At 40.8% G+C, this 72089-nt stretch overlaps 1 protein-coding gene across 4 annotated transcripts; it reads left to right on the top strand.

Annotated features, from left to right (window-relative positions):
- Positions 1–17547: 17547 nt before the first annotated feature.
- On the top strand, positions 17548–60472 carry LOC131564586 (core histone macro-H2A.1). Of its 4 annotated transcripts, none has more exons than XM_058815066.1 (9): positions 17548–17669; positions 25295–25495; positions 38264–38370; positions 39781–39978; positions 41773–41880; positions 46981–47080; positions 52379–52468; positions 55554–55728; positions 59723–60472. In XM_058815066.1, exons 2-9 carry the CDS (start codon positions 25324–25326, stop codon positions 59886–59888), a joined length of 1116 nt encoding a protein of 371 aa, XP_058671049.1. In that variant the 5' UTR covers positions 17548–17669; positions 25295–25323; the 3' UTR covers positions 59889–60472. The 4 variants fall into 4 exon arrangements, with proteins under 4 accessions (XP_058671049.1, XP_058671051.1, XP_058671050.1 ...); XM_058815068.1 differs by lacking the exon at positions 46981–47080 and adding an exon at positions 48545–48635 and having other exon boundaries at positions 59723–60471; XM_058815067.1 differs by lacking the exon at positions 46981–47080 and adding an exon at positions 48545–48635 and having other exon boundaries at positions 41770–41880; positions 59723–60471.
- Positions 60473–72089: the final 11617 nt, after the last annotated feature.

Raw genomic sequence — 72089 nt, 5'->3', positions numbered from 1 at the left:
CACAATTAAAGTATGTTTTTGGCAAAATGTATTGCAAAAAAAAAAATAGCTTAAAAGGGGAGAAAAAAGTGAATTCAGTATAAGAGTCATCCAAAATTGCTGACATTCCTTTTTCCTTCTCAGGGAATTTAAATATGAATAGTCACAAATGCCTGTGAAAACTGGATTCTGTATCCTAGGAAGATGCTTTGCAAGGCAGCTTCTGACACTCTCAAAGACTGTTAAGACCAGGGAGCTTGCTGTGCTCGCCAGGCAGGGGCTGTGTTAAGAGACAGCTGCCAAAACCAAAGGAGTGAGCCCTTCCCAGAGAAGGTGTGGTTAGGTTTTATTGATGGGACGCGAGTTTCAACATCTCCTGCTGCTCCAGCAGCCCCAAGCACCGGGAAATGTCACACTGCACTTCTATGGTTGAAGCCCCTTTACCTTCTGGGAGAGATGAGAAATAAAACCTTCTCCATCAGCTTTACAATTCTTTAGAGCTGAAAAATGCTGCGGTGATCAATGTGAATGCAGTAGCATCTTTTGGAAGGTATTTGCTCTGATATGTTGCAATGTGGGCTTTTAAAGGAAACACTATTTTAAAACAGTGTGTCATTTGTGCCTGAAGAGCAACAGTGTGGCAGCTGGAATGGGGATATTAGGGGCTCGGTTAGAGATTTACACCCCAGTTGCCTCTCACATCAAGATCAGTGCAAGGCAACAGATCTTTCCAAACTCTCAGACAAAGCAGCAAAATAGGTGTCAGTGATTGTCAGTGCCAAAGGCAAAAAGAAGAAAAATAAATTAAAAAAAAAAACCTTCAACAAAGCTGTATGAAATTCTGTCATTGCAAAATAGGATACAGCAACAACCAAACTGCCAGTGTGAAATTCATGTGGTAGAACAGGAATCCTGCACTCACAAGGAGAAAACAAAGCAGACACTGCATTCAGGTCTTTATCCTTTCTGGTTTCTGCCATGCTAAAAAGCTGACCACAGCCTGCAAAGGCTCCCAGAGTCCCTGCCACCATGACACTCACAGAAACTGCTGGGACCTTCTCAAGGAGGAAGAAGATCAGCAGATATCTCTGTAGAGCCCAGCTCCTTATGGGTCAATGAGCTCCTTGGGACCCTGCTGAAGTGAAATTAAAAGGGGGCTTTTAAAGCTACCTGGGCAGCATTTCGAATCCACTTGGTCCACATTTCTCAATATGGTCAGAAAAGCTCTGGAAGGGGAGAAATTCTGAAGTAAATAATTTCCACAGACAAATTCCAGCCTCTGATGCACCAATTTCCCAGCAGTGATTCCTTTCCTCCTGTAATGACACACACATGGACAGCCATGTCCAGCAAACAGTCTCTGAGAAGGGAAGGGTGATGGGTGGACTGAACAAGGACTGCACCAGGAATAACAAACACACCCATATGGAAACAATTAGAGCTGTTTCTCAAGGGAGGAGATCTCTCTCTGCTTCTTCAAGCTTTTCTTTATATTCCTCCCTTGCAGCTAGCCTGAGCAATTTTTTAATTCATAAACTATATTATGTAGGTGGGATTTTCCAGCCTCCTGCCTGTTTATAGTAATCAGGATTGCCTCTGTCAGGATATTATGTCTATTTTAAAATGTTTATCACTCACTGCTTCAACCAAATTTGAAAGAATATCTGTTGCCCAGCAACAGAAAAAGCTGCTCCTGTTTCCTGTACAGAAAATAGGAGTTTAATCACCTAATGTCATCCTGTTCACTGATAATTAGGCAAAATATGTTCAAGGAAATGCCTTATATTAAAGTTACAGGAATTAATTTTACTTCCACATGTAGGATCACATCGTGGCTTCTCCTCTGTGGTTTTTGGGGGAACTTTAGAACTTACTGCATAATGAAAAGGTTTTCTCCTAAGTCCTATTCACTCAGGACAGTCTCGGAGCTTAATTCCAACCAGGTCATGAGAGAGAGGGAGGAACCACACTCAGATCTCTAGAAATTCATCTCAACACACTGACCACAATGTGAGCCCCTCAGAACTGTGTGCAGATATTTTCTCTGCTTCCCATCTGCCTGACTCCACAGTCCAGCTCAATGGCACACCAGTAATGCTCCTTGAGGTCTGCCCTTCCACGTGGTCCTCTTGGCCTTAATTAAGGTGGATTGTCCCAAAATGTGGCTGGGTGAGACAGTTATTCACTGCCTTGGATGGCACTGATGATCCCAGTGAAGCCTGGCCCCATTGTGCAAAGGATGATCAGAACTCGCTCCTCCAGTGCTGTTCTCAGTGCCTGGGAGAGGAAGCCACAGGCATCCTGAACAGTTTAGAGTCTTCATAAAATGAGAGCAATTAATTTTAATCCCCACTAGATGGTGCAGGAAGTCAATAAATGTCAATCGTCCGCTAACACTGGACTTGTCTTTCAAGTGCTTCCATATTCTCCTGAAATACCTCATCAGATGGTTTCTTTCATGAAGCCCTAAGCAGGGTTTGAACCAGAATCTGAGCAGCACCTGAACTCCCTGCTGTGCACCAGAAAGAGTTTTTAAACACCTTCTGGGCATAGCTCTGTGTTCGTACATTATTATTTTGAAAAATAATAAAAACAATATCTATCATTAATAATAATATCCATATAGGAGTTGCTTGCAAGACTTAGCAGAAATCTATTTAAAATCTAATCTGCTGACATTTAAAAATTCTCCATGGGATTTAATAGGCAACTGCATCCTTATTCTATATTAAGGTGGTTTAATGTATCAAAGGACAAGATCTGTTATTTTATAATTAGATTGTGAATGATTTCAAAATACAGACTGTACAGCTTCTTGTACAAATGCTCTAATTCATGGTTAAAGATCTCCAGGATGCTGGAATAACATAAAAATATACATAAAGATAATAAAATCCTGATGTATTTTATAATTATTTCTGTCTTTCAAGATTATAATAGCTTCATACCTCCAGTTCAGTTTTTGGACTCTCAGGCCATAAACCAGAGGGGTCTTGCAGGATCAATATGCAAGTTATTTAGAGGACTGTTTGATGCACATATGATTTTCTGTAACACTGACACATGGCAGCACGTAGATCTAAACCCAACAACCAAACATGCACACATTGGGGTAAGGATGAAAGAGAGAATGAGCATGGCAGATGTTAGTTGGATCACATAATGCTTGGCTGGAAGGCACTCAGATACTCTCTGGTGATGAAGGTGGAATAACATCCTGTATAGATGAGAAAGCAATTTACCCAAGGAACTTGCAAGCAAATAAAAAAATGCAGTGCCATACTCACAAAATGAGCCCTCTCTCTTCAGTCCTAAATTCTGCCACGAGGCAGTGCTGTGAAACATCTAAATCTATATGGATCAGACGAATTTCCAGCTCTGAACACAAATCAAATCCAAAGAGATAATGAGCCAAACAGAGACATTAATTATTTTTTATGCTGTCATTTATTTTGCAACATTTAATTAATGCCATAAAAATATATACTATACATTTTCAATAAAGAATTTAAAGTACCACAATCAAAGATCACATGACCCTAGTTTCATTATGAAAAGTACCTGGATTCAATAAAAGGAGGACATAGCTTTATCCAAGACATAAATTTGGTTCAGGCAGCAATATTGAGAAAGGTTAAATGGTAAAGAAAACTAATCTCTTAAAGCAATATGAATCATAGAAAAAGAGGTGGTGGTAAGGCGCTAATAAAAGTCAGAGCTGTAATTTTCTTCTCACAGGAGCCATGGCTGCTAGGGAATGTGCAGCCCTGTGGGTGCCTTCCCAGCACTGCAGGAACTGCAGGGCCAGCAGGGAGCAAACACACAGTGTTAGGAGCCACACCTGGGAAAGGATGATGGGGGAGAATTTGGAAACACAGGATGCTTAACAGGGCTGCTTTGCCACCTTCAAAGTGCCACTGGGGTTAAATACCATGGGCATGTTGTCTCCTGGTGTCAAGGGGTGCAGAACTATCATTTGTGTGGAGCTGTGCCAGTTTAACCCAAACAGACAGCTCAGTGCCAAATATTTCCAATTAGTATAATTGCTTATTTATATTTTTGAAGCCAGTTTAATCAAAGACAGTTTAAAACTTCTTCACTCTTCACTGTACACTCTCTTTGCTGTCAGCCTGAAAATGCAAACCCACCAAAGTAAGTTGTTTTCTTTGCCATTTGTCCTAGAGCTTTAGACTTTGATGAGTTCAGAACTTGGAGTCCAGCTGAGAAGATCCACCTCCCAGTCAGTACATCTGACCAGTCACTAAGACTTGTTAGCATCCATTTAGACACATGCAGACCCTTCATGTTGTTCTGGTTTGCTTCTCACTTGTTTCCAATATTTAATGTAAACTTTGGCATGTTTTGAGTTCAAGTTTTTAAATTGTCTTTTTGGAGGGACAAATTTGGTCTGACTTATTTTGGTTTACTTTAGTCTTCCTGAGCCCAAACTGGAAAAACACACTGATGTGGCAAGGCTGTCAAACAACAGTGATTTAAAAGTCTGTGTCTTGAAACCATTGCTTCCTGAAAGGTGGAACTGCAACGTGTCTCCTCAGATTCACTCTCTCATTAGGAAAATGCAGTCTAGTTTCCCTCCTGCCATCAGAGAAAGGCTGATTCTGAAAGCCAGTGCTCGTGAAAGTATGAGAAGAAGACTTGGATTAATTCTGCTTCTTTAACAAACCAGTATGTCCCTGTATTTTCCTGACACCTATCTGAAAATCTTTGCTGCACATTCATTATCCTGCTACCAGTTGCCTGAAACCCTAACAAGTATCTCTGGCACCAGCTCTGTCTCCTAGCCAAAACTCTTTGATGAAAACTTTAGATGCACAGGCTGGAATTGAGTTGGCTCATGAGGGAAGGCTGATACTTCCCAGAAATAAAAATCCCAGCTCTGTTACTCACCAGCTGGATGTAGATAGAATTTGCTCATACTCCTAATAATTTCATATATGGGCATCAACCAAACTGTGAAATGACTGAAACTTGAAACCCCCTGCAGTGAAGCCTCTCTGGATTGAAAAAGAAAAAGAGCTGAGTGGGTCTCAAGTATTTAAGCTCTTGATCAAACCAGGGAGCTCCTGGCATGCTGGCTGTGCATGGCACATGACCTTCTGTCATGCCACTCTCCCTCTCATCCACCCTTAAACTTGCAGTAAAATATTGGATATGTTCATAATTTCTCTAACCCTCTTAGTATTTATTGCCAGACCCTGAGGAAACTGTTCCAGCATCCCTTCATTTCCATTTCCCTGGCAGCTCTGTAGCTACATTCAGGATTTATTTCTTGAAAGTACAGACTAAGTCCTAGACACAATCACACTACATCACTGCCCTGTGCAGAAGCTGTCTTCACATTCTGCTACATTCCCTGCAATTTTCTCTATTATCTTAACACTGAATTTTTATTTAATTACATTAATTCTTCTTTTATAGCTGAAAGCTGCTCTGATAGCCAAAATAGAGATATTTGAGTTGTACATTTAAATGTTTTAATATAGTTCCATGTCTCCTGTATGCCTTCTTAAGAAATGGATTTAGTGTCTAATAGTGTCTGGATAATGGAGTCCAGAAGCCAGGGAGAATGAGCTCCTTCAGCATGTTTTACACAATCCAGAGCACGGACAAATAGCATTATAAGGCAAAATAATAAATACCTCATGTGATACACTGCAAGTACTGCCTAAAGAGAGATACACATCTTTAGGATGCACATCTGACAGAGGCCTTTATTCGATAAAATCACCAAACTCTTTTCTGATAAACCCTCTTGCAGCCTCAACAGCTCAAATCTGCTTATTCCAGCTGCAGTGTTCTATTCCTTTGCTTCCCATGCTATAATCCCCTCCTCGAAACAGTCAATAGCAATTCCTACACACTGCAAACTGACCATAACCTCCTCATTTTCATTCAGTAATTACCTCAGTCAGAGAGCAAAACCAGGGTGCCCTTTGCCTTCTGAACAACTGCTTTCACAGCCGTGGAGCTGATTTAAAGGAAGGAGCGTGCAAAGCAGAGCTGTGTGTGTTTCACAGCAGCCTCCAGCTCAGCCATCTGCAGGGAGCTGCACTGGGGCATGGCACAGCCACAGGGACCACACCATTTGCAGCAGGAGGGGGACATTTCAGCCTGAGCAGAATGCCCTAAAAAAAGCAACAGACCTTGACAAGCTACTATAGGTATCCTGAATGCTTAAAGCTATATGATACGAGAGCAGACTACACAGAAACAATGGTCCTTTACCAAGAAATAATGAGTTTCCTACAAACCAAAGTGATGATCTCCTATAATCCTCTTCCATGACCATTTCTCCACCTTAGATTCCTCCCTCTGTCTGCTAGAAGTCAGCAAAGACCTGATAATAATAAAACCCCCGCTGTCTGCTTTGTTTTCAAACTGAGGTGATGGCAAGGATCTCTGCAGAAAACAAAGCCTTGCTGCTGATGAAGTCATTTTAAAACCATCTGTCGTAATTTACTGACTAATGAAGTGAAGGCTTGCTCTCCCCAGCCTCACTGCAATTTGCCATTTTTTGGCACATATATAAAACAACACTTGCCTCCTCTAGCAGTCTCTGTGACAGTCTTGAGGTGACTGTCCAAATATTCCTCAACCCTGGCAAATGTAAAATCACCAAACATTGTTTGACCCTCACTGAAAGTCATTACAATAGAGTTAGTTTTGCAATACTCTAACAGCAATTTTTCTCCCAGAGGCTGTGTGTTGGCAGTGAAGGACAAGATCACACAGAATACACAGCAAATCCAAGTAAAACTGGAGTTCATTGCAGAATTGATTGACTGAGGTTCAGATGCAACTCAAAAGGTGAAACTATGTGTTACCTCACCATCACCTCTTTTATCTTGTACAGCAATTTACCGTCCTTGACTTTGAATCCTTTCCTCTTCTCTTTTTTTCTTTTCTTTTTTTTTTAATGCTTGTTCATTTCTTTTGATGTCTGAAATAAAATCATTCTGCTGGAAATACTGCAGTTAATATGTGGGAATCCAAGCAGCATATTACTTGTGGAATCCCATCTGATTTCAGGTACATCCCACTGACCTCATACCCCATACACTGGCAGTTAGATTTTGTTTAGAAAATGAAGAAAGAAAAATAATACAGAATCATAGAATGGTTTAGGTTGGAAAACACCACTAAGATCATCGAGTCCAACAGAAATATGAGAAGAGTTTATTCAATTAAAAAGAAATAGCCTGATCTTGGCAGAATTTTCCCCTTCTAGTTCAGGGAGGTTTATAGCTCGCCAGTAGCTCAGTCTTCATCCTTTGCACATTTTTCTTTCCTTATGTCTGTAACTGCCTTCGATCCTGGCAGGTAAAATGATGTTGGGACTGTGAGCACTGAGGTACACAAGTATGCTGACATCAGGCATGAAGCATTGCACCAGGAGGCTGAAAACCGTGTTTATAGTGTATCATTTCAAGAGTGGAATGCCATATATTTTCTTTGCTTTTTGTAGCTTTCTTTAAAAAGTCTTCATGGAGTGAGCTGCTGATTCAGCATTGCCTCCTGGTGAGCCATGAGAGGGTGATGATGTGAAACTGAGACCCGAGATCCAGCGCTGGAACAGATCCTTAGATCAGCAGAGTCAGCCTTTTGCTATGGCAGGAAGCACATCATGCAGGCCTTTGGATGGCTGAGGTTTTCTGAGGTGGCAAGCAGAACGCTGTTGATTTTTGCAGTTGGCGAGACAGCAGGAATAAGGCAGGGCAGGCTGTCTGAGCCCACCCAGGCAGGGCTGACCTGGCCCTGGAACGCTTCCCACCGTTATTTACGACAGCCCCGTGGCCACGGCCGCCTCCTTCTCCAGCATCGGCTGCCAGCTTTCCCTCTTTTGGCACTTAGTAAGGAGAAAATTCTTTTTTTTTGCCAGGTGAAATGTATTCACTGAACTCAGGGTATTTAGTAGTAAATTCTGGCTCTGGCTTTGTTTAATGCTACTTTGGTCTAGTGCAGTTTGTCCATCTGCTCCCCTGGTGCTGCCTCCGTTATGGGTGCTGAGATGCTCATTTTATAGCTCCTGGTACTCCCTTCTCTCTCCTGATGTGTTCTGCTGACTGATTTCAGAATACTAGCATGTTCTCAGATTGCAAGGATCTGAAAATAATTTCAATGCTTCCAAACATTGTCTGGACATTTTCTAGAAGGTTTTTCCAGCCTGTGTCATCTGCTTTGAACATGATTTTTGTGGTGCTTTGCACCTCTCCTTTGAGTCCTTTGTCACAGGTTTAATGTCACTAGTTCAGGACAGACGTGGTTTAGATAAAAGCAGTAGTTTTTCTGTAGCCTCTACAACTGAAATTTCAGTCTGTATAATTTACTTCAGTGTTTTGCCTGTAATTCACATTGTCTCTGCAGCAATGGAGCTGTGTCATCATGTGCTTTCAATGGCTGCCAATTCCCTTTCTTCTCCTGCATAGCTCAGAGGAAGTCAAGGTAACCTGGCAGTCCCTGATCTGCCCATCTGGTTTGCTTTCCCTTTCCTCTTTGCATGTTCCTGCCTGATTTGTGTCCAGTAGTACTCTGGATTTTATAGACTCCCTTTTAATGAGGTTCTGCAAACCACTCCTGGCCAAAAGGATGCAACCTTTAAATCACCACAGCACACTGTAACCATTTTTTTCCCTAAAAATTGTGACATAAGGTCTTCCCTGGATGCCAGGACTGCTCACAACTCTATTAACCAAAGCAATGCCTGCATTGTTTTTCTTCACGGTCTTACACACCTCTTCCTGGATAACAGCAAAAGCTGCCTCCAGAACAGAGTAGCTTATCACAGCAGCATTTACTAAGGAGTTCCTGTCTTTAACCTCAAACCAGAACTCACAGTGCAAGATAAAGCGATGCCAGACCGCAGAGTTCATCTCTAAGATTGAGGTATAAGCCTTGGAGCCTGGCTCCATTCCCAGGCAGATGCCAGCCATAGCCATATCCTGCTCAGAAGGGGTGGCCAGCTCCAGTCTCTCTTGCTTGGCTGTTGTTCAGTGTTAGGTTCATAATAAAGCTCAGTGACAGATGCAATAAACCTTGTGCTCATCTACCTCCCATTGCTACCAGTGCAGTGTTATGATTTTTGTCAGATACTTCTTGACTCTTCCATCTCTTTCAGTGCTTAATGCAGCTTCTAGTGAAGCACTGCCATCAAATCCTACACTGAACTTATTCTAATCCTTTTTTTTGCCATTAAGGGAAAAAATAAAAGCAGTTTAAATTGGGAATTCAGTTCATCTGAGTCCTCCTTCTCTCCTCATGTCTGTTCATGTATACATAAAAATGACAGATTAATTTATTTTTTTTAACACACAATGACAATTATTTAGCACTCCTCCACATTACTCCAAATTTGAGGCAAGCAAGTCAATAAACTGCCCATGCCACCTTCACAGCAGCAATGTGGTCTACACTTAAACAGTCTGACAGGCAACAAAACATTCCCAACCCAAAGCTCTTCCAGAAGTGTCCCTAAGAGGCATTTCCAGTAGCACAGTTTCAGATAAACCTTAATCAAAGTCTAAAACTGCTGTTCAAATGCAATTTAAACTCCACCTGCTGGCTGAGCTCCTTAATGGCATCATATCTGCCCATACAGATGGTAAAGGGGCTTAAGGATGCTCCCCTTCCAGTGCTAAGGGGCTTAAGGAAGATCTATGACACATCCCATTAAGAAAAATACCAGGCAAGACTTTCTAAAGTGATTAATGATCTCTGTAGCTCTGTTTAATAGAAACATGTCTAAAAGATCTGATTTGCAAAATCACTAATCACATTTGGCAAAACCAACACTGAAATACTCTGAAACACAAATGGGTCTAAGGAGAAGCAACAAATGTCCTCTCAATTAAAAAATGGAATGTATTTCATGAAGAAGGCTTGAAATAGGGGTTTGATGACCAGATGTTTTGTTTCCCATATCCAGTTTCCAGAGATACACTTCAAGTAACTAGAACACTAACTGTACATACATACACACAGAGAACACAATGCACACATGTGACAATGAGGGATTTGTGCAGAAAGTTCACTTTTAATTCCATTGGGACTCCTATATGCCTGTGTTTTTACAAAACTATACATTGAAAGAAAATTAGGATATTTTTTTATTTTAGTACCTTAAAATCAACTTCAGTGGGAAAACAATCTGTAGAGCAGTTTAAGAATATGAGGTGCATTCAGGAAAAATGTTGGGCATTAGTAAATTTTCCATGTGTGATAGGGGTAATTTAGCACAGAACTATGCATCTTCTATTTTCTTAAAGCTAGCCAGACTGTAGAAAAATGTTATGGTACTAATGAGAAAGAAATCTCTGAGAATTCAGTGCATGGCATACAGGAAAATCAAAAATTAATTTAAGAGGCATATTTCCTAGCTATGAGGGTTATTGACAACAATCAGTACAATCAGGAAGTCATCAAACACTGACTAGACTCTTTTCAAAACAGTGCATAAAAAGATATTCATTTCGTTTCGTGTTCATATTTCATATTAATTTATTATCCAATAAACAGTTTATGTGACAATATTTATATTGCATGAATTGTTTGGAAAGTATTCACCACAACTATCACCCAGAGAACATTTTACTTTCCATAGCTCAATTTGTGGGGAGGTCAACTGACACTTGAGACTAATTCAGCTTGCCTGGTTAATCCACAAGCTTCAGAATGACCCTCTAAGCACTTCCAAACAAATACCCTGGCTCATTTCTCTCTGATATTCACCCCAGTGCTTTCCATAAGCCATTTTAATGGATAAAAATGTCATCAGATAAATTAGCAAGAAGCAAGTAGACAAGAATAACATATTCTGACATGAATTGTAGGGCTTTATGTAAACACACATACATAACAAGAATATATATGTTACAGGCACCTGCTGATTCTTTCTGTGCTTAGTGACAGAATCTGAACATGACAGAAAGATGGAACTGCTCAGTTGGTAATACCCTGTTATGCTGATGCTGCTTGCCCCTTCAAAAATAGCATGGGAGGACAACCATAGTGCAAAGAAGGGAAGAAAAAAAAGCAAAGCAAAGCAAAACTCAGCAATAATCATAGGGTTTCTCATTAACATGTGTACTCTTTAAAAGCTCAGGTCCTGAGTAGCTGTCAAGAAACCAAGACTTTAGTTAGAAATAATAAGTTTGGTTCATACCCTCAGCATCTGCACCCCATCAGCCCACCCAGCCTGTTGGAATTAGCAGGAGCAGCAGAGGCTTGGCCAGACAGGTAAGGCACTGCAGGGGATTTCAGCTGCCCAGAGCCCGGGGCTGCAGTACAGGTGATTCCCATAGAGGGAGATGTTGCTTTGTTTCTGCCTTACTTCAAAATTTTTCTGTCCATGTCATGGGAAAAACTCCATGTGCTCCTGTCACAGCACAGACACTTCCCAATATGTAGATTTTTAAGATGAGCAAAGCATTCATCAGAACTTGTCAGTCATGTCTATTACTGAATTAAATTTTCATTTTCCTGCCATGTGGCTTTTTTGAGTCAGCATTCCTGAATTTACAATTCCTGATTGTTTTCTTAACCTGCCCAAAGGAGGCCATGAGGATGCTCAGAGGGCTGGAGCATCTCTGCTATGGAGACAGGCTAAAAGAGATGGGGCTGTTGAACCTGGAGAAGAGAAGGCTCCAGGGAGACCCACAGTGGACTCTCAGCACTTAAAGGGAGCTTATTAAAAATGGATAGAAACTTATTTCAAGGGCAGATGTCCTATCCTCAGTGATAGGACAAGGGAGAATGATTTTAAACTAAAAAAAGGGAGATTTAGATTGGATGTTAGGAGGAAATTTTTTCCTTTTAGGGTGATGAGGCCATGGCACAGGTTGCCCAGAGAAGCTGGAATTGCCCCATCCATGGAAGTGTTCATCTGGGCTGGATGGGATTTTGAGCAATCCCTGGTCCTAGTGGCAGGTGAGTTGGAACGAGATGAGCTTTCAGGTTCCTTCCAACCCAAACCATTCTGGGATTCTATGATTCCTAAAGAGGGATGGAGATGGAAACTGTTCTTACAAAGCAATGAAGCAGCTACTGCATTCCCAGCACTCTTTGGATCCTTCAGCAACAGACAGGCTGACCACATCACTTGGCACTTTTGACATGAACATATTTCTGTGTCCATCACAAATAGCTGGCACCATCACTTCCTCATTCTGTACCTCCACACAGAGAACTTCAAAATAAGCAGAAGGAATAATGGGCTGTCTCTGATATAATGAATTATGAAACTCAGGTTAAACTGAGGACATTACCCTCTGGTAAGCGATAGTTTGCTATGACAGCCAATGATCTTTGCATCTGCAAAAGAAGTTTTGTTTAATTCAAGGAGTAGAGTTTGTCTGATGAGATGGATGTGAAGGCACCTGGTTTCGCTGCTGCCTGGTATTATGGTGGACTCTAGTTCTCTTGCCTCCTTCATGAACCATTTTCTATATAATGTCTGCTGTCCAGCACAGGAGCTTTTTTAATTAATATTCCTCAGAGAGGTGATCTGATTTCGCTTTTGCAGGAAGAGAAATGGGTCTGCTTTAAAAATAACCTCTTATATGAAATGATGCATCATAGCAATCCCATGCAGAACAGCAGCAAGGAAATTATTCCATAGCAATGGCCACATCTTAATAGAAGATCATCTCCTGGACATCTCCCCCTGCATTTCTGCAATTATCAACTATGTCTCCTACCATCTGCAATTATATAAAATCCCTCTGGCAAATACAGCTATTGCTTACATGGAAAATTAATGTAGTGGAGCAATGGGACCTAATAACTAAATATAAGAAATGTGAGTTATTACTACATTACTATCTGCCAAGCTTTACACCAGCTACCAGGAACCATTGAGATGATCATTATGTGAAGTAATTTTGAATTCTTTGACTTAATAATATAAATCATAGCTCTTAGATTTAATATTTTCTTTGCACCATAATGCAGAACTTTCCCCTGCCACTTGCCATTAAAAATGCAGCAATGCAAGAGGCTGTTTTCAAAATCAGAAAGGCATAAATTGATCTGCTCAAAGGACAATGTGGAGTCATGTTATGTTGGCAGCAGCTGTGACCACAGGAGCAATGGACAAGTGTTCCTGCTCCCTGGTACTCCAGGGTGCATCAGGCTTGTTTCAATGCACACTTCTTCCATATTGCTCAGAAAGAGGCATTTAAGTTTCCTGATCCCCCTGTGTCCTACTGCTGCTGGGCTATTGGTTTTATAAATCAAAAAGCACTTAGATTCTACTTAGAAGAAGCAGGTTTTGAGGTGTGTCATATTGCAGGTTAATATTATCCCTAATCTACAGCTTAATAATGATTTTACAAACTTCGGCTTTTTCTTTTGTCCCAGCATTCATTAACTCTGTGAATGATTTCCCAATCTTAAAAAGGTGCAGTTATTATAGTAGCTCTCATTTTCATCTTAAAAATGTAAGACATTTGCCTTCTTTTTTAAAAAAGTGACATTTTATTTAAAGTATTTTCAAAGCAATTAAACATTTTCTGACAGTGGGTATAAACATTGATAAAAAATTTCTGTAACTGACATTTTTCTAGAAGAAAGCAATGACAAATGGCATACATGTTGGAAAATTTGCACAAATATCATCTTGGGGAAAACAGTAAGAGATCGCCTGCCTGAAAAGATTTGGAACAAAGTAAATTATTGGTACTAACTTATCTCTGTCTACCAGCCTAGGAAAGAAATCCTAGACATCCACTTTTTGTGCCCTGGAAGTATTAATCTCACCATAACATATCAGCACCAGTCAGCACTTCTGCTACAGAACAACATGCCTGGCAAATTAATAGAGCCACCAGTGCCTTGACAATGTCAAGGCAGGAGGAAATGGTCTGAAGAGGGAGGATATCCCAATTGTCATGACTTGGATGTCAAAACAAAGATCGACTGTTTGAAAATGAAATTAATCCTGTTCACCTGTGGCAGATACAGAAAGGCTGATTGTAAAACAGCAGCTCAGTTCAACAGTCAGCTCTCAGGTTTTGAACTGTGCTGAAACCAAACTGCAATTCTCTGGTGGTCTAGATAGAGATAAAAAGGGATCACTAAAATCAATGGATGTGACCCTGAACCAAACAGGTATCAAACATACCATGCTTCCAGCACCAGTTTGTGGGCAACCTTAGCTGCAGAACTTCCTGATCTTGATGGGCTAATTTTGAATAACAGGGAAGCTGAATTTCCTCAGAGTGGCTGGAAAATAGAGGGAAGTGAAAGCAAAGGCCTGGCCCACACTCATTCAAGTCCTGTGGTGTATCATTCCTTGGGATGGTAATGACACCAGCAGATTACAGCAATCTGCTGGAGGGCCAGGGGCAGCCCTCTGCAAGTCACAGCTAACACTCCCCAGGGAGCAGGGGAGCTACTCTGCAAGTCACAGCTAACACTGCACAGGCAGTAGGTCTGTGGGTCACATCAGGAGCGTGAGCACTCAGTGGATTCAGTACAAAGTCACTGTGCCCCTCTGATGGTGAAGGCAAGAATGGCACTAGCATGATGCACAGCACAGGTATATTTATCTGTGTCACTGTAACCTGAAGTTAAGAAGCCTGGATTAGTCACGTGGCCTGCAAAGAGAGAGGAGGCTGAGCAGCTGAAGGAGGTTCAGATAACCCTTTCTGAGAAGCAGGTCGTGTCTGAGCAATCTGTACTTTCTTTTCACCATGTGAAGGTTGAAGGAAAACAGCAGGGATGTGCTGGTTAGGCACATAACATCCTGAAGGGATATTTCAGCAACCTGCAGTAACCTAGGACATGTATTCTCACTAGCCAATAAACATACACAACAAATACCACCGTCACAAAGAGGTGGCACATTTAGAATTCAGATAGCTATCCCAAAGCCAAAATGTTTACCTAAATTTAAGAGGATTACCCCCAGCCACAGCCCTTCCCAGCTGCTCTGCCCCCTCCCAGGTGATATTTCCTTCTCCACCACCTCTGCTGCATAAACAAGTTAAGTGTTTGTATTCTCAATCACTCAGAACAGCAAATAGTCCCTTGAGGTTCTTAGAATTGATTATCAAATCAGAGTGTCAAAATAAAATAAGAGTAAATAAATGTAAGAATATGAACTGTTTATATTAGAAATAAAGGCAGTGGAACCCTGGAAAGGTGCTTTTTATCATTTTATAGATAAATAAATATATCACAACTGGCAAAAAACCCCAAAATCTAAGCCAAGGTTTATTTTAGTGAGGTAGTTCATGTAGTGTTGTTTCACAGACTTTTGTAGAAACTTCTAGACAGTCATGATACATTGTGTGCTTTCAAAATGGGCACTCTCTGTAGATCCAGCAGATGTTCCATATTATAAACCTGTGTTTGGGTGGGAGGTGAGCCAGTCAATGCTAACATTACACATTATCAACAGCAGTCTTCATGCTAGCATCCTATTCCATGGACAAATTGTTCATGCCCTCTGCAAACTCAGGCAACTCCCACTCCCAAAATTCTCACCAATTGAGAAAGTTTTGAAAGATAAAATTGAAAGTTCTGAAGGCTTTCTTCAAAAGCATAAAATCCATGGACTCCCTTTCAAACCAGACAAAATGAACAATAATAGTAGAACAGCATAGAAAGCAACCTTTGGGTTCTAAGGGACCTTAAAGATCATCTAGTTACAACCCACAAGTCCCTATCCCTTGCAGCCTTCCATCAATCCCATTAGACAATGTTCTTTAATTTTACACAGGCCTTTGCAGCTCATATCAACAGAGATATTCGGGGGAGGGTTGATTTTGTAGTTTGGGTTTGTTTTTTTGGATTTTCCTTTATTTAAATAAAGCTTGTGTGGGTGCCAGGAAAACAAAGTGTGAAGAGCCAAGCACTGGAGGACCAGTTCTGTTGGATCCTCTGCACAGCACAGGGAAAAGGCTACTGTGTGGGCAGCACTACCAACAAGGAAAAAGGGAGTGGGGCAACACGGGGGAGGAAGAGGAGGAGGAGGGGGAGGTGGGAAGGAGATGATGTGTGTGGATAGAACACAGGGAAAGCAGAATGTGTCCTCAGCTTCCTAAGAAGAGCTATGGCAGATGGCCTAGTAAGGACTGTATCCATACCCTTGGGTTAAGGGCAATCAGGGTATTTACCCAGCAGGGAGCCTTTGTTAGGCAAAACTGCCCCACTGCAGGACAGGCAGGGTACAAGCAGCACTCAGGGAGTGCAGTTAGGACTAGGCTGCATTTGACAGTGTGGTGCACTGAGACGGAATGAGAGATGGCTCAGGAGACACTGAGTTTAACTGTGTTAAAAACCAGACTAGGCCTGGCCATTTAGATGGATGAGTGCATCACAGCTTTAATTTTTTGATTTTTGAAAGGATTTTTTCAGACCAACCACACATTTTACATAGGCTGTTGCCACTCCCCTGTTTTTTCTTTTCCTTTTAAACCCCCTTCTTCATTTCTGCTTTCTATTTTGTATGACAAAGGCCCCATGATGATATGCTGATATTCAGCAAAATAAGGAGAACTGGAGCTCAGAGTGGTTGATGAGTAGAGCAGGAGAGAAACTCCTTGTAATCCAGTAGTAATGGCATTATGCCACTTCTCACCTAGTACAGTTCTACCCATGAAAGAACAGCAAGGGACACTGGGGAGGAGGCTAGGAGCTGGCATTCTGCTTTGGGTACTGAAGAAATAGGATGCTCCTTTCAAATGGCAGTGGCAAAAGTCTGGGAGCATTAGCAAGCCAGGAATATTCCAGGACATTGGAAACTCCAGCTGCTTCTAGTCCCACCATTGTAAACACAGAGGCGGTCTGTTGTGACTTGTCTGTCCTGTAGCCAAGATCCGCTGTGGCAGCCGGTGTGCGAGGCAACTGGGGAGGCAGGAGAGGAGAGGTGGAAAAGGGAATGAACGCTGGGTCTGGCACAGGGCGTGGGGGCAAGGGGCAGCAGCCACCCAGTGATACCAATCCGGCAAGGTGAGCTCAAGGACATCCGTGTGGCCCATGCACAAACGCCTCCAAGGGCTCCATCTGGGGCCTTGCTAAAATGGCACTGAGCCATTTTTGTATAGCATGAGGAAGAAGGTGCGTGCCCCTCACGGGTCGATCCAGCTGCTCGTTCTCTTCCCTCTATAAACTTCATTCTTCGGAGAACACAGCGCGAACCCCTCGTTCTGACCTCCCCGTCCTAAAAATGTGGGAGCGAACACGTTCGAACACAATGGCTCGGCCGGCAGCAGCTGCGGAGGCCGCGGTGCCAAAGCCCAGCCCCACGCAGGGACCAGGCTTTACAACAGCCGGGCCGGGCCAGCTGCGCCTGGGGCCGTGCGGGCGGGAGAAGAGCCAGGAGAGCCCCGGCAACCTCCGGGATCGCGGCACCCGTGACCCAGCCGTGAAGGATCGTGAGGGGATCCGTGCGAGGATCGTCAAGGATTGTGAGTGCAGCGTGGGCAGACGATGAGGGGATGGCGAGGGAGCGCGCTGCATCGCGCGGCATCGTGAGGCGGCCCCGCCGCGAGGGGCGGGCGGTGGATGTGACGCGCGGGCGCGCGGGGCATTGTGGGAGCTCCGCCAGCCCGTCCAGCCGATCCCGGTGGCCCCGCGGGCGGAGCGGAGCAGCGGGAGCGGCAGCGGCGACGGCAGCGGGGACGGGAGCGGGGCCGCCGCCGGCCGACCGGAGACATCTTGCCCGCGCCGTAAGTCACCGCCGCGGTGCGCCCGCCGTGCGGGAAGGAGGGGGCGCGGGGGGCTCTGTCGCGGCGCGGTGACACCCGGCGGCGGTGGGGGGGCCGCGAGCCGGCCGGGCGCGCCGTGGGACCGAGGGTGCCGGTCCCCTCCCCCGAGGGAAACCGGGAGTCGGTTCAGCTGCTCTTGCTGTGCCTCGGGTGAAGCCGGGAGATCCACCCGCGCCCCGCGAAATGGTGGCAGCGGGGCTGTGTTTCCCTGGAATCCGCTATGGAATGACGGTGTGGGGCTGCAGGGAGCCCGGCGGGGCTGCAGGAGCAGCCCGGGGTGGGGAGCCGCGGTCCCCCGCGTCCCCGCCGTTCCACGCACGGACGGGCTCCGTCCTTGTTCCCACCGCGGGTCGCCGAGCAGGGGAGGATAATCGAGGGAGACTGCGAAAAGCACAAGGCAAAAATCAGCAGGACTCGTTTTCCGTGTGTTTCACTTCGGGATGAGGAACCCGCGGTGTAAAAGTTACCTGCCTCGTGTGAACGACTTGGTTTAAAAAAAGCCTAATGATGTATTTTAAACCGTAAGCAGAGGCTGCGGAGAGTAGCAAAAATAAATGTTTGTCTGGAAACAGGGCTCCTTATTCTTTTAGGACTGTCACTTCTCGTAGAGGCTGCAATATGTCTGCCTGCGGGATTGGAGCAGCCCGTAGGGACTGGCTGGGTGTGGGTGTTCTCCGGGGGGACTGCGAGTGCTGCAGGTGAATGCAGCTTCCCGGGGCTCCGCGCCGGCCCCAGCACGGCAGCGCTGGGACTCACACTCAGGCTGACGTGTTTGTGCCTGTAGGAGACACTGAGGGCAGCAGACTGATTCTGTGGCTCGCATCTCCCTCTAATCCTTTTGTTTCTTCTGTAATCGTTAAAAAGTAAATTGTAGAAGCCCCGTGAAATTGTGTCTGAAGGCAGCAGTTGGGACTAGCTCCTATGCGAGCAGGGTGGTGTAAAACTGAGGTTGCTTCATTTGTAGTGGTGGAAAGAGACTTGTTTTTGAAATATACTTGGATGAGACTTGTTATTTATCTCTTGACCATGCAAGTGAACAACCATTTTTTCCCCAGGACTGTGTGTGGCTGTCACTTAGCAACAGGTCTGTAGAGAACTTGGCAGATCCACTGCCTCCCCCATTCTGAAGAGTAAAAGAAATAAATTAGCAAAGGAGCAAGAGTGCCATTAATAAAAACAGTACCTGGGTTCTCAGGGACAGCCAGAGTTGAGAGACTTATGTTGGAACAAGACAATTACAGTTGCTTTGAAAATTATGTTTTAATGCAGTGGGGTATGAAAGATTTTGCATCACTAGAAAACTACCCAGCGTATTTGGGAGTTTGGGGCTTTTTTTTTTTTAAGTGTTGTGAAAGAAAGGCATTACATTGTTTACTTAGTAATGGTTCGAGGTTATTTTGCTGCATTATGTTTTGTAACCTTTTGCACTGAAATCTAGGCCTCCTGGGTTTCTGAACAGTAACTTTGTTTTGCTGTGTGTGCTGTATACCCTTCTGATTGCCAGTAAAGCCAAATGTTGACAGTGTAGATTAAGCCATAACTGATATAAAAACTAGCAAGACTAGAAGTTGGCTTAGTGACAGTAAAGTCAGTAAGGTGCTTAAGAACTGCTTATTTTGTAGATCAGCATGAGCAAAAAGAGAAGTCCACCACTGCAAGCTTAGTCTTAAAAGAAACCAGTGTGTTTAAATTTGTTCTTAGGAGTTGCCTAGTTCTGCCAATACAAAGCAATGAGCTTTGATGAAACGTATTCTCTTGATAAGGTAGGTGATATAATCACAGTCTGGAAGAATAATCATGAACCTTTGGTCTCAGAGAAGTACAGACATATTTTTGTGCAACACTGCCAGCTAGGATCAAAGCCTTCTGTGGTAAGCCTACCACAGAAAAGGTAGTCTTACCCCAGCAAGGTTATAAAGCAGGAATAAAGGAGCAGAAATCTGTAACTGATGCCACAAGTGGAGAAAAGAGCCTCCAGATAGATCCTCCATTGGGAGAGGAAATGTTGGCCCTGTGGGTAGTGCTGAGCATTAGGTTTTGTCATCTCAAGAGGTAAAATTGGAGAAGAAAAATGCAGCACTTGTGGAAAGACTGCAAGGTTGGCTTGTTTGCTTGCTTGGGAAGGATGCTGAGAACACACAAAGAAGCCACACTTCCTTACCCAGGCCCATTCTAAAGACAGGATGGTCAGGATTCAGCTCAGGGTCCTTGTTCCAGGAGTGATGCAAGAATCACACCATTCATGACCTCCTTGATGGATCAAGTTCTTGCAATCCATTCTCAGCAGTATATTATCTATTCTAAATTTTGTTCTGCATTTGAATTTTGCCTTGGAAGCATCCACATGAATTCTTTATTATGTTTTTATTTTCCTACAGAAATGTTAAGGGACAAAGTTGTTTTCAAAGTGTTATTTAAAGCAGTTTTTCTGCATTGATTTCACAAATGGTCCAATGACTTAAGGCCCTCTGTAAATTATTATGCTTTCTATCTAGCATACAAAAACCTGTAATGTATAAATGGTTATTTCAGGCCAGTTCTCCCAGCAGTGGTCAGTGAAGACAATTGTATTTATGTTTTCCTGGCTATTGGTGGCAGGATGCCCAGCAGAAACTCTTGTCACACTCCCAGCACTGTCCTTAGTGGAAGTTTGCACATTAAGGGGTATTTGTTTTGGTGTTTCAGACCCACTGTGGGAGGGAGGGACTTCTGCCAGTTGAGTACAATTGTGCAGCAGTATTTTGTTTAGCAGACAGATTTTGTGAAAACGCTATTCCTCTTTGTTCCATCCTTTATGTCACTGCTATAGGAATTTTAATTGTCCTAATCTTCAACAGAAAGTACACCTATTGTGCATCCCTAGATTGGGAGTGTTCTCTTGGTTTTCCACATGAAAATAAATGTATGGTGCTACCTTCTCAGATGAGAAGTTCATGGAGTTATGGAACAACTGTTTTACAGCTGTTTTTCACTCTCCTGTGTGTTTCAGACCTCAGAGAGTTACTGCTTTGATAAAGAGTTTGAGCTAAAGTTTGAAATCACATCAGATCAAATATTAACTGAGTGATTGGCTCTTTTTAGTTCTGTTGTACCCTGAAACCACAGTCCCAGGCAGAGACACTGTTGTGCCAGGCAAGTATTATTGGAGACCATTCTATACCATTTTATAACTATGCCAGAGTAGCTTCTGATTAGCTAAGAACGGAGCAAGTTCATTGTCACAGCAAAGTCAGATGCCCATTTTCAGCAAGAGTTCAGTGAGTGGCTATTGTTATGGGACACAAATAGATTTAAGAGAGAATGGCAGCACTTACATTGTTAATCTTTTGAAACAATGGAAAGAAAATAGTATTGCAGTTAATCTCTTGTGATACAAAATGAACTTTCCAGCTTAGTCTTTGTACTGAAAGAAAAATAATTATTATATCTTAGTATTATTCTTATTGTAGTAGTGATCTTCTGGATTCCACTACTTACTGATCTGATGATGTAGACCTAAATTGAATCATCTCTTTGCTAAGTGCAGTTAATACACCAGTGTCAGCCCACAATCAGCACAGTCTTTTTCTGACAGCAGTAAGAGTCATAGTAATTTGTTTAGTCATTAAGAACCAGTACCTGAAAACTGTTAATAACAGACTGGGTTTATTACTGCTGTTTAATCAAGGTGTCAGATCAACTGAACTAATCAAGTGCTGGTATTTGGAATTTGGGTATCACTTTACCAGGATGTTCAGGCTGTACTTTAAAAATTATGTGATGTTAAACCTTTCAGAAAAGCAGATGCCTTTGTGCATTTGAAGAAGATGGTATTTGAAAGTGTAGTTCAGCAGAGTATCTGTCTTCACACAGGAAAATATGGCCAACCAGAGTTACTCCAGCCAATTTCAAAGACAAAAATGTTAATTATGCTGATTTCATCACTACACCTTAAGGTTGTTTCTTAGGAAATGTATTTCTGACTTGCAAAGACATGACAGCAGAGGAGCCTTGCAGCTTGAATCCTTGCTGTGACCAAATTAATACATCATCAAATCTTATTTATGCATTTGGAGATCTTAGAAAGCAGTGTGAATCTTTCCACAGTCTTTAAGGAGTTTCAAAAGGCTGTGAATCAAGTGTTAAATTCTGTATCTGCATCCAAGCATGGCGGAGCCACTGAAGAATATAGTGTTAAATTTGATTTGAAGTCAAAGGTGAACTCAGATACTTGACTCCTCAATGATATCCCCTAATTATCACAGTGATAATTTTGTGAACTCTCACATTGAAACAAAAGCATTTTATTATCAAATATTTGGAGAGACTTTGCAATGTATTTGGTAAAATTCTCAAAAATTCCATGACAAAGGCAGGACAGAAGAAAGAAAGGAAAGTACTGGTCCATTGACTGTGATTTATTTAAAAATATATTTACTTACTTTTATTACACTGCTCCAATCTTGTCTGAACTATGATAAGGCGTGTGATAAGGTTGCCTTCGGTTGCCTCTGATCTGTGGGCTCCCAGTGACTCAGCAAACAGCTCTAGTTCATTAGTGTTGGCAGCATTCCAGAGTTTCTGGTGTTACAAAGATAAACCATTTCAGAACATGGAAGGCATACAGCTTTCTTTGGTTTTTGATCTGTTGCCATGCTCTTTGCATTTCACCTCAATGCATTTTCTTGTGGCTTTTGCAAGTGAAATCTCTTTCTGTTCTCTATTTTGGTGGAGAACTAGAAATAGGGAAGAGGCATTTGAGAGTTGGTTGGGCCATCCTGCAGCTCAAAGGCAGGACAAACAGGTTCTGCAAAGTAATGATCCTGAATGCACAATTAAGCTCTGAAAAAGGTTTCCATGCCAGGCTCTCACTTTCACCTTCCAAATGGTTACATGGTTGGTAACAGTAAAAGTGGTACTTGAAACCTAATTGAAGTTTTCCTCCCTCCACCCCCCAACATCTGAGCAATCTGAACATACAGGTAGGGATGGGATCCTTGAGATGGGAAGGTCTGAAACTCATCTGTATCACATTTCACCTTTAATACTGAAAGTTTCAGAAGTTCTTGTTTTTTTCATTATGCAGCTCTATGCACCAACACCTTTCAGATTCAGGCAAAGTTTCTCCTTAGAAATAAACTTGCAGCTAGAAAGTTCTTTAATTTTCCATATAAGGGGATCAGGTGAATTGGCAAGCTGGTCACATTACTCACACTAATATTTAGGATACCCTGGACCTAAGTGCATAAGATACAGGGAAAAAATAGCTGTAGAACTTGCAGAAGTGATAAAGTAAGCTTATGAAAGAAAAAAAAAAAAAAAAGACACCATTTTATATATGGGTTGGCGTTATTCTGTATTACTACCTACTTTACTAATGCTTTGGTGCAGTTGTTGCAGCAGCTGATAGCTAAAATTACATTCTCCCAAAGAAAGAAAACATTAGGAAGTAAGGATTTCCATATTCTCTTCCAGCTGTTCTGATATCCCATAAACTCACTAAATGATTAATAGAAATTTACTGCTTAAGGCTTGCAGGCTTTCTCTAGAAAAATTATGGTTGTCATCACTGACCTCTCAGTTACAAACCAAATATCTTGCAGGGCAGCACAGATATTTCTTATGCCACTTTCCATGGTGTTTGATTCAATGAACCTCTTAACATTTGAGGTTAACCATCCCTAGTCCTGTTGATGACAATGGATTATGAAATATGAAAATAATTGCTGGCAGAAGGTCTATAGACAAGTCAAAGCCCCACCCAGCCTTCCTGCTAACAAAGACAGAGCTAGCTAGATGAGAAAATGCAATTAAATGGATGTTTTTAAAATCATTGGTGAGCCGCATTTGGGTCATTTCTCAAGGCAAGAAAATTGGCTTTTGTCCTCTTCTTCACAGAATAATGGCTGTTACAGAGCTGATGAAAGGAGAAGGAGCCCTTTTGATGGCTTCCCCTTTCCAAAGATTCCTATCTGTTTCTGGACATGAGTTTCCTAAACACAGTGTGATCTGTTCTATGAAGATGGGATTATTTTGTATAGCTTTTAAAAAGAGTAAACTCATAGCGTTTAATTTACTTAATGTGCTGTGCAGGTGTAGATTCTGATGAATGGAATGTGGAAGTGGAAAGGAGAAGAAACCTCTGAGACTCATGTTCCTTTGGCTATTCTAATGGTATTTGTTTGGCACTTATGTAGCCTGAATCTTATTGACTCATTGAGAATTGAAGGGCTGCAGGATGTGTCAGCACACGGCAGAAATTGCAAAACCTAGAAGTGGGGTTGATGAACCTGTTTTGCCTAATTCTGAGATCACTTCATTGTGGATTCAGGCATATGGAAAATACAGTTAGGTTCATGAGGGCAAGGAGAGAATTCAGGATAGAAAAATAGGGGAAGTAGAAAAATGGTGTGATGGGAAAGCAGGACTCAAGGGGGCTTCATTGTGGAGGATATAAACACATCAGTGAATTTGCCATGTGTGTTAGGTAGGATTTGTGCAGCAAGGGAAGAAGTGGGGTGCACAGAGGTGTGTCTGTATCCCCGGTGCATTCTGTTGGTTTCCCTGGAGTTCAGACATGAGGGAGGGGAGAGATGGGGAGATGGGCATTGTCTCCTTTCCTTTGAGGTAATTTCAAAACCCAGTGAGTTGCCTAAACCTTCAAAGACACCTTGAGAGCCTGTGAACCCTTCACCTCTTTGGATTTGTCAGTTTCTATTTACAGTCTGAGCAGAAATCAAAGAGAGGACAGAATATGTTTGACAGCTGTATCAGCAGTAGGTTCCCTCAGCGAGATAAACTGAGATACAGTTGTCAGCTACGTGCTGGGTGTTCAGAACACTGTGCTGTCAGGGAAAGGTGGCAGATAGAAGATTGTCAGGTTCCTGGAGGGAATGTTGAAGCAATATGGTCTTCAGTGTAGAGATGGCTGAGTTTTGGTAGGTTCAAATCTCAAGGGGGTTATTTCGGATCTTTGTAAAAATAGAACATCTACTGTACAGGAGGTGTATTTTGCCATCCATAGGCCTTTGTTCTGTCAATTCTCACACATATGGAAAATCGAGGTTTTTTTAAAGGCAGTGAATACACTTTATGAAAGCTTTCGTGGATATGGTTTCTCCTAGTTTGGAAGGTAATTATGCATGAACCTAACTGCCCTACCAGAGCTGTTCAAATGCCCTACCAAAAGGTTTTCATGGAGATAAGGGGGCTGTGTCAGTCTCTTTGCAGAAAGCATCCTCTGCTTCAATGCAGAAGTTCTGTTTTAAATCCAGTACCTATCACTCTGCTCCATTAGTGGTACTGGGTTTGATCTGCTAGGAATTTCACAAAAGTAGATTCTTAGGAAATAACTTGTTTTATATATTTTCTGTATAAAGTTATGCCAAATTACAATGGGAAGTAACATTCTGGAGGAAATTATTTTAGGTTCTTGTTGTGTATATTTTAAAAAGGCAACTTGTCTGTATGTTTTAGACACTGTAATGCATTGCCTACCTCAAAATGCTGATTTGCCTTGGAATTCAGTGTGTAGTCTTAAAGCATCAGCCCTTACTAATAACCTTTTATCTTTTGTTCCTTTTTTTTTTATTTCTTTCTAAATATAGAGTGCTGTTTCAGACCTGATACAGACAAGATGTCCAGCAGGGGTGGAAAGAAGAAGTCAACCAAGACTTCCCGCTCTGCGAAGGCTGGGGTCATATTCCCGGTTGGAAGAATGCTCCGCTACATTAAGAAAGGCCACCCCAAGTACAGAATTGGTGTTGGTGCTCCTGTGTACATGGCTGCTGTACTGGAATATCTAACTGGTAGGTTTTGCTGAGTTATGTGAAATAGTAGCAGTAAAAGTTAAAGACAAACTGAATTTCCACAGAAAAAAACCCAAACGAGTGAAAAAAGTTACAGCTGAAATGTGTGTTTTGCATCACACATCTAAGCCAAAATCAGGGTACCCTCACCCCTGCCTCAGAGCCTTGATGACTTTTGTTTACTCCAGTATAGAATTTGCTTTCACCACTTGTAAACATACTCTTTCCACGTAGTCAGGGTTCCCACTGCCATCAGTGTGTGTGGACTACATTGTTGCAGTTCTCCTCGCTTTGATTTTGTGCCTGATGAGTTTGTTTGGGTTATAATTGTCTGGTAAGCATATACATTAATTTTAAATAGAGAGTTTCTCCATGTTTACACAGGGCTGAGACTGCTTACAGCCTTGTTTAAACATTTTTGTTCAATTTGCAGATTTCTTTTCAGACTGTTTGCAATTGCAATTTGTTTGATTGAGTCTGTGTATACATGCAAACTCTTCATCTGCCCTAGATCTATGTAGCTTATTTGCTTACAGTTGTAGTTCTAGTTCTGTTCCTTTCATCACATCAGAATGAGAATGCCTTAAATAACTATCTCATCTTCTCACAGAACAAAAGTATTATTTTTCCTCCATTTAGAAATAAGCTTCAAAGGAATAAAATGCTTTGCCCAATGACATAAACAACCAGACGTGCAAGTAAAGATCTTTATATAGCTGATTTGTTCTCAGACAAAACTTGAGACATTGCAAGTTTACCCACTCCAAACAACATTGCAAAAGCAGTCTTTTGACAGAAAACCCCAGCTGTAATAGCATCAATATATGGGCTTTTGCAATAATGGTTTGCTTAAAATAAAAATGGATAAGAAGGCTCAGTCACCTTCATGTGGCCAGACTGATGTCTAAGTATATATCTGTGGTGTAGGGATCTAGCAAAAAGCTCAGGTGCCAGATAGATGAGTGTTTGGAGCCAGATTCTATTAGCATGACTAAGGAAAAGTTTAAATTGGATTTTATTTCTCAAAGCAGTGTTTCTTTTTCCAGTGCATCTGCTTGTGTCGGTGTTCTTGCCATAGGTTCAAGTGTTTCAATGGACAGGAGACTTTAAGCTGTATTGGTGTGCTGAGCCTCTAAAAGGTACAGGTTTTTCTTTGACTCAAGCACAAAGTTATAAAGTATTGACTTTTCTGGGAGTATTTAAAACTGAAGCAACCTGACCTTGCCACAACATTAGATATGTTTTATAATGGCTCTTGACGTTGAAGGACAGAAGATTTCTTCCTATAAAGTTTCTTCTTCCCCTAAAGATGAAGACTGGTAATATTACCAAATTATTAATAGAGTGCTTGTTTTCTGTAGGGTATTCATACCATCAAATATATATTTTTTCCACCTTCACTTGTCAACATTCAATATTCTTTATTTGGGCCTTTTCTTTAAAAGAATGCTTTTAAATTTCATAGATGGCCTTAAAAATTAATATTTCCTTTAGCTAGGTTGCTGCTTACAGCAATAACAATTCAAATAAAAGGCTTCTTAGGGTGAAGAGTGCTTTGAATGCTGTCCTTTTAAAGAAACAGAGCAATACAGGTGAGCTTAAGGCTCTGCTAATGAGCAGCACATGTTATGGGTTAAATGATTTAGTGTTGACTGAGGCAGTGATAGTTTAGGCAATTAAGAATAGGCTGGGGAAATAAAGTTGTTTCTTTAACTGCTGTGCATCTTGGGAACTTGTCTGAGGACATTACCAGCAACAAGAGAAAAAAACCCAAGCAAAATAACATATATCATTTTAGGAAAAACAAAAGGCAGGAGGAAAGAATAGCTGAAGGAAAAAGTACTTTCCTTCTTTATCCCTTTAACTATTATTAGGCAGTTTTGCTGTGGTTTTTCTGTCTCCTTGGAAGGCTAGGTAGATGATCCTAGTAACCTGCCAAGTATCTCATGGCTGTCTTTCATTCCTGTACATTAGATGCATCTCAAAAGCGCAGATACACCTTTCTTTCCAGAGCTGGCACTGGTTTTATCGTAGAATTATTTGGGTTGGAAGGAACCTTGAAGTTCATTTTTTTCTAATCCCTTTTCCATGGACAGTGGTACCTCCCAGTACACCAGGTTGCTCCAAACCACATCCAGTCTGGTGGCCTTGAACCATCTTGGCCATTTCCAGAGATGGGGCAGCCACAGCTCCTCCAGGCAACTGTGCCAGTACCCCAGCACACTCACAGGAAAGAATTTCTTCCTAATATCTAATCTAAATCTATCCTGTTTCAGTTTGAAGTGATGCCCCCTTGTAGTCCCATCACTACAAGTCCTTCCCTTTCCAGCTTTCTTGTAGACCCCTTACTGTTTCAGTCTGGTGGGATTTTTTCTCCTTTCTCTAAGTTTTTCACACAATGTATAGTATAATTTTTAAGCCTTTAGTGCTCAGTATGTTTTCTGAACTTCAGGTCATTCATCTTTTTCAGTGTAATTCAGAAACAGCCCCTTGAAATGGAATGCTTGGAGATTTTTGGTTTGTGTTCTTTTTACCTCTTGGCAGTTATTACTTCACAAAACCAGAGAAATCCTGACTTCTCTCCAGGAGAGTTTTTAAAGATCCTTATGTTAGCACATGGTCTGAGACCAAATCAAAGCATTTCAACCATTTCAAAGTAAAACCAGGAACGTGACATAATAGGAAGGAGACCATGTGAACTGGCACGCTAATAAATTGGCTAAATCAAAAAGCAATCCTGTGTGTCCAGGAAGGAGAACTATAAAATATCAAAAGGAGTCATAGGAAAGAGAAACTTTAGAAACAAAAATGGGAGTGGAAATGACAGAGACATGACCTAATAGAAGGGAACCTTCAAAGGTTTAAAAACTGGTTCATCAGGGTGCAGAATATGGAACCAACTTTATTTGTTTAGAAGGTGAGGTGCTAAATTTTGCTGGCCTTTTCTGAGGTTTAACCTTGATGTAAATCTGAAATTAGCCCTTAATGTGGTCAGATCTGGGATTTTCTGTTCAATTTGAGATTTGAAATTCTGAAATGCTTCCAGCTGTTCAGACTTGAAGGTCTGTTCTGGATTCACCTGAGTTATGACTTACCACTTTGGACTTAGCACTTGAAAAGTAGCTTATTTTTATCATTTATCTACAACTCCTCATCAGAAAGTAAGAGTACACATTCTGTGATTTCACATGTCCTTAGATTTCAATATACTTCACATTTAAACAAGTTGCACAGTCAGTATCCTCCTTTTCTTACTTATTCACTAAAGGTTCTTGTTAACTTGAAGTAACATTAGAAAATAATTCTCTCATCAGCACAAGCAGTGTATCTGGTTTGGTTTATTAAGCCAAGTTGCTTATTGCTTCCTTTTTTTATTTATGGAAATAATGTGTTATGTCCACTGCAAATAGGATGCAAGTGTGTCTTGCATGGGTAAATGTGCAGAAAGTACCTTTGAGTGTTACCAATATTGAGGGAGGTGGATATGCTTCCTTTCTTTACACTGGAGGAATAGAGTGGATGCCAAAGAACTATAAATGCACAGTTCTTTCTTTTCCTTCTTTGAAGCAGCAGTTCATGCAGTGCTTCCTGCCTTGCAGGGAATAGTCAGAATGGTGGATCAGTTCTGCAACATAAGCAGAAATTAATTTTAACCATTATCAACAGTTTTCAGTTGGTACATTCTGTGTTGGTGATTCCTATTGTCTTCTTTCCTTATTGCGCTTATTTTCCAATGGCTCCTTGCCTATTTGTCTTTCCAAACGTGGACTTCAGAAAACTGCAATTCCCCCCATAATTTCTCTGCAAAGTAGTTCATCAGTATCAGTTTATGTCAAAAATGAGCTCTAGGTCAGTCAAGAGAATGGCCACAGACTTCATCTGAGGCATTGCAGCCACTCACATGAATTCTGGTGGTTTGTATTTGTCAGAGCTGGTCCTGCCATACATCTCATCAAGTATGGTCTTTGCAGGTAGGAGAGCTTGCACAAGTTACATTATCCAACCTTTCTTACTAATGGAAAAAGATACTCCTTTGCCCTTGAAAAACAGAAATCTCTTGAGCATATTTAAAGGCAGAAAGAGCCAGGCCTGCAAGTGATTTCTGCTCCCCCCTCCCCCATCATCTGTTCTACACTGTAAATAATTTTCAATTGCCAAATGTCATAGCAAATGAGGAGAAGGAGAAGTTTATAAAACAGCAGGAGCACAGGAATACAGAAGAAATGAGACTGATTTATATTTGTTACGTACATATGAAGGTAGGAGAAAATGTTAAATACCTGGTTTCTCCATTAGATCTTTTTTCAGCTGTGTTTTTGGGGTTTTTTTGCACAGGGGTACTGTGAATCATATATTTTCTTGAAATGTAAATTAAGCACTTCTTGAACCCCATGGTTAGAATTGCATCTGAGGCATTCCTATGTTTACCCAAGTTTTTGTTTTCAGGCTTTCTGATGTCACCAGAATCAAATAATGGGAGTTCATGTGCTGGAGCTCAATTCATTGCATTTTTATCTTGATGAATTTTCAATGTGGGAGACATTTTTGATCCAGCTGCTGATTGGCTGCAAAGGAAAAGTCCTTCCTGAGAGCAGTAGGTTTAACTGCTCACTTAAGATGCTCATTTTACAATGTCCAAGCTGAGCAAATTGAACTGCTGTTCACCTCTTGTGTTCTGCTCACTGGCCAAAATCTTCACAGGGTCACAGAGGAAAACAATTATTTGCCCTTTTTGTCAAAGCAGATGTTGCACTGAACTCCTGCTTGGAAGCAGAGGGAGCTCAGGGGTCCACAGTAAAAAAGCATTAGGTTAGAAGCAGATTCAAGTTCCAGGCAGTCTGAGACTCCCATAAATAACCATCCTTGGAGAGTAATGAAATTTAAGAAGATAATTAATTGACAATATCTTTTTGATACCGTTGAAAAGTGCATTCACTACCAAGATACATTTCTTCTATTTAAACAGGCAGCTTTAGAAACACTACTTCATTTTATGGTGGTGTACCACAAACTCTGTCCCAAAGACACCAGAGGTAAATTAGGGGCTCGTAGGACCTGTGCCTTCCCTGAGCAAGCATGAAAAAATCTTTGTATGTAGGGTGCAGCAGGGTTGTTTATGGCAATAACTTCACAAGCAGAGACCTTTTGACTGTATCAGCATTGGAAAACTCCTTTGTAACATTATTTGTACATAAGACTTGTGCCATGCTCTCAAGTGAAGTGTCATTATCACAAATTAAAATAGCTCTGCTTGTAAGAAGTGCAACTTCAGATATAAAACTTTGCACTGTTATCAGCTGAATGACCAACTTTCTGAAATATAAATGCATGAATCAGTGTCTTTTGAATGTATATAAATTAAGAGTTTTCTTTCACTGATAAGCCAGCCCTATAAGCACTTAGGTACATGTGTCTGTTTTATTGTGTAGTCCCATAAACTTCCATGGATCTCTGAGTTACAAAAGCTCACTCAGTACAAAATTTCTCACCTGATTACGGTCCTGATGTATTCTCCAAGCTGCACAGGTCAGGTTTGATGAAAAACTGTAAGAACCACCAAGTGTGTTTTCTTGTAATAAAAGCTCTAACAGTGCATACTGCTATGTCAGCATAGTTCAAAGGGGTAAATATGCAACATTGTGACATGTGTCACAATTTATTTAAATTTTACTTTTATTGCACCAATGTATAAGATGCTGGATGAGGCTAGTTTAGTTTTTATGACATTGTCAGTGAATATTTCCTCCTTTGAAAATGTTACATTTTTTGCTATATTTCAGTTATATTTTAACTAGCATGAAATATTTCTTATTCTAGTAAGTAATTTCATCTGTTTATTTGGCTAAGTTACAGCAGAGTAATGACTTTGTCTATATATTGCTGCTCAATTTAATACTGGTATCAGCCTTTGGCTGATTTGGTTACACAGTTTTTTCCTACCCATACCTTTGTCTTACATGGAATTCCTTGTTGAGAACAATAAAAGACTCTATAAAGCTGAGGTATTTTCTTCTTTAGCCCTTTATTCTTGGAATGACTGGTGTAGAACAACTGGGTAGAAGCAGGAAGACATTCTGATTCTACAGTGTATTTACCAAGCAGTTTTTTTCCTCAGATGTTCTCATATTTTAGAAGTTCTTGCATCAAGTATTGTAAGCATGATTTTTTTTCACCTTTTTTTCCATGAGGATTATTTAGAATGCCTGAGTTCAGATAATGTTCTGTCTTTGGTCTTCAGTATTTTTCCAAAGTATATTTTTCCCTGAATTACCTTTATAAATGAAATTCCATGTGGTTTCTTTTGTGCCATCAGATTAAATGCTCCATTCTCAGTATAAACTTCACTGGGGAAATATAAATTTAGGGGATATACAGTGAAATACAATATTTCTAAACCTTAGAGGAGGTACTTTTCCCCCAAACTGCAAAAATGTCTGTGGTATAGCAGGCTTTGTTAGTGCATGATGTTATGGTTACTAAAAATGATGCTAAACCTTTCTGAATGGGTTCAGAAAACAATTACACACATCCATAGAAGTGAAATGTATTGGGGAACTAAACAAAAAGATAGCATTTCTAACTTGGGCAACCTCTCAGCTGCACATGGCTGAAATCAGAGGGAATGTTCTGGAAAATTTTCTTGCTCCTTTAGTGCTCCAGCCCATCTGCACTTGGGCACTGGCTGAGGACTGGAGGTCAGGCTGGATGTGGGCTTTGCTCCAAGGAGGTTTCAGCAAGTCCTCTTGATTTCTTTAAAGTTTAGAAATGCAGCATTAAATCTAAGCCAGGACCTGGTCTCAGGATGTGAGTAGTCTCCTGTATTCTTTAACAGCCAGACCAAAGCATACATGGAATCATTTAGATTGGAAAAGCCCTCCCAGATCATCAAGCCCAACTGTTAACCTGGTGCTGCCAAGTCCAGCACTAAACCATGTCCCCAAGTGCCACGTGCTGCACTTGATCAGGTAACATCTGGCAGCAGTTACTTTAATCATGTTTGAGTGCATTTCTAAAGCATATGTAAGCTGTTATGAGGAGCAGCAAAGTGAACTGCCAGGTAGAGGAAGCTCCACTGAAAAAGAATAAAGGCTGATTTGAGTTAGATCAGGATTCTTGTGGAGAAGAGCTAGGCTATCTCTTCAAATTAGCACTCAGGGTGTGGCCTTGTTATAAATTACATGTGAGTTGAAATTCAGGTTTCCTGAAAATTGAACTCTCATATCTTTTACAGATCAATAGTAAACAAGAACTTAAAAACTAAAAAAAAAAAAAAAAAAAAAAAGGAAGTTAAATAACATTGGATCTCTTAATCTCTTACAAAAAAAAATTAATGGATGGTATTAAAATGTAGAAAAAAGCTGAGGAGACATGTAAGTCAGATCAGAAGACTCTAAGTGGAAGTGGCTTTTGTGGCCTGAATTTGTGTTTTATGTAAACAGCAGTCTGTCATCTGCCTCACAGAAATGCAAAACTTATAATAACTTGGCAAAGTTAACAGTTTTTCCTTTAAGAGGCCTAGTTTTGATCCAGCACAGACACTCAAGACTGAAAGGATTGGGGTTTTTATCACATCCTAAGAGAACGATTGCCCTGCTGAGAGTTAAGGTTTCATCAAGGCTTGTTCAAAGCAGTGAAGTTTCTTGAACTGATTTTCACTGCATCAGATTTCCATGACATTGAACCAAGACTGAGAACTGTTTTATTGGAATGCATAAGAGGCAAAGTGTTGTTAAATGATTCTACCTTCACTCTTGCAACTGCAGATTCCAGGGGGATTGGGTGGAATAGATGGAGAGAAGAATGTAGGAAACTCTTAACAACCTTGGTTGATTGGGGTTGATTGGGTTAAAACCTTCTGGAATCATGTAAAATGAATCTCAAATCAATAAAATGCTGATGGGAAAGATGATTAGTTTGAAGTACAATAAGCAGACTCTTTGTCATTTGGTTGACTCTGTAGCAAGTACATATTTTTCTCAATGGAATTGTATCAACATTCATTTTTCTTTGATTTCTGGATATTGTTTTCAATTTTCTTTTGAGGAGTGGCTTCACAATTTTTTTAGAAACCCCTGACTTGTTCCTGTTGGAATTTGTGTGTTCAGAAATTGGCCTTGTATCAGCACATCACCTGTTAGTTGTTAAGAGTTTAATTTTCAAAGATATGATTTCATCTCCCTGAAGACAAGGTGGACAAAGGGATTCGGTGCAACAGCAGTGATTTAGCTTGCAATGTAAACCAAAAAAAAAGAAAAAAAGAGAAAAAAAACATTTTGGGGATGAAGTCAGACCAATTGAATTTACTGTTTATGTTGAGAAAGATTACAGCCTGAAATGCTTGATAAGCTAAAGGCTTTGTTATTTAGGCTTGAGAGGAGTTTTAGTCAATAATGACCAGTAATATTTTGTTTGAAAACTAGTGATAAATGAACTAGAGCACTCTCCAGGAGTGGGAGGAGAGTGCATTTGCTTTTGTAGCATCCAGGTCTGCAGTTTCTACTTTTGTGCTTTTGTTCTGGCCTAATAGTGATTGGTTTCATTTTAACCATGTGTTGTGTTCTGTTCCAGAATTTGCAAGTGTTGCAAAATACCAATGTAACAATACTCAGGGCAGAGAGCAGCCCCCTGTGAAACAGGGAAATGCAAGCAGTGAAATTGGGAAGTTAGTAGCGTGTCCAAAAGATGACCAGGGTCTCTGAAAGTAAAGGATGAGGCAAACTGACATCTGAGTCCTGAATCCTGAAAACTTCATCCAGGATGAGGTTTCTGTGGAGACTTCTGACACTTTTTGGTTGTGTTTGAGTAGGAAATGTCTTGAGAACAGCTTTTCCTGTGGTCTTATCTCAAGCTTAAATATGAAGATACACAACCGGTTTGCTTTTCTCCTTTAAAAATATTTAACTGAACTTTTAAAAACCTCAGCTGAAGAAAAGCAGTTTTGGTCCAAGTGCTGAGAACAGGCTTAGACCAGTTTTCACTACCCATATCCCAGTTCTAACTATTACCAAGAAGTTTTTCAAGTGTTCTAAATGAAAACTGCCTTGGTGATAAATTTTAAAGAAAATTTCTTAACTTTTAGGGTTTCCCACTCAACACTTTTACTTTAATAATGACTGAATAGAAGAAAAATATTAATCATGAACTATGTCTTTTAAATCAAATTGAAATGCTCACAGTATAGTCAGATTTCTGAGGCATCTTTTTATGCTATTAAACAGCTGCCCATACATGAATGCATCACATGCTGGCATTGCATTCCTAATTAGTTTTCTTTTCCTAATTATACAGCTCTCACACCTTTTCTGGTTTGTTTTATATCTGTACTTGAAGCGGTAAATGTTGGTTTGCATTTCTGTTTGAAATTATTCAAAAGTCATTTGTGCAGATGGAGTTTCTCTTCATATTAAGCTGATTTCAGTATGTAGTAGTTGAAGGATACTTTCCAAACCATATAATATTGAAAAACTTGGGATTTTTCTTCATTTTTAAAAAATAGAGCTTTTCATGTTCTGTAGCTCTGTAAAGTGAGTCTTGCAGTTGCCTGCTGCCTGAGTGGTAGTGATGTAATTATTCTCTAGGGGGGAAATGCCTTGAGTAAATATATGAAACGAATGGAATAGACATTATGCAACTTCCATCCTTTTTGTGAGGCCTCATTTTTGTAAAACATTTTTGTTTTGGTCTTCTGGCTGAATAAATACAAGCTGAGTGAAACCTGATGTCATGGAAGCTCTTAACACTTTCATTTACCTCAACAATTCTAAGCAGAGCTTTCTCTCTTGACCCTGCTTGGTTGCTAGAGTTGATTTTTAAATGTCTGTTTTCTCCTACTGTGGGAAGATGGCTTTTAATGAAACAGAACTCCTCAATGACTCAAACCTTTGAACCTGGTAGAATGACACTTCCAAAGTGATGGGTTGACCTAAGAGTTCAAGTCCAGTCTCAATTTTAAATACTTTTTCCCACCTACTCAATTTTCCAGGTAAATCCACAGTTACTCTTCTGAAAATCAGAGAGATCTAGATTTTCCTGTAAGTTAAAATGGATTTTTAAAATGGGCAAAATACCATTTAAATCTCCAGAATTAAAGCAGCATTAAACAGATATGAAAGTAGTACTGTCTGCAAGAAAAATCCAGGCAAGTAGTCTGAATCCTGTCTGCATCCAGAAAGTCTTCATTTCCAGCATTTCTAAGTGCTCTGATCTGTTGGATTTGGATTAGGTTTGTCTCATGTCAGTTCTAAATCAAAAAGCTGTTGCCTATGTTGGCTTCAGTTTGAATACCCCCTAATCTCTGTTTTTAGATGGGAGAGTCCCCCTCTGACCAGGCTTGTGTACATAGCTGAGTTTGGCAGTTCTCAGTGCTGTGGGTCTCTCTGCATGTACAAGCAATACTTGATTGTTGTTGGAGCACTCAGGAGAAGGCCAGAAGAGAAATTCCACCCTCCATGGCCTCCTCCTCTCTCCCTCTCCCCAGGCTCCTCTTTTGTGGTCCTCAACAGCAGCGCAAAGCGTTCCCTTCCTGAAGAGGAAGTGGGGTACCTCAACTTCCCTAAAGGACCATTAGAAAACTGTAATTTCAAAATGAGTTTCCTGTCCAAGGAAGAGGGCTTAGCACTTACAAGAACAGTTCTCCACTGTACGAGGCAGACATTTTAGTTTTATGAGGAACAAATAAAACATTCCTGTGTGCTTTACAGGCATAACACTTTCTTAGAGTCTTTAGTTGCAGAATGGCCTGTCTGCATAGCTGTGCTGATCAGTCACAGGGAGTAACACGGCCTGACTGTTCAGCAGGGCTGGAAAGCAGCAGAGGTGGGGGAGCAGAGGCAAACCAAAAAACAGCAAAGCCTTCCCTTGCTTTTCAGCTGGGATTAGGTCTGAGGTACAAACAGCTGCATTCCTGGTGGGAAGAGGTGGAGGTGGTGGCATTACTCAGTGACAGAGCCTTGCTGAGGTCGGAGGGGATTTCTGGGGTGCACCCAGGGTTTCACTGTGTCCACTGTGAGGTGATGCAGGGCTTTGCCATCACAGGCTGCAGGCAGCAAAACCTCACATGTCTGAGCTGGGCTTGCCAGAAGTATGTGAAAGGGATTATGCCAACTTAATTCAGTGCTTTGGAGGTGTGGAAAGCATGAGCAGGTTGACCTTACCCTACTAATCCAGCTTTAAAAATAAATTAAAGCTATTGTTGTCAGCATGAAATGTTGAGTTACTTTGGGGTTTAGATTTAGTATTCTGCCTCATGCTATAATGAAGTTAATTGTGTACTTTGAAGAACACAAAAATGGTGAAAACACACCAAAATCCTCAATGAAGTTTAGCTGTAGAATATCCAGAAGCAGCTGAAAGTTTTCCAGTAAGCATCATAGCTTACTTGTTATGGGACTTAGGATGAAAAATAATCAATGAATCATGTTAAATTCAGTCTAATGAGAGGCTGTAGTCTGAGCTGTATATTATTACTGAAGATTTACTGTGCCCTATGGTAAAGGCATGTGGTCACATGAACTTTGATTTTAGTCTTTTTTGTTTCCAGGTTAATGCCTTAATTCAGTTCTCTTTGCCTCTAAATCAGGCTTACAGGAGAGCTCTCATGGTGTAGTCAGTTCTTAAATGTGAAATCAAGCTCATATATTACTCTAATGTTACAGTTTAATATAAGTGTGTATTAGATGCAAAAAAAGACATTTCCCTTTTTTTTCTCCTCTTTTGCTCCACATGTTACCAGATATGCAAAAGGAAATCTACCTAGTGCAATAGTGAGACACAGATTGTAGAGAGGGAGATGAAAGGTTAGGTGTAATGGAGACAGCAGTAGCACATAATTGCTGAGTCTGATAAACATGTTATGTCATTTTTTTTAATTGTTCCCTAGACTTTCTTGTAATTAATTGCATCCTTGCCCAAGGTTTGTTGAGCTGCAGATAAATCAGTTAGCAGGTAATGCTCTAGTCTTTCTCTTCAAAGATCCTTGCATGGGGAGCAAGTTCATCTTTCCTAATTCAATAAAAGCCATTAAATGCCTGGCTGTTAAACATTATTTTGTCAGAACTGGAAACGTCTTCTAAGGAATAATTTATGAGGAGCAAACAAACATGATTCATCAATTACTTTTTCTGGTTAAAAACTTCTTCTCAGATAGAGAAAAAAATCTTTTAATGAGTGTAGCAGCAGAATTTGTATTTTTAGTGTCCTAACTTGGATGTGTGCTTACATGGTTCCCTAATGCTAAAAATGAGTCACTGAGAATAGTGTCTTTTCCAGTAATAAAAAAGTAGAAGTGATACAAGCCAGAACTCACATTTGACAGATCTGAGAAAAAGACCTATAGAATTTGTGTTTCTGCTATACTCTGTCCTCTGATAGGAGAGAGATCCTAAGAGATGAGCACACAGAAGCCTTGAGAAGAACACTGAAAAGTGAGGAATCTGGGGAAACTGCTTCAGAATAAAGAAAAGAATAAAGAATAAAGAAAGAAGAAAAAGAAATAAAGAAAAAAGAATAAAGAAAACAATTCTAGTTTACAGCACAGGACTTAAGTGTACATTTGTTCTTCAGTGATTAGACATATAAAAACAAAATGATAATTTTAGAGATAGATGTCTATTGCAGGTATCTGCAGCAGTTAGGAGTGACATGATGTAATTCCCATACCTTAGGAGTAACATGATGTAATTCCCATACCTTTTTGCATGGATGCTAAATAACACAGTGACTTTTCTTAATGACCACGCTGTAATTAAAAGGAGCTTGCTTTTACCCCAGCGGAAATTCTGGAATTGGCTGGAAATGCTGCAAGGGACAACAAGAAGGGTCGAGTCACTCCTAGACACATCCTGTTGGCTGTAGCAAATGATGAAGAATTAAATCAGGTAAGAAAAACCTCTGCCATGTGAAGGCCAGGATTTCCTTTTAGGGCTTCTTAAATTGTCTTTTCATATAGCTGACTTGTAACTCAAGACCTGTAACTTATTGAGCAGCACTCCAGGAAACACTCACTGGTATGCTGGCTGTGTAACTAACTGCAGCACTCAGCTTAATTATGTATTTCAGCATTCCTAAAATGTGTAAAAATGCAATGGAGACATAAAATGGTATTGGCTAACACTATTACAACCACTTCTGTTGGACTGGGGAATTGTCATAAATTCTTCAAGGATGCAGAGAAAATCCTGCAGATGCTGGTTTTTTGTTTGTTTTTAGTTTCCCCCTTAACTGAGGACTCAGTGGGACCTATCCTGTTCTCACTGAAATATGTTATTGTGACCACAGAAGAGCTCTAAAGTCTTGCAAGTCTGTGTCCTTTTCAGACTTAAAGATGCCTTTAACCTGGCCATAAAATATTGGGCATCATTATTACAGTGCTGTGGTGTCAGCCAGAGGCAGTGACTGGGATCAATGTATCTTTGTGTGAGGTGCTGTAAGAACCCCTCTGAAAAGATACTTTTTCCAAATCTGTGTATCATGATGGAGCAGGAAAAATAATATTCCCCCAACCACCCTCCTTCTGGGTTTGTCTGAAATTTGGTAATACTTTCCATTCATTATCCCTTTGTGAGCTTGGAGCCTCTCTGGGTTGAGATTGGGGAGCAGTAAATACAAATCAGAAGGTGGGAGTGCCTGGGGGACTTTGATGTCACTGTCTGTATCCTCCTGAATAGTGAATTAGTCCCAGTTAGATGTATAAAAATTAGTTAAAGTGGTTTTAAATACAGAACATTATATATTTCACCTCTGCTTTTAAAGGCTTGAATAAACTGCAACTTTTGAATATTGATCTTCAACTGCTTATCTTTTGAAGAAAGACAGGTACAGAGATTTGTATAAATGTTGCCCTCTATTTTGAAGTTTCTTTTTCTAAGAAAAAAAAAATCCTTTAATAAAACAATTGCAGGAAAATGCAGCACTTGGGACATATACTGGACTCTTCACAGTGTGGCACCTGCTGTAGTCTCACACCCTGGACTTTGGGGTCCCATTTTTCTCTCACAGACTGCCCTGCTGGGCCCTCAGGTGTGTGCCTGGGGCTGTCTTGTATTTCCTCATTGGGTAACATGCTGACAGTGACAAGCATGTGTGCAAGAAGAACACATGCTCCCTTTACAGTTGAAATCAAGTGTGTGGTCAGCTCCATTTCATGCATTTCTCATCTCTTCCTCAAGGATACTGGTGGAGAAACTCAAGGTAGTATACAAAATTTGCAGTAAATCCTATTTTCTATTTATCAGATAGTAAATACTGGAATTTGTCATGTACAAATTTTTTTATTTATTTTTGATTAGCTATTGAAAGGGGTCACCATAGCCAGTGGTGGAGTGTTACCCAATATTCACCCAGAGCTGCTGGCAAAGAAGCGGGGATCAAAAGGAAAACTGGAAGCCATCATCACTCCACCCCCAGCAAAGAAGGCAAAGTCTCCATCACAGAAAAAAACTGTATCAAAGAAAACAGGTGGAAAGAAAGGAGCAAGGAAATCCAAGGTAGAGTAATGTGTTTATTTTAAACCCAAAGCTTGCCAGCAGTAGCTGTAGGGTTCTTCACACTGAGTCAGCTCTCCATTGCCTGTGTTGTTACCAATGGTGATTTCAACCACAGTGTGAGCAGGGAAGGACAAGCTCTGCTCTTCCCGTGGTGCATCTGGAGCCTGAACACCCTCAGGAATGGCCCAGGTGTGCAGCACAGACAGATGGGCCATAAATACTCTGTTCTTTGTAAGAAACAGTCAGAGGTGGGCAGAGGGTGTGCCAGGAGGCAAGAGGAAAGTGTCTGGGGGCTGTGCTGGTCATGCCGTACAGGTTCAGTTTGTAGGAGTAGGAGATCTTTCTAATGTGTACATGTGTAGCCAAGGATGTTCTTTCTTTTGCAAAGCAGCTACAGTTAAGCAATAAGTTTGGCAAGTAGGGAGAAAAGTACAGGAATTTCACATGGAATGGACAAGGAATGTGAAAGTTCCCTCTGGGTCAAGCAAAGCTTCTTTATTTATCTGTTTCTGTTTACTTGGTCTCTCTTCCAATTATTTTACTCTTTTGGTTGAATTTAGTTTGCTCCCTCAGAACACCTATTAGTGCACATTTCAATGCAGTGCTTCCAATAACCATGCACTAATAATTCCCCTAAATCTGGAATTTTTTTGCCCTGCTTGATTACAAAAGCAGGAAGTCTGTTGTGGGGTTCTGTTTTTCTTCCACACAATAAACTGTATTGTCTGCTTACTATATTGGTATTTGGCTAACAGTAAACTCCTAGGGAATTGAAATAAGACCCATGAAAATCTAATTTTCAAAACACTTGTGTAAAGTAAAGCATGGTTACAGCTTCTAAAAGCACAATGTACCCTTGCATCAAAGTCATTTTAGTTGTTCAGCCTCAGACTTAGTTTATATACTTTGGAAAGGGGCAATAGGAGAACAGTGGCTTGCTCAGTGTTCCAGGTGTCCTTTTTTTGCTTCAACATAAATATTTGGTGCCTCAGCAATATCTATATGAAATCATAAGCAATAATTTTATTGAAAATGCAATTGGTACCAATTGAGTTTATAACCACAGTCTTTGTGAATTAATTTTCCTTTTCAAAATGTTTGAATCCTCCTTTTTGTTCAGTAAACCAATTAATTCCTGAAACCTGTTATTTCACAGCAGTAATAAAGTTGAAAAAAAGAAATGGTGGTTGAGGGGAACTCCTCTCTCCTCCAGCAGTTTCACTGGGAATGAAAGTAGGTGATGATGGAAAATTGTTCAGCCCATTTCCTGCAAGCAGGCAGATAGAAACTAGCTGTATTCTCTTGACACTGCTTCTAAGGACAGCCACATTACAAAGGAGAATTTCTAAAAATAAGTCTGTGAAATCTGGGAGCACCTCCCTTCACAGATAAAATTTATTCTCTGACAAGTCAGTTTCTAGTTTACAATGTGTGTCTTCCCACACACAGAAATCTGTAATCTTTGTCCACACAAGCCATTAGAAAGCTGTTAAAAGTTTGGGGCTGTTTATATGTTTTCCTGCAACATTTAGGACAACTGCCATCTCAAGTGTGTGCTGTTGTGGGCGAGAGGAGGTGCCTGTAGATCTGCAGATGTTGAGGTCATTTTTCCTATTGATCCCTTCAGCTGTTATCAGGCACTTTGCTTGGACTACAGGATAAAATCCAGCACCACTGTTTGTACAGGCATTTTATTGCCTGCTAAGCATTTAGTGCATGTCATATATCTTAGTGTCATTAAACTGTTTTTCTCAGAGCCTTGAGTTAACTAATTAACTGTATTTCTGGAAGAAGAAGCAGGGAGAAGTGAGCAAATCAGCCAGTGCTGACAGTACAACAGAGGGAACTCCTGCAGATGGTTTCACAGTCCTGTCCACCAAAAGCCTGTTTCTTGGCCAGAAGGTATGATCCTGCATTTTTATAAATTAATACCTATTTTTCTGTGCTGCTCAGGGAACAGCCCCCTCCTACTCCCCCCTTTTCCACAAAACATCTAGGTACAATGGACATTTCCCCACTGAGCAATCAAGGAGATGTGTGATATCAGTTTTTCTCATCAAAGAAATTCTCTGAAACAACTTCTAGAGCATTTTAAACAGTACATAAATAAGTCTTCATGTGACTACATAATTAAATACTTAATTAGAAGGAAAGCCTGCGTGCTTGTTATCTATCTCTTTCATAAACAACATAATTGTTACAGATAAGCATCTGCCAAAGAGATTATTCTAAGCATAAAATGTATTTTTTCCAACAGTCAGCCCACTTCATTGCTGATGTAAATGATTTACAGGTTTTTATCAAAACCTATTTTAGACATTTGTTCATAATAATGTTCTTATGCTGTGTTCTGCTTTGTGATTTACAGAAGTTAATGTTGTGTAATAATGAATGATGCTTTTATGAAAAGCTAGAAATCAACAATTCTTTTTTTCCCTGTGAATATGATTTGGGATGTGGGTTGGTTTAATACAAATACATATCTGCTTAAAGAGGATCCATTTAAAGAGATGAGTCATTAAATTAATTTGGTCTTTTATCCTGAAACCTGCCTTTAATATGTGATGCAAAATTTTCTTAAGTAAAACTGCATCTTTCTGCTATCATTCAATAATCAGATCATTGTGTTGTAAGCCATAAAAGATGAGCCATTGTCCATTGTTTAATGTAACTCCTCTGACTCATTTTTATTTCATAATGAGGTTGTTCTCCATTTATCCTCCCGTTTGTTTGCCAAGTAACATGCATGACAGTAACATTTTTTTCAATATTTCTAATTTTCCACATTGAATTTTACAGCTGCAGCTAGGTGGCTGGTTTGGTAGGGTTGGTTTTTATTTTACTCCTATTAAGGGGGTAGTTTTTCAAAAACATTTTGATGACTAAATTAGAAACCAAAATTTATAGTCTACATTACTGTTTCAAGAAAGCAAGTAATGTCAGACCTCTGGAGCTGATTTTGAGCTCATTTTAGTTACCAAACCTGTAATAAGACCTAGCGTTGTGTTCCAGCAAGACTGACCCAGCAAATCAGTGGGGCTTTGCTGTTGGGCTCTGTGGAAAAAAATCATGAACTCCAGGACTGCTTTAAGCTGTGGTGGGCAAAGCCAGTGTCTGTGGTACAGCTTCCCAGCGAGTCCCAGTACTGGGGAATGGACTTTCTGGCTTTCTCATTCACTTGAGTCCAGCCCCCTGAGGAAATTGCTGGTGTGACACATCCGTCCCTGCACTGGGTCCTTGTCAGTTAGCCTGCACATGAGAGGGACCAGGTGTCAGCATTTTGTTGTAACACATAATGAAAAGAGAAAATAAAAGAAAATGCAAACTTGTTTGTCTCCTGTGAGGGAACACTCCAAATCAAACAGATCATGTTCTGAGTGTTAGAGAAGGCATTTGAAGAATTGCTGCTGAGATCAATCAATCAGGATCTTTCAAACCTTCTGTGACATTCTTGAACACCTTTCCAGCACATCTGTTTGGTTTGCAAAACCATTATCTGCCAGATCAGAAAATCCTTTCCTAAGTGCAGAGATGGAAGAAAACAATCTTGGTTTTGATATCACACCATTCATAAGTGTTTAATGGAAAAAATGTTTTTCTTAGCTCCATGTTTATAGAAGGGAAGGAACTTATTTGCAAGAGTAGCTCTTCATCCTTCTAATAACCCTAAATTTAATTCAATGCAAAACCCACAAATGAGAAAGTTGCAAACCTGGGTATTGTTCAGTTTTTAAATTACAATTATTGCATAAAATGTTTAGGTAACTGCTGCCATTCAGCTGGAAATTCTTAGAGGTCGTGAAATGGCAAAGAATCCTTCAGTTATACCTGTAGAAGTTTATTAGTGCCACATTAATTATTAAAATCTAGGTAATAAATATGTAAATGATTGCACATCCACAAGTGTCGTCCCAGTGGAGATGTGGCATTGTGCACATTAAGTAGTTTGTTTTTCCTGAGAGTATTACAAAGTAGAGGCAGAGTTGTAGGAACTCAGACCTAGGCTTTAAGGTCTGGAACTTCCAAGAGACCCCAGCTTTTGGTCTGCACTAAGCATCTTCAGTTTTCAGTATGAGACTCATACCAGAAAAAGCTTCAAGACTTTGAAGGTAATATTGTCTGAAATTAGAAATGCCAGGCTTAGCTTAGAAAATATTCATGGATGTGCTAAGTGCCATCTGCATTTTATCTAACTAATATTTAATTGAAATGTTACCTCAAGTTATGTCCATTCTTTGTTGCACATGTATATGCAAGTTGTATCTATTTATTTTTTTAAAGTGGCCCTTTAGGGGATCACTTCTGCCTAATACATGCTTCATACTGTTAGGTAGTGAAATTGAGCAATTACTCATTGGTGGATTTAATTCCACAGGAAAAATTCTGATTAATTTTTTATTTGTTTTTGGCAATTGGATAGCTAACAGTGCATTGAGCAGTAAATGCAGAATTTAGTAAAATAATACTTAGCTGCCAACACATGCTATCAGTCATGGGCAGCTTCTTAAGCATTTTCTTGTTGTTGCTAAATTGAAACTTTAATTACCAGCTGGCTGTTATGTAAATCCTATATATGAGTAGGCTCAGGGATAGATTTAAGGTCCAAAACAAAAACAGTCTGCAGCTGATAGATCTGCGGTAAAAACTTGTAGAGCACAGAATTAGGAATAAAAAAAATCACTTACAGAATGAGCAAAATATGTTTAGGAACATACTATAATTCCACAAAACAGTCGTGTTGTGTGCATGTGTTTTGCTGTTGTTTTTTTAATTTAAAAATTCATTAAGTTTTTTTAACATTTTGGTTTGATTTGATTTGACTGGTTTTTTAAACAGCAGTTGCTTGTAGTCAAACTCAAGACTCAAACTCCAGTATGAATAACTCAGCACGTCTGAAGTTGTAAAGGATTCCAAGCTATTTGGGAAGGAAGCTTTCTTAGATTTTATTACAAATTCCCAAACAGACACATACTTAAAACAGGGCTGAATTACACTCATTTTTAGACAGTCACCCTAGTTTGAGGTAACTCATAGTTTACTCAAGCAACATATGCAAATTATATGAAATTGCAGGCTTTTGAAAAGAGAAAGAAGGTCAATTCATAGAATCAAATTAATGAAATGGAAATATTTTTTTTCAGAAAATTTAAATATAGGGATGGTGGCCTCCTTAAATGCCCCATTCACTTGCATGGGTTTCATGGACTGGCTCATATTCCCTGGTAATAAATTAACATATACAAAGAAATTATTTGAAGAGTTAACTTTAAGACTGTGGGCTACAGCAAAAAAGAAATAAAATTCTGATATGGATGATATAAAGTGCCATGCCTGAAGATGAATGTTATGCTTTGTAGGCTGAGGGCTTTGGATTAAAAGGAAAGCCTGGCCTAACTGCAGCTGGTTGCAGGAATTGCATAAATAAATGAGAGCTTTCTCCTTCATGATTGTTCTCCGTATCACCCAAACAGCTACAGGAAAAATAATTTAAAATACATATTGTAAACTCAGGCATTGGTTATGCTGTAGCTAATGTATTTCCCCAAATGAAAAAGTCTGGAAAATCTTTTGCACTTTTAAAGTATTTAAAGTTTGTCAGTAGTAAACAGGGTTCCTGTGAAATCAGACTTCCAACAGAAGCTATGAAGCAGTGTCAAACATGCTCAAACCCTGGTTAGAAACTTTCCAGCAGTTTTGACCTTTGCCAAGTTTAGCATTCCAATTAGGTCACATCAAATTTTAGAGCTAGTTTTGTGTTGTGGATCACATCCTATGAGGAGACCCCCAAACGGTCTCTTAAGAGCACACAGTGCAGATGTGAGGCCAGTCTCTAGAGCTCTGTGCTGCCTTCTGCAGTTCCCTGTGTGCCTCAGGAGAGGAGAAATCTTCCTGTGATTGCAGGAGAAATCCTCCTGATTTAGAACAAGAAAGAAATTCAAGACATGCTTGAAATATATGGGGATACTTAGAGGAGTAAATGAGCATTAATGGTTAGGTTTAAAAATCTCCTTTCATAAGGGACAAAAGGAAGTAAAGCAAACAAAATAAAAACTAGAAGCGATAAGCACGTAATACCATGTGCCTGCTTATGATACCTCACCAGATATTGCCAAAGGCTGCAAAACTGTAATGAGGACTGAAGTGCTGTAATACAGAACATGGTGACTACTGATAAGGAAAGAAAAAAAACCACATCACCTTGTTGGGATGGAGGAATTGCTGGAGACAAGTGGCTGCTTTCTCAGAGATAGGCCCATGTTTGCTGGCTTAAAGAAGGAGCAGCAGCAGCTTTGATCCTGTTTCAGTGCAGAATAGTCCCAGCACATCCCTGCAACTGATGCTTAAGGGATGCTTAGGGTGTCCTTCATCTCTATACTTGGGGAAAAAACAAATACTCTCATTTGATAGCAAAATTGGAATCACAGAATAGTTTGGAAGGGACCTTAAAGCTCATCCCAGTCCAGCCCCCTGCCATGGGCAGGGACACCTTCCACCAGACCAGGTTGCTCCAAGCCCCATCCAACCTGGCCTTGAACACTTCCAGGGATGGGGCAGCCACAGCTTCTCTGGGCAACCTGTGCCAGGGCCTCAGCACCTCACAAGGAAGAATTTCTTCCTAATATCTAATCTTAACCTCGCCTCCTTCAGTTTTAGGCCATTCCCTTTGTCCTGTCACTCAATGCCCTCATGAAAAGTCCCTATCCAGACTTCTTATAAGCCCTCTTTAGATCCTGGATAATAATAAGAATCCCAAATAGTGATCAGTGTAAAACCAAAATAGAGCTTACTAGCTGGTACATTCATATTCTCCCAGTATGAGCAATGTTTGAGTCTTGTGTTTGAATTTTTTTGGGCTAATATCCCTTGATGACCTGCCTTTTATTTTGCATATTTGTTTGCAGTGATGCTATCTCCATCTGTGTTGCAAAGCTCACTTTTCTGCAGCTTCTCTGTGATTTCCCAGCTGTCCTGTTATTTCCCACCTCATGCTTTTCTTTTCAGCTGAACCTTATTCACAGTGAAATCAGTAATTTAGCCGGCTTCGAGGTGGAGGCCATTATCAATCCTACCAATGCTGACATTGACCTTAAAGATGACCTAGGTAAATGGGGCATGGGTTGACACAACTAACGGTCACATGGAAATTATGGAACCCAGAATTTACTCCCTAGGGCTTCATACCTTTAATCAGAGCAGAAATTCAAATCTTGCAGGTCCTGCTTTGTTGAAGAACTATATTCAAAACACTTTTTGACCAATTCTGAACACTTGCAGCTATTGCTAGTCTTCAAGCTGATTTCAGTTCAAAAAATTTAAATTCTTTTCCATAATGATCATATGTGACTGTTAGCTATTTTGGGGGGTTTCTTATTTGAATACTTCGAGGACTAAAATACTTTTTTGTCAGGTTTTTCTCAAAATAAGCAGTTTCTCCATTCTACCTGCAATCTTAAGGGTTTTATTTCAATACTTAGAGTAGGCATAAAATTTTTGGAAAGGGTTTATTACTTTATTAGCTGTCTTGAAATCTTCCATATCTTGATTTGATGTTTAATTCAGTCAAGAATTTGTTTCCATTATGTTTCAGTTCTTCCCTGTCACTTTTACATTCAGCTGGAAACAAATACTGACATTATACCAAGAGTGAACTATCATGGGTGGAGAATCACTTTTGAAGCTTTTCTTTTCAGATTGATAAGAAATCAAAAAATCCTTCTTTAACAGAAGTTTATTCTTCAACAAAACAAAAATTGCCTTTATTGCATTATGTACTGCTTTCCCTTCTTATTTGAGTAGACCTGCTGCTTTTTTTGAAACTTCCTTAATGGAATACAACCCATAATTCTAATACTGCTGCATTTCCTATGGGAATGTAGAGAAGTAACTTCACAAGAAAAAAGGTCTAAGAAGGCTAATTTTTATATCAGCATTTCTTAGAAATAGATATCTTTCTGCAAATGTCTTAGCCATTTCAGCATATAATTAAAAGATATGCCTTACTTTTAAGCTATACAAACAATTTGTATTTTCTAAAGCAAATTCTGTACAACCCTGGCTGCAAATACATAGTTTCCTACATGTGAAGGAAACTGGTATTTTTAGAAACAAAATTATTAAAGACTTTACATATGAAAATCAGTGGCTGTCAGCTTATTAGTGCTGACAAAATGGAGAAACTAATTATTTTGTTTGTCTTGATGATCCTGAATTTCTCTTTTTTAAACAGATTCCATATTTTAATGTCATGCTCTGTGGGGAACTGGTTGTTCTAGGTTTCTGCAAAGTGAAATGGGGCATTTAGCTGATTTTAAAACTTTGGAAATGATCTCATGTGATTGCTCTGACTTGTCATTTTAACATTTATTTGATCATGTCATACTCCTTCTCCTGCTCCCTACACCCCTTTCTCTACACACACCTGCACACACAACTCAGCATACTCCTTTGGCGCAAGGTTTGGAGATGTAAAGGTAGGAAAATATGGACGTTGGTACATGTGTAAATGTAGAGCCTGTGCTGGGTCTCTGTCCAACGTGGTTGATATACATCTGTTTACCTGTTGTAGTTGCAAGTTGTACAGGCTGACATTGCCACGATCGACAGTGATGCTGTCGTTCACCCGACAAACTCTGACTTCTACACCGGTGGTGAAGTAGGTAATGGCAAGTTCAGTGCTGCAGTTCGTATGTGTGTGCATGGTCAGCAGCCACCAGCTTGTTGTAGCTATGCAGATCTGCATTCATTTCTCACTTCCAGCAGTCCCCACTGATCCTAACAAGAAACGAACAATTACAAACCTAGTGGGCATTTTTGGTTTTTGTTGCCAAATCAGCCTTTCAGAAGTAACTGTGGAGTGCACCACCAAAATTTAAATGCGGGCACTTGACCAAGGAAAATGAATTACGACATTGTTGGTTTGACAAGTGCCTGGTTTCAATGTGGTTTGAGTCTTGATCTTTAGATTTTAACCAGTTCCAGTGCACCCTCTCCATGCCAAGGTTCAGATGTTCATATCTGGATTCACGGGCTGGATCTAACCTGTTTGTATTTTCCAAACTCTTAAGATTATCCTTATGGACCGATGACCTTCCTAGCCCTGCTCCACGGTCCTCACACCCACAAGCCCAGCTAGTGCTGCACACACATCAGTCACCTGAGCTACAAGACTGAGAGAAGGCATGACAGGAAACAGGACAGACCTCTTAATTCAGCCATCTGAACTGTCCCTTGAGTAACTCTTCACCTAGCCCTTCTCTTACCCCTCTCATCCACAGAATTTTGAAGGATTTTATAAAAGGATAGGAGCACTTCGATTGAACTGCCTTGGTAATTTGAGAAGGCAAATCAGAACTTGGGCCAAATGTAGAAGTTGCTGGCAGTGCTTAAGAACAAGTCAGCTGATCCCAGCCTCTGTTCTGCATCTCATCTTGATCTCACCATCGCTGTGAGAATGGGCTCCCCTATGCCTGAGGCCTTGTTTTCAGTACTGCCTTGGAGGGACACACATCCTGCACCACCTGTTTTTTCTGAAAGGGCTGTATTCTGAGTAACAAGCAGAGAAATACAGCTCTGGTTGACCTGCTGGGGCAGAAGCACTGTGACTTTGCTGGCTAAATAATATGCAGAGTGTCATAGTAGCCTGTACCTGAAGAATATGCTTCCAAAGTCTGTCAGACCCATTTAGCCAATGTGCCTATCTCCTACCCTGTGACAAAGAAATGCTTTTCTACTCTGCAAAGAAAATTGTGTCTTGAAGTTGGACTGCTCATTCCTTAGTGTAGGTTCCTGTTGCCTCTGACTGCTGTAAGAAAGAATAGAAGTGCACAAATGCTTAGCTTCCAATGATTAACTTTTACCCATCTAAATTTTTTTTTAATTTTTTGTTGGTTTTTTTCCCTAACAATTTAAGTGTATTGGGGGCTTATCCTGAGAATTTTAGAGCCTAAATTTCTGCTAACGCTGTTTTCAACACTGATACCAATGCCTGCTTGGAAAGCATGAGATAATGATCTTATTCTCATGGGAGTGACACATATTTATGCTTGTGAGCAAATAAGCTACTAACCTTGAAGCTGTGAAGCAAGACTTCCCTCAAGAAACTTGCTAGTGTAGTGGAAAATAGTTAAATAGAGTCTGTCCTTTGCCAGATTAAGCTAATTTACAACATAGATGTCAAGTATGATTTCAATATAAACCATCACTATTAATCAGAAGAAAAGCATAATTGAGGAGTAAATGCAGAATATTTCACTCATTCATACCAAATATCACTTTTTCTCTTCTTTGTACCAGATCTGCTAGAAGAGAGCTGAGTGGAATAAACTGACATGGTTGTTCATTGCTTTTAATTATAAATTAATTCCCACTAGAATGGAAAAAGCTGATCCTTCTGGATTGAATTAAACCAAACTAGGCTAAATTCCATTAAATGTACAACAGCTCTGCAATGGCAAAGAAATGACCTACTTAATAGAACTTTGCTGTTCCTAGGTTCTGCACAAGGCTTAATTATGTTTCCCCTTGAAACAAGAGAAATTAAGGATTATGAATGTCATGGATTTTAGGACTGATCAGAGTCCATGGACTCATGAGGAATATAACTGGCATATATATAAATATAAATAGGAATGATATGGAAATATGTACAACAAAAATATAACTGGAATGGAAGGCTGTTTCATTCCCTCCCCATCCCTCTCAGTCAGAGTGGTTTTATGAGACCCTGGAGTCATCCACATCTGCCGGATGGGCTCAGCAAAGGGCACAGAGTGTTGTGCTTTACTCAGTGCCTTTGAAGGGCAGAGTGCTTCCAAGCACCTGAGTGCTGCTCTGGATCTCCTTTCGCAGCACTTAAGACACCTTGCTGCTACCAATAAAGCCATTACTGTCTTTTCTAAGAGATTTGTAAGGTGATCCTCCCACTCAGTTGCACTGGCAAGGGCAACTTTAAGTTCAGGAAGACCTTAGGAGTTTGGCTGAAGTATTTATATTTAAAAGCTTAAATGAGCACAAACAGCAAATTACACTCTGACCTACACAGTCTGACCTTGCAATCCAGTTTTTGGCAAACCCTGTTGTGAACTGGTTATGAAAAAGCCAAAGAAAAGGCACAGCTTTTTTAATTGTCCTCAGCTTTTGTACCCCAAAAGCAATAAACTCCCACAAAAAAAATAGACTCAGGGTCACAGAGTCAGTTTTTGAATGGAAAACAAATGCATTGTTTTCAGCTTTTCAGTTTGGAAGAAATTTAGCAAAACCAAACAAAAGCATCTTGCAGTCTTCTTTGTTCCTAGAGCCATATAACCTGATTTAGTAACTGGAATCTTGGAGGAGGGAATCTGCTTATTGGAGCATATAGTATGTGCACTTCCATCAGAAATTGCATTTTTTTCTTTCTTCATCAGTGGAAGTAAGGGGTGTCACCAAATAAATGTCTAGATCTTTAGAGATCCTAGTTCTGAATTTTTGGAAATCACTTTTCAAAGCAATATCTCAAATCAGAGCCTTTATGATATCACTGCTTTTTATTTATCTACCTTTATAATTAATATGCACAGTGCAAAATTATGTGGGATGCTTATGTAGTTAGGAAAATGCTTTCTTGGGCTGTTTTTTCTTTCATTAATATTTAAAACTAGAGCTGCAAAATAAGATCTAAACCATTTAGTGATGGACTGCCTTTGTAAACAGCATACCTTTTGGTTGCCCTGACACACTGCACAGCTCTTCTCCTCCCAGAATAACTTTGTCCAGCTCCTTAGTTGTAGTTAGAGAAGTTCATTGGAGGAATGTGTTCCTTAGAGATTCTCCTTATTTCTGAGGCTCTTCCTCTTGGTTAAAGGTGGCTCAACAAGCTGGGCAGTTACCAAGTAAAGCAGCCCGCTGCACTCACGAGACTGTTTCATTCCTGGGGCCACCTGTTGGGGTCAGGGACCAAGATCAGGTGAGTTTCAAATTCTTATTGTGGCAAATGGCTCTTTAAAACAATTTGTAAGAGAAGAGGGGAAATGAATCCTAGGGGAAGGAATGACAAACCTTCAACCACTGTTGAGCTAGCACATTCTTCTGGAACATTTCACACTAAGAGATGCTCATGAGAAGGAAGGAGGTAGGGATGTCATGTCAGACGTTTCATGACAGTAAATTCAAGTCTGAGAATGTTAGCAAGGGATACCAGTGTGAGGTTTTTGGGTTGTTAGGGTTGTCTTTTTGTTCTTTCTGTTGTTGTTGTTGTTGTTTTTAATGACTAGCTAATTCTCAAGTCCCAAAAGGTTTAGATCTTACTTTGCAGTCCCCAAAAAATGTTTGGGCAGAAAACTCTAGAATGATGTAACAAAAGCAAATGATGAGTCACATATCTGCTGAGATCAGAGGAGTAAACTAACAATTCTCTGTTCAGGGAGCACTTTGGAAAAGAAAGGTGGCAAGGAGTTTGTGGAAGCCGTCATTGAGCTCCGCAAAAAGAACGGGCCGTTGGACATAGCCGGAGGTGAGGCTGCGCTTCGGGACCCCCGCCCTGTGGCACTGGGGCTTGGCTCAGCCAGCCCAGCTCCCCCTGCAGCACTGCTGGGGCTCTGCTGTCTGCAGGCAGCTCCCAAGGGCTGTGTGTTTGTATTCTCCACAGTTAAACTGCACACACTGCATCTTAAGTAACCTTTACCTAAGCACCTGGGAAAAGGGCAGTGCTGTAGTGTTACAGTAGAGCCAGGCTGTTCACAGGTACGTGCATGCACACTCAGTGTTGATCATTAAGGGCACAGTTCAGAAAAGCAATTAATGAGATGCTTATTTTTTGAGTCCAACTCTGTTAAACATCTGCTTTGCTGAAATGCTGCTGACTTTCACTGAACTTAAGCATGTGCCTAAAGTTCAGCATCTGCTTGGGTACTTAGTTTAATCAGTGCCAAAATCATCACTATAAAAGCTTATGACTTTTTGATGCCTAGTTATCAAAATTTATGTAATCTCAGAGAAAAATCTACTATGTGAGTAATAAAGTTTGATAATGGCAATATATAATTTTACACCATCTGTGAAATTGCTGATCCGTGTTGTTCATATAGAAGGCTGATTCTGCCATCTGTGTTTATGCTATAAAAATAAATACAGTGTGCACAGTTTTGTAAACGAATACTAACTACAGCCGAAGGGGAGATGTAAGAATTCAGCTCTGACAGGAAAAATTACAACTGTTTACTTCTGGAGCTTAATACTTTGGGGGTTTCTCCCTTGCTTTTTAAAAATTTTAATAAGTTTTTCTTGGAATTTTTGTTCTGCGAAAATATGCAGAATCAATTACGCACTTTTTTCTTTTTACTAACTTCAGTACAAGATTGCTTACCAGCCCAGACCAAACTGCTCCAAATAGGTGGCAAGTTAAAAAGAAAAGTTTCTTTTTCTCAGCTATTAGTGCATCCCTCAGATCTGGGCGTTGCTCCAATCTTACTCCAGGGCAGCTCTGCGCTGCACTGGGATAAACTGGCTGTTAGGGACTTGTTAGAGGACTCTGGAACAAAACTAATACATCAGTTTTTCAATCCTAAATGTACCCAGGGTTCAGATTTCTCAATTCTATGGGCATCCCTTTAATCTACCCATAACCAGAATGCTTACCTGGAATGTGATTAGCACAGAATAAGTCCATAGTTGGCTTTATCATTCTTACTTCCCATTTCAGTGCATTTGCATTTGAAGTAAAGGACAGCTGCTCTTGATAATGAACAGTTGTCCTCATCAGAATTCTAATGTGTTAATTAATGACTACCCTGAAAAACACTCCCTGAGAAATATTAAAGTTGGTCATGTGTATCAATACAGTACTTTATTCTCTCAGGGTGAGGATGATATCCACATTTCACATCTGACTAGAGATATGTCAGCTGCTTTTAATAGATTTTTCTTGGATTTATGATGTATTCTGAATCTGCCAACATTTTAGTTGCACATTATGACAAATTAACATTGCCTAACACTGAGGCTATTCAACATGTTGGGACTCTGCAAAGCCATAAGAACATAAATGCTTGTGCTTCCATTGTCCTTCAAAATGTTCTGGTTAACCCCAGCTCAGGATCCATATGACAAAGTCTATTTTTCTCTTTCCTGCAGCAGCCACAAGATAGTATCCATATGTGATAATCATGTGCCAAGAGTTACCTCTGCTATACTTAAATAGCAAAATGCCTCATAAACATTCCAGAATAGAATAGAGGATTTCTATAAGAATCTCTGTAAACCTGGTTTTTTAATTTTTTAAAAAACTTGTTGGTGTTTTTATTATGGTTTTGTGAAGACATAAGTTACCATTTTATACCCATGCTTTTGTCGGGTATTTTAGGGGCTGACTCTCTGTAAAGGCTCACTGTATGTTCTTGTGAGATTTCAGATAGATGTTTTTCTTCCCTCAGCTTGTGATTAGGGTGGCTTTTTCCCCCCAACCTTTTTTTTTTTTTTTTTTTTTTAAACAAACCAAAGTTACAACTTTTTATTTGCAACCACAGCCCAGTGAGTTCAGAAATGACAGAGATCCTCCTCCCCTGGCTCCTGGCAGGCAGAGCACAGTCTGTTGTTGCTCTGTGATGGGAAGTGGTGAACCCAGAATGTGTTCTCCTGCAGAGAAGTAGGCCTCTCATCTGGAGAATCCCTGCCTGTCAGCAGTTTGTAGGCAGGGTCTGCTGCATCTTCTTAGTCCCCACATGTCCATGGTAATATTGTGGTGATAAGATATGATTAGTATAGTAAAATTCTTTTTCATTTCTTTGTACATACAAGGCCTGGCCTGTTGTTACACAAACAATGTGAATCAAACACTGCAAATCTGTAAATGCATCCTCTACACCCCTCTGTCAAGAATGTGATGAAAGAGGGAAACTAAGCCCAGCATTGTTCAAGTGATCTTGTATGACCCATCCAGAGAAAAGCTAAAATAAGGCCAGGCCCAAAGTCTTGAAATCAGACAAAATGTCTTCATTATAGTTGTTCAGAGACAAAGCTGGAAATAAAGCCAGAAGCTTAATTCACCTCTTTTCCCTCCTTCCTTTGGGGTTTGCAGAGCACTAGTAGGTCTGAACTGCTCCAGTTTGGGCTGGGGTATGATCAGAAGCCTGCTGAACACTCTGTACATTTAGCAGGAGTAGCTGAAGGTCACCAGAGTGTAAGTCCTTGTGTCTGTCCAGCATCCTGGTATTTAGTGTATCTCTGCAGTAAACCCAACCAAAGCAAGATCATCCCTTGTCTGGGTTTGGGTTCCAACAGATACTGCCCTTCTCCTTACCCAATCCTAAGTATGAATGTGCTTCCTTTGATGTCAGCCACGAATTCTTGCTCTCTCTCAAATAAGCTCAATCTTAGCTATGATTTATAAATTATCACAGCAAAATGCAGCTGGAAATGGAAAACACAAAGTCTCTGTAATCATGTTATATTTTAAGGCTGTGTGATTTGTGATTTATAATCTAAAACATTCTCAGGGGCTAAGGGAATGAATGTTGATTGTTTGCTATTTTAATCACATGTACACTCCTTCAATCCTAAAGAGAGGAAGGTAATTATGTTTCATTTTCAATTCTTCCTAGCTGTTGTCAGTGCTGGCCATGGACTGCCTGCAAAATTTGTGATCCACTGTAATAGCCCAGGCTGGGGCTCAGACAAATGTGAGGAGCTGCTGGAGAAGACAGTGAAGAACTGCCTGGCTCTGGCTGATGAAAAGAAGCTGAAATCAATTGCATTTCCTTCCATTGGCAGTGGCAGGTAAGGTTGTCAGGCAAACCTGATGCCAAATAGGTCACATTCTCTGGGTGCCATCTGGTGTTCCAGTCCCTTCCCATGTACAAAACACATTGCTACAATGCTGGCTCTTTTCTTCCTTGTTTGAATCAGTTCCCTAAAAGAAGAGTTTCTTCTAGGTTTGTTCAGGCAGTGCTTGGAGCCTGCAGTGTTTTCCTGAGTGCTAGTTTAGTGTTGGCAGATCTCATAGTGATCCCTGCTAATCTTAAAGCATGCAAATGGGATAAAGAGCATAATAAACTTTCAAGAGAATGTTAAAAGAATTCTTTCAGACCATCAATTCATTCATATAAATTGGAGATGTGGAAAAGAACATGAAGAAAAGAGGTCTCTTTTGCCTGATTTTAGTGCATCATGAAACTTACCTGTCTTACAATGGCCAGAGGACATGGCTTAGTGTTTGTTTAAGCAGCAAACCTAAAGTGCCTTGATTCTCAGGATTTGCAGAGTCACTTCAAGCTTTCATCCAAAATCCATAAGCTGAATTCCATAGAGTTTACATCATGGGACTATTTCATTAAAAAAAAAAAAAAAAAGACCTTAAAACCCCTTGCCAAGGTCTTTGAAAGCCTCAGTCGAAAGTTCAGGTCCTCTGGCTCTGTACAGTGTGCTCAGTGCCTTTGAAAGTTGGATCATGTTCTTAAGAGTCTCAGTGCAGACTGACTGCACCTTTAGTCTGAGGCTCCTGGGTTTGGGGTGCAGTGGGAGGTTGGGAACACCTGGCCCTCACTGATGGCTCAGTAGGAAGACCAAGGGCCAAATCTAGGCTGAATTACACAGTTGTGTGTATTAACCCTGACAACTGACCATCTTGAGTTTGCCACAAAAGAAGCTGGCTGGTGTACAACAAGAATGTTCTTCCCATTGTGCCGTGTTGCAACAATAAATTAATTCTTGCATATTCTGTGGGCTAAGACAGAAAACAGTGTTTGAGGTTTTGGGTGAATGACAAGAAATAAAAGTTTCATGAAGATGCTAAATTTAAGCAACTTGCATCATAGAAATCTCCAGCTAAGGTTAATTTGCATAGGTGTAATTTTTAGGAGATAACTTGAGCAAACTTTGCAGAACAGTAGAGAAATACAGCAGGCAATTCATAGTAACTTATTGGATTAACTGTCAGGGTCATAGGCTGGTCAGTACAAAGAGAAGCTCTGAATCACTGTCTGGGAGAAACTCTATTCCTCCACGGAATAATGTGGAGAGTGCAGTGTCTGTGGAATTGGTTATGTAAAAATGGGACCATGTAAAGTATCTTCCACACAGCCCTGTCTTTTCTGGATAGCTCCCAGCAAAGAACCATTCCCAGCCCTTGTTGTGAAGTAGGTGATTGGTACTGGAAGATGATGAAGCCTTGAACAATCCTCAGGATTCATATTCTGTTCTGAAATTTGGTTACTGACAAGCAGGATCTGGGGCAAGTCCTCCCCTTGGTATATACATATTCTTACTTGAGCCAATTAAAGTGGTGCTTTTAAAAGATGGAGAGAAGTCAAAAGGCCTTGAGTAATATATGAGGTTATGTATTTTTCCTTTTTTTCCCCCTTAATTAGAGATACTCAAGCGTAAGTTAATTTTGGAGAGAACATAATATATTCTGACAATACTCTCTACTTGTTTTTATGAAGTCAAAAGCATTAAAAAAAGAAAAAAGTAAAGCTTTAAAGATAACAAATGCCAAAGACACCACATGTATACAGCTGTTCTAGTACAGGCATCTGTCAAGCAGACATCACCCAATAAACCCACATAAACAGTTTCATTCTCTTTTATAGTTGAGGAATGGGATTACATGAGGGCAGTTCAAATAAATCACGAGGGGAAATAAAATAGCATACTTGTAGCCTTCATTGGGCCAGATGCTCAGCTACAGCCAACTTATGGAAAGCACAGCTTGGGTTCTGTTCAGAGGTAGCCTGGAGTTCAGACTGGTAGGGCCAGCAGGAGAAAAGGGAAAGGAGAGTTAGGGATTGAACATGAACTCATCCTCTGAGAAGGGATTTCATTCTGATGCTCTGACTTTGATCTGAATTGACACTGGTTTGGCTGAAGTCCCAAACTGCCTTTTCACAAGAATTTAACTCAGACCCACAGATCAATGCATCAGGCTTCTGTTTCTTGCAGCCCACACATGGCCATCAGGCCAGCACCTTCCTGCTGATTTTTCTGCTCTCTCTTGTTTCTTTTGGGAGAGGTGTCCTGAGCAGTGGATTGTTATCAGCTTGCCAAGTGGCCTTCCTTTCACCTGGCCACTCTTCTTTAATGTGCCCTGGTGTGACCACCCTGCCAGAACACTTGGAAGCTGTGTGACTTCAGAGGCCCCTGAGAACAGCTCAGAAACAGTGTGTGTCCCTGGTTTGATGCTGTCTTGCATGACAGTTCAGAAGCAAAGTTCCTGGAAGATCTCTGCACTGTATGCCAGGATGCAGCACTCAAAAATAACCTGCAAGTGCCCAGGTGTGGAAGCTGCTCACTCCTATGCAGCTCCTGTGTCAAAACTGCTCTCATTTGATTAACTTCTCACACAGCTGATTATCCCTGACCAGCTCATTTGGCTTTGGAATAGTACAAGCTTTGCTCACAATTCTTTTTCCTTTTTTTTTTTTCTTCTTCAATAGAAGAAAAAAATCAGGCATTTTCAAAAAAGAAAAAACAGTGTAAGTTATTTCATGCCATAATTTTTGAAATACCACAAACATTATCTTCAAGATAGCACATATAATATCACATTACAAGCAGGAATGACATGGAATTGCTCTCTGAGAATGCTTTTTGATAACGCAATGTGCAGCAAGTGGGCCATGACACATGCAGTTGCCCTTCACATTTGGTGTGTTGCAGCAGAAAATAAGAGGGAGATTACAACAGCATTTTACTACCAGTGTGGTGCTTCAGTGAGCAAGTGCTGAGAAATGTTCACCTGTTAGTGCCAGAGGTGGATTTAGCCCAGCTTCCTTGAACTGCTCAGGAAATGCTGAGAAACTCATTTTTCTGTGTAATCTGTAAATTATTTGTAGTATTAATAGTACACACTTTATAATGGGGAATATTAACTACCAGGTATCTGTAAGTGCACGCCAAGGAACCAGGTGATGTTCAACAGGCTCTTCCAGGTTCTCTTTGGGTGCTACCCCTAAGAGAGTGGTCATGTCCCATCACCTTCAGACTGACTGTGGAGTGCACATCACTGAGGCTGGGGGAGGGCTCAGAATTTGGCAGGTAGACCCTGGTCTGGGTGAGTAGCAGTACTTCAGGAGTAACACAGCAACAAAGTTCAGGTCAGGTTCCAAGCAGTTACCAGGTGTAATTCCAGGAGTTTGCCATGATCTATAAAATTCAGATCAAAAAGTTCAGGTCATAGCTTTGTTCATATCATTCTACTTGTGCTTGACTTGTTTTAAGAATAGATGAATCTTTTGGGCAAGGTTCCTAGATAAAAATGTGAAGAAGTTTTATGAAAGGTTGTCAGGTTAGGTCCTGTAAAATCCTGTGCTTAGTTACTGTTAGTAGTGGTAAGACCATATTGTACTTTGGGGTTTTTTATGTTTCATACTCTATATCAAGTTCTCTGTCCCTTTTTATTTTTAACAGTTGCCTTGCTTTCAGGACAGGTTTGATTTTGCAGCTCCAACACATACACTGCTTTCCAGAACACAGCAGGCTCTTGGTTTACTTACCTGTTAAATGAGAATAATTGACCCATCAGGTATCACGAGGTTCAACCCAACAGTGTCTGTAGACTCTGTATTCATATTTTAGGAATGCTTTTCTTCTGTTTGAGCATTTTAAGTCTTGCCTAAATCAACAACTTCTAATTCACACTGTAAACCCTGGCTTTGCAGCTTTATTTGCTGTAAGGTGTTGGGAGAAAAGCTGGAGCCTTCCCTGGGAGGTTAAACCATCAAAAGTTGGTTCAGCAAGTCTTGATTGTCTTTCTTTTTTTTCTTTCTCCTTCTAGAAATGGCTTCCCAAAGCAAACAGCTGCTCAGCTGATCCTGAAAGCCATCTCCAGCTATTTTGTGTCTACAATGTCCTCTTCAATCAAGACGGTGTACTTCGTGCTCTTCGACAGCGAGAGTATAGGGATATACGTGCAGGAAATGGCCAAGCTAGATGCCAACTAAGCCTAGAAAAAAGCTACAGTACCAGCCCCCTCTTCCACCCATCAGCATCCCCAAATCCTTAAATCATTGTGAGGCAGAGCATCCCTTATTTTAAATTTTGCTCATCTAGAAAAAATAAAGGTGGGGGTTTTGTTGTTTTGTTTTGGATTTTTTTGTTTGTTTTGTTTTTCCTCTCTAAACTGTTTTATGTTGGCACTGATAGTTGGCATTACTGCTGTTAATGCACTGTTATACCAGGCATTGTCTGAAGTTAGTGTAATCTAGAAGATTTTATAGTTTTATTTTAATGAAGTATGGATTGAAGCAGGAAGCTGTTAGGAGTATGTAGTCTTTTACTTGTGAGAGAAACAGGCCAACCCTATTTTGTAACTGTGTTGTGGTGCTTTATCAATACATCAAGTGGCGTTCCTTTCATTTTTTAAAAGAACAGATGCTATAAACCTAATTTGTGTTTGTTTATTGTCTTAATGATTCTGGAAGAAAAAAAATACAGAAACCCTGTTGTCCTTAATTATATTTACAATTTTGAAACTGTGTGAATTGATTTAGTAAAATGTTTGAACTGTTGCTCTTGGTGTACTTGGATTGATTTTTCCTTTAAGCCTTTATTTTTTAAGTTCTGAAAAGTTAGCTCTGAGAGGGATGAGAGCAGACCAGAATCAGTGACCTGGAAGCTTGTTTGGGTATGCTGGGCATCTTCCCTGTGCTGGCTGCACGTGAGTGGGCTCAGTGCCACTCACAGCAGGGATTTCTCCAGAGTGTTCACCCTTCCCAGTTACTTCAGATCCTGTTCAGAATCTGCCCTAATTGCCTCTTCAGTTTGGGAGGTTGAAGCCTTTTAGATCAAGCAAGGCCTAAGATTTTTTGAACTCTTTCCAGTCATCTAATACTGGCCTGTTTGAAGCTACTTTGTATTTTTTTCCAAACATTTATGAGCCCTGTTTGTAGTGGTGGCCCTGTCCTTTGCACAGCTGAAATCCATACCAACATAGACTTTATGGAAGCCACTTGGGTTTGTACTTTGAGAAAAAGAAGTTACACTGTTAAAAGCTATTGCATGTGGATGCTGCTCTGAGGGAGGCAGCTCTTCCTTTGAAGTTTTTAGCTGATTTCTAGGTAGGAGGCATACGTTTTCCATCTCTGTTGAAAACTTCATTTGCTGATGAAAGAGTATTTCACATCCAGTCTGGATTGGCCCAGAGCAACAAGCAGACCAAATCTGACTTTTCAATAAGTTCAGGAGCACCAAATATTGAAAATGTGTAGCTTGAACTCCTGCAAAAGTTTGGGGTGTTTTTTGTAGAAGTTAAAATACTTGGAGTCTTCAAGTGTAGAGAAGCAATGGCAGCAATAACAGAAGGCAAAATTTAAAATATAAAATAAAAGTTATTTTAAATATATACCCAAAGTTAAAAGGAGCAAAGAGTACATTTTTTTTGTGCTTCAGATGCATAAAGTGTTTGACCAAAATATGAGCTCAAACTTTAAAATTTTTTATGGCCAAAATGGACTTTGTGCATTTCTTAGACAGCAGCTTAAGGGACAGTAAATGAAATAAAGTGCAATACTTTGGGCATTTAATTGTGAAGCATCTGCTACTGCAGTTGGATCGATCCTTGGAGTTCAACTGAACTTGCACTTTCCCCAAGATTCACTAGATGTCACTAAAAGAATTGAAAAATACCAAAAAACTCTCATGAGCAGCTACCTTGGAGTGAAATGGGCCTTGATTTTTTCAGTACAGGATGGGATTTTTAACACAGGAGAGCCCACATCACACTGACCATTCAGACAACAAAAATCCTGACCTGGTAGCAGTGTAGAGTTTACTATACTGCAATAAATCTCACTATTTTAAATTATGAAGGTTTTAAAGTCAACTAAGGTGTTTATCCAATTTACTTTCTAGGTGGTTGAAAGTACAATCTCCATTTTAACATTTAAGAGATCTCCCTCACACTGCACCAGGCTGGGAGGGACAACTTTTGACTTTCAGTTAGAAAATCCTAAAGCAAACTGAATTGTAATTCAAATCACATGAACTTGCTTCTTCTGGCCTCACATCTCAGCTTCTTATTTAGGTGTGGGCTCCATAAGAAGCTTGGCTGATTTCATTGGGCTCACCTGTGATGTGCCATCTTATTTGCTGGGATCTTGGTGCCTTTGTAAGGAAAAAGCAAAACCAGAATCATTTGCAGTGTTGAAGCTGGTCTCATACAAGGCATTGCCACATTCTCTCTCCATACAAATATCAGAGCATCCTCTTCTTCCTCCTCCAAGAGCCCAGACCCATCTGTGTTCACCCACCTCTCCCACAGCCCAAGGAATGCTGCTCCAATGTCCCAAAATCCAGCAGGCTCTGTCAGGAGAGCCAGAGATCCCAGAACAGTCCTGACCTCAGGCAGCCCGAGCAGATTATGGCACCTATTCAAGAACCTAAAAAGTAACATATCAGGTTACATTCATAACAAGGAAAACAAGAGGAGAAATTCCTGCTAACATGTGCACTGGGGCCAGGATGTTACTTTGGGAATCTCTGTGGCATTTTGCTTGTTGGAGCTAAACATGCAAGCTTCACTTGCCAAATAAAACCAAAAAAAAACCCCAAAATAAAAATCACACTTTGGGAAGACCACACATGGAAAAATGTCAGTGAGGTGCCTTTACAGCTCCTTCCCTTACTGGTTAGTTCATTCTGTTTTTCACCTGAGCACATCAGTTAAAATAGACATTCTCTAACTTTTCAATACTTTCAAGGTTAAAAAGGAAGAGTTTAAAGCCTTTTGTAGCCAATAGCATTTTCAAGTCATGTCAGTAGTAGTCAGGTGGCTGAGCAAGGATGCCTGACAGGAGGTACAGACACCTGGCAGAGATTTTGCCTGTCCTGATCCCTGTTGCATCCTGGAGATCCCACTGCTCCCTATTTTCAGGCAACCAGGCCAAAAATAGGTGGGACTGCATTGCTTCCACGTGCTTGACTCAGAGATTACAGGTCTGACACTACATTTTATCATCAGCATTTAAACTTACAGCATAGCTGCGAACAAATTGTTCTAATTGTTTAATGAATGATGATGGATTAAAAAAATATTTAGATTAATAACTCAAGCCCTCATAACAATAATATTGGAGAAGCAGTGGGCAGCAGGGTAAACAACACACCAATAGGACAACATCAGGACATCTCCAGAGATTTGTTACCAAAATTGCTTCCGTGTACAAGATTTTATCACAAATGGGAAATGCAATTCAAGGGTCCATAGGGAGCAGTATCAACATAATCATAAGGATAATATGGAAATACGAAAAGATAGGTGTTAATAGCTAGATAGGATTGGGTAATCCTTCAGCCACCAAGTATACTAAGGAAGAGTCACTGGAGTGACTGTAATTCTGTGAAAATGTGAGGAAGACTGGAACTGGAGTCATTAGGTGTGAGCAAGGCACTTTTAGAAATGCTTTTTTTCAGTAAAAAGGTGAATCAGGAACCTTCCTGTTTGTATAAATGCTAAAAAACAGAGTAGAATCAGTCCTAGGATGGTTTGGGTCAGAGGGACCTTAAAGATCATCTCTTTCCAACTCCCTGCCTTGGGCAGGGACACTGCATCAGAACAGGTTGCTGAGCCCAGCCTGGCCTTAAACATCTCCAGAGAATTCAGAAAAAGAACTCCAAAAGGGAAAACAATTACACACAGACAAAGCATCAGAACCATACTCAGACTGAAACAACCAGAGAGGCAGAAGTTTACAGAAGAATAAGGCTCCAGGTTTCCAGCATTCATTAGCACCAAGTTTTTGTGAGCTCCCTTCCCCTTGATCCTAGCTAAAATTGGGGTTTCTAGCCTGAGAAACAGCACTGGCAGGAGCTGCAGGTGCTGGTACTCAAAGATGAGGTCTGCAGCCTGTGCTAACCAGTCACACACTGCTCTGGGCTGTTTTACAGAGGACAGTAATACCTCAAGTTGTAACTGCAACTCAGAAGGAGCAGCATAATTGATAGGCCTGAAGAGTGCAGGTAAGTAGGAGGATTGTATTTATATCCCTGGCATGAAACCCAAAGGGAGCCAGGCTATTGCACACTGGCTAAAGCGCTTGAAAATTGCCACCGATCCCTTTTTGTGTCGAGTTCTTCAGAGATTTAGTTTGCTCCTCCATAGAATCCCACTTAATGCCTCCACAATTCATGTTTAACCATTATCACTAGCAACCTGCTCATAAATGCCTCTTCCTTGTTAGATTCCACAAGCAGGAATCAAGGGGAGATGATGCTGCTGTTTCCTAATACAAAGGAAGCAGCGACGACGTTTCACAGCACAGCCCATAAAATCCCAACTCTTCCCCACTTTTTCACCAGCCTGGTTAACAGAAGAAATTTGATATTTTTGTACCTTGAAATGACTAACCTTCTTAGGCTTAGGAGAATAAATTAAATTTGAGTCAAAGTATGCCTCAGCTGCAGCAATGGGCAGATTGATTTGCTTTCCATCTGGGAGATTAAATTCCACTGCCAAAAAAATGGCACCAGCATAATTAGCTGTCAGTCAAGTTGCAAAGAGACAGACTATGTGGGATAATTGAAAGCCCTGCAGCTTCTCATTACATACTACAGTAGCCCTATTTGCAAATTTCCACCTTGAGGAGGTTCTCCCAATGTGGTCAGGATTGTACTCCTTCCTCCTGGCACATTCTTGTGAAGTGAAACAGGAGTGTTGTGCGGGGATGGATTAATTTTAAGTAACTCGCTTAACCTAAGTTGGTTATAATATATTTGTCAACAGCCCCTGACAGCTCCACAAGACTTTAATTGCAAACAAATCCAAACAGCTAGAAGGAAATGGTTTATCTTCCACTCTGGGTACGCCCAGGAGACACCTTTACAGGCATAAAAATCACCCCCCTCCCTTTGCCTTTTTTCAGTTGTGCACTGTCCCTCCCGCAGGAATCCTCCTATTCAGCAAATTGTAATTCATAATGCACCCATCAGTATGCAATATTACAAACATGTACCTTTCATAAAATAATGAACTCTCTCTTTCCTCCCCTGTTTCCAGAGGCTCAAGCATGCTTCAGCAATTGCTGAGTGCACAGGAAAGTTTAGAATCATAGAGGAGAGCCACAGAATGGTTTGTGTTGGAAGGGACCTGCAAGATCACCTGGCTCCAACCCCCTGCCATGGGCAGGGACACCTTTCACTACACCAGATTATTCAGAGCCCCATCCAGCCTGGCCTTGAAACAAGTAGCTCTGATGATCAGTCCAAGCCTTACTGAAGGGTCTATAGTAATACTGATGATGAGGCAGAAGGCAAAAAGAGTAAAATATGTTACAGCTGTCATCCTAAAACTATAGGGAATATGTAATCCAGATTTTTCTTCTGTCTATAATGGGAGTCAGAACTGCCTGCACTCTCCTTTTAGGGTGAGATGTAATTTCTGTCCCTCTTCCCCAATAAACTAAGGAGAATTGGGTCCATCACCCTCACCAAGCTGCCAGTTTCAACAAGGCACAGCTCCCAGCAGCTCCCTGGCCATCCTTCCCTCGCCAGGGGAGGAGGCAGCCGTGCTCCTCCTCACAGCTGGGCATTGCCTGATCACATCTGCAATAATGTGATTTATAGCAATGTCCCGAGGTGGGAGGGATGGGGGTGGGGAGGTTTGGGGGCTTCATTTGCTGGTGGCAGCTCCGAAGTTGTCCAACCCAGAAGAGTTTCTGGTTCCCACAGAAGAGGGAGCCAGTGTCACACCTCCCGCATGGCTCTCAGCCCTCCGAGCTAATAAAGCCCCGACTAATACACTAATAACTCTTCTTAAACCAGAGCTTTCATTATAAATGTAATTTATGCTCACCTTTAAGAGCACCACAAACCTGAGCGCTCTCACGGGCACGGATTTGCCTCTTGCCTCCCTGCAGCACTTCCTCAGCTCTGGGAGGAACGAGCCTTCCTCACTGGTGTGAACTGGGAGCCAAACTGGGAGCAGAGCAGGTGGTTCCTAAATGAGCAAAGCCAAAGTAATGAGTTTGCTGCTGTGATGTGGGAGCAGACTGGGTTGGCACGGCAGAACAAGACAGAAACTGCAGAAAACAGTGAAACTATTCCTGATTATTCAGGCTCCATCAGCAATATAAACACGCCAATCTACTCCTGTGTCTAGAGGGAGAAAGTCAGGATTTAGCTCACAGACAGGTCTCACACTGGCTTATCCTCATGTATGCTAGGAATGGGAAAATTGCCCCTCTTGTCTGTGCACAATGCCCCTTTATGATTTATTAGACAGTCCTCTTTTTTTGCCTCAATTACTCACTTCAAAAGAGGGTGGAAATGGGACATTCCTAGCCCTAATACTAAATGCATGTAGTCAATAAAAAAGAAAAAACACTGAAAAATGTTTAAAGGGAGGGTGCTTAAGTTATTGCAGCCCTTGGGAGCATTAATGTATGTGCCAACAAGTTACTGTATGTGGCTTTAACATGCTTATTTATTCTGCTGTGCAATAAAACTCTCTCTTAAATAGTGCCAAAACCTGTTTGCCATGGCAACCCCTCATCACACATGTGCTCCAGTAGTACTTACAAGCACCTTCTTAAAGAGAAATACACAGCAGGATGAATGTCTCGTGACCTTCAGGGCATTTTACAAAGTTTAAGCACCCAAGTAAATATTGCTTTGGACTGAAATATTTATTCCAGGTATTTTTTTTTTCTTTTTGAGCAACATTAAGCTGTGAAGAAAAGCTTGTTCCTTGCTCACTTCTCTCCAAGTGGAGCTCTAATGAGTTGGACAAAGCACAGAGCCTGGTTTTTACCTGGCAGGGCTCAGGTGTTGCCAGTTGGCAGGGGAAGCTTGGTAGGGATCAGCTGATCTTCTGCAGTTTCAAGTGCACTGCAGCTGTTCCTGGTGTAATTAGTCATCCTTTGTACTGCCACAAGAAAATAGATGTTTTCCCTGCTCCCACCCACACAAATGTTTGCTCAGTGCAGCCACTGGCCTGGAATCCAAGCATGCACATGTCTATAACAAAGCCACTGACACTGGTGTTACACTTCCAGCCCTGCAAGCACCCAGAAGGGTCAACCCTGGTTCCTTTTACCACTGTTTAATTTACTGCTGTGCCTTAGCATCAATGCAATGAGCAAGCCCAGTCATTTCCACATTTCCTGGGTGATGCATCCATGGAGCAGGTCTGGGTTACCCTGCTGAGCCATCCTCCCATGGCAGGACATTTCTGTTCCCTGTCTAGCCAGCACCCTCAGCTGAGGCAGCACTGAACAGAGGAGGCTCCTCAGCCCTTCCAAACACCAATTCCCAGCGACTCAACAAGCAAAACCTGATTGATAGTGGCCTTTTCTTATCATCACTGGCTGTTTGTCCTGTTGTGCACCAGCAGGAAGGAGCAAGCCAGGCAGGTTCTGCCCAGAGAGTGGGGCTGCCCCAGGAAGGCTTCATTGCCAGCAGTTACCCTGTCTGCCCCTCCCTCCCTCCTCACCCGCTTCTCTTTGAGGGGTTCCCACTCATTTCCTTCCCTTTTCATTGCAAAGAACATTATTTAAAGTTCCCAAACCCATCCCAGGACTGTGCAGGATGATGAAGCACCTTTACTCCCCAGGTGTGGAGAGGGCAGGGCTGGCTCACTGAGCATCACAAACGGCTGGTGGGGCCTCCTGAGGAGTCTCTCCCCACCAGCTGCAAGGACCCTGCACAACAGCACATCCTGGAGAGCCCCCACAGCCCCCAGGAAGGATTCCCAGTGCCCTCCATCCTGAAGGTGGAACTGCCCAGGCGTGAGTTAATGCTTGGGGCATCCCTCAGGACATTTTCACTTCACTGAATTCTGCTAGTAAGATTGCTAGGGTGGAAAAGAAAAGATATTTTAGTCCTCTGGCATCATATCTGATCACAGAATATTATAAGTTTGAAAAAAAAAGTAAGATCATCAAGTCCAAGCATTAACATAACACTGCCAAGCCCACCACTTAATATCATGAATTTTTGCACAATAAAATTCAGTTTAATCTTTACAGAAATAAATCCATGAATATTATCAACCTCTCATGGGCCATGCACTTTCCTCAGAGCTGACAAACCTTGCCCACTCCACTGCCCACCCAAATTCCTGTGCCAGGCCCTGCTGCAGACTGAGGAGGGAAGGGGCTGGTCCCAGTAAGGCACAGGAACATCACCAGATATGGCTGCACAGACATTCCTTCTTGCAGCCAGCCCCAGGGAAATGCTCCCTCCAGCACCCAGGAAAGAAATCCTAGAAAGCACCAGAAAACAGTTGTTTTAAAAATAAATAGATGTATATAAAGCAAGAAAAGAAAACAGTGTATTCCTAATGCTCCATTATTAACGGTGCTCAGGAAGGGATTTTCTGCTTTACTGGAGCATGTAACAGGCTTAAATAAGAATCCCTACCAGAATATAATTTTGTAATTATGCAGATAAAATTTTGTTCTTGTAATGACAACGTGAACACTCACAAGTTGCATTACTCACACATTTCTGTCCATAGCAGGGATGTCTCTCAGGTTGCACTTCCATGAAGACCACAAGCGTGTCACCCTGACAAACCACAAATCATTTAAGACTCCAGGCATTTAATAGTGTTGTCCTGTTGGTTTTAGTGAGGCTTTCAGCTACTGGCTCCTGGCAGGATTCCTGCAGCAGTTGTGCCAGGCAGAAAGCTGATTTCTCAGCCCTGTGCTATTAATTAACCATTTCAGCACCAACTCAGGTGCATCCTTTAATGCTCAGTGAAGCCTGCAGAGAGCCAACCATCCTGAGGGCTGTTTGGAAATGCCTCAGTTTTATCCTTTATCTCCCAAAATAACACCACCACACCTAGAAAGAAATAAAACATAGAATGATTTGGGTTGGAAAGGACCTTAAAGACATCCCATTCCACAGCTTGCCATGGCAGGGACCCCTTCCACTGTCCCAGGCTGCTCCCAGCCCTGTCCAGCCTGGCCTTGGACACTTCCAGGGATCCAGGGGCAGCCACAGCTGCTCTGGGCACCCTGTGCCAGGGCCTCAGCACCCTCATGCTGAAGAAATACTCTCTTTTATTCTTCTTTATTTTCTCAGTGACTAACACAGAATATAAACACAGCACTTGCACGCCCTCAGCTGTGACAGGACATAACTCAAAAATTCCAAATGTACAGAAAGAAAGTGTAACAGCCCTGTACAGTAAGTGATTCCTTCTGGTAAACTGTGACCCACTTCTGTGCTATCACAGCAAATCTGTGTTTTACTGCTCTGGCACTGGGATCGATCCCTTCCTCAGTAAGTGTTTAAACAGACACAAGCTTTGCTGGAGAACTGGTTTTGGATCAACTCCATGAGAATTCAAATTTGTGCTGAAATGTCTAATTATGAACACTTCTGTCGTGTCTTACAGCTTCCTAAATCCCAACTGGAAAATATCTTTATTTTATACTGGTGTCATCAGTTTAGACAAACATATAAAGTTCCATTTATTGAGCTGCAATTTTGCAGTGCATTTGCAAAATGCAGAAAATATGTTAATGTGTGATTCCTCCAAAAGGCAGGCACAGAAAACACACACTGATCTACTTGTGCATGTGTTTATAATTATTTTTGTACATTACTGTGTCCAAATAGCTGTTAGAAAAAATTCCAGGCTAGTGTGGATATGTTTAGTTTTACCCCAGTGTCCATAAATGCATAAGAAATCTCTGCTGCCTAGAGACTTCTGAAAGCCTCCTTCTAGCTGGAATCAAATATCAGGAATGATACCTATGACTGCATCCCCCTTGCCTGTCCCATTATAACTTGGAGGCACTGCAATATTTTGTGTCATTACATAGTGCTGGAGGCATGAAAATTCTCCAGGCTGATTAGCATCCTAGAGTTTCTCACACAAGCACCTAATCCATTGGAAAGGACTGCTGGGTCTCAGCTGATCACTCATTTGTCTCATTGAAACACTATGAGTCCGTTTTTAAGAGCTTTTTTATAGACTCGTATAAAGGAGAAAGTGAACTTTTTAACATGTTTGCACTTCACTAAGTCAATACACATAAAAAGAAGTACAACTGGGGTTCCTACATGGATATGCAGCCCAGAAGTGCTAAGCTGGTAAAGAGATACAGCTACTAGCTAGGCAAGAGATTAACTTTATTTATTTCCTTTCCTTCTTCCTAGAGATGCAAGGGACATCCAGGAATGTGACAGCAGGATGAGTCAGATCCCAGACTCCCCAGACAGATGTTTTATCCAGAACATTTATATGTGAATTTTTTTTTTCCCTTAAATAATTTTCCTGGAGTAGTCTGTGTTACTCTCTGAGTTGTTTTGCTGTTGCTTTTCTGTCCTTTGAATGCCAAATCCTAAAGCAGAGCTGGATTCCCAGAGCACTGTCATTCCTGTCTCTGCAGAACCTCACTGACAGCCCAACACATGCAATCTCTGTCCCCACAAGCTTTCCTGGGAGCTCTTTGCCCATTACCTGACAGGAGGGTCAGGGAGCAGCAGGGAGGGTTAAGGGTCTGTTTCTCCTACACGAAAAACTGCTGCACTTGCCCATCCTGCTGCCTAAACAAGAGTTTATGAAGCGTGGTGGGATGTTTGACCATCCCAATTCACTGAGAGCATCTCCTCCCCAGCATCCCTGCTTGCTGTCCAGATTGTCCCCACACCAATACAAAGGTCTGAGTCACACAAGAGAGAAGAAAACCAAGCTCTCTGCATTGGTAGCGTTGGAGTCACTTTCCCCCTCTCTGATGCCTGTGAGATGCCAAGGGAAAGACTTAGAGGAAGTAAGACTAAGAATCTCAGCAGCTGCAAGATGCAGCAAACAAAAGAGATGTTTATTTAAATGGAAACCATCAGTACCAATGCAGTTGTCTACTGTGCTTTGCCCAAGTGAATTTTTATTAAGCTCTGTAAAAGCTTCCAAATCTGAAACTTTAAAAACATTTTTTTCCTGCTTAAAATGAAATTTAAAGTGGCAAGGTTTATTAAAAACTAATGCTAAAGCAAGAGCGTAGCCAAGAGAATCGCTGAGATGAATAATGTTATCAATTATCATTTAAACATCTCCATCTTCAACAGTGATCCAAAACCTGTCAAAGGAAGACAATCAGGGTCTCCCAGCCAGATGGCTGAAGCAGCACCAGCCAGCCTTTCCATGGATAAATGCCTCCTTCGCTAACTTCCAAAACATTCACATCTCTGACAAAGTTTAAAGAAAAACGCTTGATCTAAAATTAATGACATTGGTGTAGCACCATTGATTGCTCAGTTTGCAAGAACCTGAGTGGTGTTCAGGAAAGTACCAGAAGAAAGTATGAAAAAAGAAAAGAAACCAAGCAAACAGAGATTCAGAAAGTCCAGTTATATTCAGAAAAGAAGAACCCTGACATCAGCAACACAATCAAACACAATCAAAGTGAAAGTTGCAAGCTGTCTTGGATGGTGTTTTAGTTAAAGCTTTTCCAGGTTGGGGGTGGGGTTTTTTGTTTTCTTGAAAAGTATACACATTACCCCAAGCCCTCTGAAGGGTGGTAAAAGCCACAAAACTTCCAGCCATTGCCCAGCATTATCTTTTCCTAAAAATATTGTTCTAGGCTGTTATTTGACCAAAAAGTTGAGAACATTTAAACCAGAGTGAACCACAGGCTAGAGACAATGCTTATTAGAAACAGCCTCAAATTATATATATGTATTTGTATACTGTGATCTTGAAGTTATATAACAATAATTGTTCTTGGAAGATAATTTTCCTGGAAACAAGGGCAGAAATTTTTGCTGCCCTCTCCTTTCTAACACTACATTGAGAAATGTCCTGGCAATTCATGGTTTATTGGCATGAAATGAAAGTTTAAGGGATGAGATCTATTAGGGCAAGCAGACCTGTAGCTGATAAATACAAATAAATACAGAGGAAAAATAAATACAGAGGAAAAAGTGTTCACAGCTGAGTCTAAAACCTGAGGGACCCCAACTCTTTGCCCAGCTCCACAGGTTTAGTACAAGTAACTTATTGTAATAGCCATAAGTGCATCAAGGGCATAACTGCTGCTTAAAATAACCCAGAGAATCAGGCATTCATACTGGGATAATCTGGATCTTCATGATGCATTTCCATTTATACAATGGGGATGTAACCCAGCAATGGGGACCCACCAAAGGCACGGCTGGGCCCTGCCAGCAGCAGAGGAGGGTTCCTGTCCCAGGCT

The sequence above is a fragment of the Ammospiza caudacuta genome, chromosome 16, assembly GCF_027887145.1.
Source record: "Ammospiza caudacuta isolate bAmmCau1 chromosome 16, bAmmCau1.pri, whole genome shotgun sequence".
Classification (NCBI taxonomy): Eukaryota; Metazoa; Chordata; class Aves; order Passeriformes; family Passerellidae; genus Ammospiza; species Ammospiza caudacuta.
Note: the sequence above shows the minus strand (reverse complement) of the source record. Positions and strands in the feature narration are given on the sequence as shown.

What these genes read in the sequence shown, in the direction of transcription:
- LOC131564586 (XM_058815065.1), top strand. Translation starts at nt 25,324, where the DNA reads ATGTCCAGCAGGGGTGGAAAGAAGAAGTCAACCAAGACTTCCCGCTCT. An exon ending in TGACCTTAAAGATGACCTAG is followed by an intron (nt 47,081 to 52,378) that starts GTAAATGGGGCA and finishes TTCTCTGTTCAG; the next exon opens with GGAGCACTTTGGAAAAGAAA. An exon ending in CCTTCCATTGGCAGTGGCAG is followed by an intron (nt 55,729 to 59,722) that starts GTAAGGTTGTCA and finishes TTCTCCTTCTAG; the next exon opens with AAATGGCTTCCCAAAGCAAA.